The sequence below is a fragment of the Gallinula chloropus genome, assembly GCF_964237585.1.
Source record: "Gallinula chloropus genome assembly, chromosome: 2".
Taxonomy (NCBI): Eukaryota; Metazoa; Chordata; class Aves; order Gruiformes; family Rallidae; genus Gallinula; species Gallinula chloropus.
Genome location: NC_140086.1, coordinates 108,246,535 through 108,307,482, shown reverse-complemented (window position 1 = coordinate 108,307,482; position 60,948 = coordinate 108,246,535). Strand labels below are relative to the sequence as shown.

General features: G+C 42.0%; 1 protein-coding gene across 1 annotated transcript; it reads left to right on the top strand.

Moving 5' to 3' along the window:
- The first annotated feature begins 3,514 nt into the window (after positions 1–3,514).
- On the top strand, positions 3,515–45,654 carry CDK13 (cyclin dependent kinase 13). The gene is made up of 14 exons (XM_084260400.1): positions 3,515–5,099; positions 13,696–14,301; positions 17,435–17,602; positions 17,858–17,997; positions 19,591–19,761; positions 29,048–29,237; positions 31,664–31,720; positions 34,445–34,546; positions 34,669–34,746; positions 36,407–36,523; positions 37,549–37,680; positions 39,504–39,709; positions 42,591–43,154; positions 44,235–45,654. Exons 1-14 carry the CDS (start codon positions 3,892–3,894, stop codon positions 45,089–45,091), a joined length of 4,596 nt encoding a protein of 1,531 aa, XP_084116526.1. The 5' UTR covers positions 3,515–3,891; the 3' UTR covers positions 45,092–45,654.
- The last annotated feature ends 15,294 nt before the right edge of the window (positions 45,655–60,948 follow it).

Sequence of the window (60,948 nt, the reverse complement as noted above, 5' to 3'; positions counted from 1 at the left end):
TATCACTCTTTGATTGCATTACGCAATTTTTTTGTCCACTGAGTAGACAAAAGATTTTTGTAACCTTTAATTCAGGAGAGTTTTGCTCACTGAGTGGGCAAAACTCTCCTGAATTAAAGATTACAAAAATCTAGCATGCACTGGTGATTAAAGGATATGTAATAGGCCTGACTGAACCCATAATGCCTGGCACAGCCACTCTGCTCTCGTAGCAGTGGAAGGGGTTGAGAAGGGCAGAGTGCCCCAAGGCTGTGTGAGGCCACGGTACTGCTCTGCTTTACAGGGTTTAGAAAGAGGAAACAAAGTAAGATTCACATTAAGACTCTGCCATAGGATTTACCCTTAGGATTGAACTCTCCCAGTCTATGGGCTGTTTGGGGAAGGAATCGCTTTATTACTGTGGGGTGTCCTGAGTGTTTCAGCCGACACTGGATAGAGAAACCAATTTTATCGTGCGCCTGGTTCTGTTGTCAGACTGGAGAAGGGCACTGCTCACACAGATACCACCTTTCAGTTCAGTACTCACTTCTGAAAATAGCTTAAGTTATGCTCATTATATAGTCACTGGATTTAATTTCTTGATTGAAAACTAACAGTAGTTATTACTCTGGCTAAACCAGGAAGGGTGAAGGACATCACTTCCCTGGCAGTGACCGGGCCACTTCACACGAATACTGTAAATGAACAGGAGGTGTAACCAACTCCCCTGTTCTCACCAAAGCAAAACCCCCCAAGTTTATTGTACTAAGTGTAGGATGTTGTTTGGCTTTACCCATTTGCAGTTATGCAAATTCTTAACTTTGTGAAGAAATTACTGGTGCCGCTCTGTGGAGCAAAGCAGCACAGAGAGGAGACCTGGGCACATGTGATTCTCTGCATTTTATCACCTTTTGAAGTAAAACAAAGAATATAGAAATGGTAATCCTAAATCTGCCTTGTGCCCCTTGCTGTGAACAGCAACCAGACCAAGGGTGTACTCAGCCTGAACTGCTTTAGCAATACCACACACCAGCACTTAAAATTTGCTTACTTAGACTTGTGGCAGGGCTGCATAACAGTTTGAAGTTCTCCTCTTACTGCTGCTCTGAACTGAATCACAAAAACCCCACAATACTCCCAACACACGTTTTACTCTGTAATCCCTCTTTAGCAACTCTGCTGATCACAAACAACCCGAGCGGTTTGGTAGTAGGAAGGAAATCTTTCTTTGCAGTCTGTTTTCATCTTCTTGCATGCACCAATACACCTTCCATTTAAAGCACTGCCTCTTACCCAAGAGAAAAAAATACTTCAGGCTGGGTTGGTGGGGTTTTTGCACTTCCCATTCGGACCCCAAACATTTCAGAGAGGGGCCTGAAAATGAAAACGTGCAATTCTTACCTCACTTAACCGCGCTGTAAGTTCTGGCAAGTCGACAGCCTGTACATGAATTGGCTCAACCGAAAATGACAAATGTATTGTCTGAGTTGCCTTAATTTACTAGTATATTATAAATACTAAATTTATGGGCAATTTCACTTAAGGAGGAATTTATAAATGACATTTTAGTGGCCCCACTATGCTTACACAAACCAGGTGAATACTTCAGCTGTTTCTTTGGAATGGCTTCACCCATCACTTCTCAACCTGCAGATCTCATGATGGTTTGCAGTTCTGCTTGCAGCAGTTCTGTTCTGGACCTAGATTTAGTCTGAAACCTGAGGGATGTACCCTTCCTGTTATTAGTGTGCCATCATGTAAGGCGGGGCGGCACCGGTTGGATTTTTGCTCTGTTGCACTTGGCGTAAAGAGACTTGCTGCCACCTGGAATTAAAGCCTTTCCAAATTACAGCCTTCATGTGAAAACTACCAACTGGACATCAGTTCATGCTTTAGCTAGCTAGTGGACAATTTAGAGCTACTTCTTAGCAGGCGTGGTGGAAATAAATCTTTCTCTTCTAATACAACTCCCTTTGCAGGAAATCTCAATAGCTCTACCAAATGCGGTCTTCTCAGGTGACCAGTGTTACGTTTCAGTGTACAAATAGGGACAAAACCCTTAAACACCTTCTTTTCTAAAAATCTTTATACCCACGATTGTTTTCACTTATTTGTATAATTAACAACACCCCCCTCCCCCCCCGCAAACGTGATATGCTGTGTGCCAGAAATTCCAGTCATAGGTTTTCTAGAGAGAGCTGGTCCTTGGAACTTTATAGGCTTTCAGGCCATTAGGGCTGATTTCAATCATAGAAAGCTCTTAAGTCAGTAAAACCACAAAACCGGGAAAAAGGTGAAAAACTCGGGCTCGGGTGTTTTTCTGCCATTTTCTTTACAGTTTCTACAAGCAACTTGTATTCCACCGTGGCAGTTTTAATCGAAAGCCGCTAGTTAAACGTGAAAGCACTTTGTACGGAAGGCAGGGTGAAATTCCCGCTGCGCTGCTCACGCCCCTGAACGGGGCAGGCGTGCGGCGCCACAACGAAGCAACCTTTCCTTTGTTTCAGTTCTTATCTACAGACCCCAGGCATCCCGTAACGAGCAGGCAGAAAGCACACGCGACCCGAGCGCTGTAAGCTTTGAGCATGTGCGTTCTGCGGCACCCACCAGCGGCCGGGCTGCCGTGCCCGCACACCCTGCGCGCACGCCAGCCTGCGCTCCTCGCTGCGCAAGAGACAAGGACCTGCCGCGGCCTTCGGGCCGCTGCGTGCTGCGGGGAGGAGGGGCTGCTCAGCGGAGGAATACCGCTCGCTACCCGGGACGCCTCACCCACCATCCTTCACCGCTCCCCACCCAGCCCATCCGCCCGCGGCCTGACGCGGCTCCCTCCTGAGCGCCTCCACGGCTCCAGCTCTGGCCTCCGGAGAGCAGCAGCGCGGAGAGCGCCAGGAGGGAATGACCAGGCCGAGCACGTCCCACAACAACTCCTCTTCCCTCGGCACTGCCGGAAGCGACCTTTGACCCCCACGCCCGGAAGCCCCCGCTCCCTCCGCCTGCGGGCCAACCGCGGCGCGGTTACCGCGAGAGGCGTGACCTCGCGAGAGCCGCCGAGGAAGAGGGTGGGTGGGTGAGATCTCGCGAGAGCTGGACGGGTCTCCCGGCTCCGGGCATGCGAGTAAGGGAGACAGCTCCGCTCGCGATTGGCGTTGTGCGCACCCCCCCGTTCCGCCGCCGGTCTCGCGCATGCGCCGCGCGCCGCCGGGCCGTGTCCCCGGTGCGTGTGTATGCGTGTGTCACCCGCGCGCAGTGCGGAGGCCGCGCGAGGGCTCCCAGTCGCCGGCGATTCGGGACCGGGCACCTGGGAGCCGCCGGTTAGGGTAAGCGGGCTCGGGGCCAGCCCAGGGCTGCGCGCCGCCTCGGACACCCCGCCCGCAGGCGGCCCGGCACGGCCTGACCCCGCTGCCCAGCGGGGACCGGGCGAGGGAGGAGGCGGCGGCCTCGCGGTCCGTGCCCGGCTTTCGCACCCCCGCGCAGCTTGGCCCGGCGCCGGATGAGGCGGCCGCGGCCGGGGATGGAGTGAGGAGGCCGCCGCCAGGAGACACTTCCGCGTTGCGGGAGGCCGCGCCGGGCCCACGGGAAGCTTCCGCCGCGCCGGTCAGTGCTCGGCCCCCTTCTTCCTCCTCCTCCTCCCCCCACCCCGCCGGCGGTGCTGACCCCGGCCCGGACGCGGGCGGCGCGACCCTCTATGTGGCGGCGCGGCCCCATGTGAGGCGGCGCGGCCGGGCGGGCTGCCAGGCGGTCCGGGGCCCGGCGGCCGGCCGGGGAAAGAGGGAGCGAGCGAGGCCCCGGTGCCGGCCGGTGAGTGTCCCCGTGTGTCTGCGCGGCGCCGGGTCTCCATGGCGCCAGCAGCGCCCTGAGGGCGGCGGCGGCGCCGGATTCCCTAGGCCGCGTCCTCGTCCGTGAGTGAGCTCGATGCCGAGCACCTCGGACGCGGCGGCCGGCGGGAGCGGGGGAAGCCGGGGCTGGGGGAGCGGCGGCGGCAGCAGCTCGGCGGTGGAGGCGGCGGCCGACAAGAAGCGGCTGCATCACCGGAGACGGAAGCGTTTCGCGGCCCAGCCGCAGCCTCCCCCCCCGCCACCGGCCCCTCACCCGCTGCTCTTCCCGCTCCTGCAGCCGCCCCTCCTGCAGCCCCCGCTCCTGCAGCCGCCGTTGCCGCCGCAGTCCCTGCTCTTCCTGGCGGCCACCGGCGCCTCCTCCTGCTGCGGGGACGGGGGGGAGCGGAAGCGGCCGCGGGGCAAGCGGCGCTCGGGCTCCCGGCACAAGCGGCGGCGGGGCCGCGGAGGCGGCGGTGGCGGCGGGACCCAGGAGGCGGAGAAGCGGCGCGGTAGCGGGGGGCTGAGCACACTGGTGGAGGAGTACGACGACGTGAGCTCCCAGTCCGAAGGGCTGGTGGGCGGTGGCGCGGCCGGCGTTGGCGGTGCGGGCAGCGGCGGGGGGAGCCCGGCCTCCTCCTCGGGCGGTGGGACCCAACGCCAGAGAGGCGAGGCGGAGCGGAGCGGCCGGTCCCGACGGGAACACCGTGGCAGCAGCGGCCGCTCTAAGGAGCGGCACCGGGAGCACCGTCGGCGGGGGGAAGACAAGGCGCAGCAGGAGGGAGCGTCGGCGGGCCGCGGGGGAGCCGAGGCCTCCTCATCCTCCTCCAAGTCCCGCAGCCGCCAGAACCACACCGGCCAGGACCGGGAGGGACTCAAGAGCAGCAGCAGCGGCGGCAGCGACGGCCGCAGGAAGGGCTCCCTCGCCTCGCCCGGCAGCGGCAGGAAAGAGCGGGAGAGCAAAGCGCACCGGAGCCGGACTAAAGCGGCCAAGGAGCCGCCGTCGGCTTACAAAGACCCGCCGAAGGCCTACCGAGACGACAAGCCCGAGCCCAAGGCCTACCGGCGGCAGCGCTCGTCCCCCAGCCCCGGCCGGGATGACAGTCCCCCGCTGCACCGCTCCTCGCAGAGCCAGCGGAGCCGCAAGTCCCTCAGCCCGGTGGGCGGCCGCTCGCCACTCAGCCCCTACAGCCGCCGCCGCTCCCCCAGCTACAGCCGGCACAGTTCCTACGAGCGCGGCGGGGATGTGTCGCCCAGCCCCTACAGCAGTTGGCGCCGGTCGCGAAGTCCCTACAGCCCTGTTATCCGGTGAGTCCGGGCCCTGGGGGGTGGGGAAGAAGGGAGGGAAGGAGGAACAGGGTTCTACGTGTGGATGAACAGAGTCGCAGCTGAGGCTGGGCAGGAGGGCAGGCCGGAGAGGCTTGCATCTAGCAACAAAAGGCCTCCCTCTTGCTGCCAGAAAGCTGGGGTGGGGGGAAGGGGAGCACATACAAAGATCTTCCTGTCCTGTCTGGGGGAGAAAGGAAGACTGTGTGTGTCTGTAGCACTCCTGCAGTTAATTTCTCTCCGTGGGAGATTGCCTAGCTGGAAAAGGGCTTTTTAAATATTAAAGGACATGAGAACATTTTCAGATGAGAGTGATTGAATGAAGATGTTTCTCAGAGGACAGGTTTTCTGAAGGACCAGTTTTGATTTTTAAATCTTTGCTTACTAAGTACGGAGATTCTCAGCTACATTTTTCTGTGCCCTGTTCCCCTCTATAAAAGGATGCGTGCTAAATATATTTGTGTTCGGTTTAATTCTCACTAATCTAGAGAGCAAACAAGCTGACAGGTATTTTGTATTGCAAGTGTTTCATGTTCTTTGTAGAGGTCTACAGAAAGACTTAAGACTTTTTGTTTTGCTAGGAAAAGGAGCCAATGTCAAGTTTTGTTAAATTGGCTCTCATGCTTTATGCAACCTGTGAAAACGTGTGTAAGCTCTTTTCCAAATAAGCTTATATACGTCTGTATTTGTGTGTTTGCAAATCATGTTCTTACTGTTAGTGGGAACTCGGAATGTAAAGGTCAGCGTTGCTATGACTGCAGAGAGGAAATGTGGGCTTTATCTCTCTAATCGGACAAAAACAGTGTTGTTGAGTTAGAACTCTTCAAAATACTTAAACTTGCAGCAGAACTGTAGGGAATTTAAAGTGTTTGCTTAGTATGTATTTCATAGAACCATACGTATCTATAACGCAAGATTTTTGTTTCCTGTATTGTAATATTATCCTCTGCCTCATTGTTTATAGGCTTAGTTAAATTCATATCTGGGCTTCAGTTTTAAATGCATCAGGTGGTTTGCCATTCCACTGGCAAGAACTTTGTTTATGAGGCATTACCTGGTGGGTTGTCTGAGAACTGTTCCCTGGTGTTTCTAAGGAGCGCTTTGTGTCGATTGCAATTTGGGGTGTCCCACTGTGTGTCCAGTGGAGGATGCTGAAGCTATCGTGGCTGTGTTTCATGACAGTTGGTAGGGTCTTCTGTCCTGGGCTGTTCAAAAAGAGTGAAGTAGAAAACCTGCCCAATTTAATTCAGAGAGATTGGACAAAGATGCCTTTGAAAAAAATTAGTGATTATTTTAAGGTACAGTTGTTTTCTACTTGAAACGCCCAGTTGTTTACACAACAGGTGCTCTGAAAAAAACAGCACGTCCTGGTGGTTGCAAGTGGTTAAGGATAACTCCTTCAAGTTGATTTGAATAATAGTGGAAATACTATGTGCATTGTTTTACTTATATGCTCTAGGAATCAGATTATTTTCTCTAGATGCTTCTATCCTGGGCTAAGAAAAAAAATAAAGATGAGCTAAGCTATGTATGCTAGGTTTACACTCAGTAATAGTCGTATTAGATTGATGGTCCAGTTTGTTTAGGATCCTGTTTTATGCAGTGGCTGGTAGGGCTGTACTAGAAGGTACCAGCAGTTCTTGTGTTAGAGGACAGGTAGAGAAGCGTGGTTTTGTAGGTGCATTGTGTTTGTAGTTTTTTTCCCTGATGGTCATGAACGTGTGATTTGAAGCATGCGAGCTTAAATCTCCTGATTTTTTTTTTTTTTTAATATTGTTTCTGTGTGTGTAAATCTTCATTGAGCTGCATGCAGCTGACTTCAGGCCTTCCTCCATTTAAACTGTAATTTGCATCCTATCTTTAACAGCACATGGATAAATTACTTTGTTAACAATGCAGGTTGTCAGGTTTACTGGAGAGGGATTGGAATGGCTGAGTGAAAAGAAGGGGTTGCTGTATGTAGAAAGTGAGGCTGAACTGGCCTAATGTGGCATTCATTATAAAAAAATTGCATTTTCACAGAAAACAAAAAAAAAAAACCCAAAATGTGAAGACATAGTGTTTGCCTGACACGGAGAAATGCAAGCTGGTGTCTCCTTGCTTCCATGCAGCTATTACATTTATTGAGGTGACCTGTGTCATAATTGCTTTTTTTTTTTGCTTGACCCTGTGGTACTGCACCTAAAATGCTGAAACTTTTTTTGCTGTGTGTTTAGATGATGGTACAGTGGCCTTAGACTTGATAGCATATTAATTTCATGAAGGCAACAACATCTTGGAGCACCTGTCTTCTTCATCTGGATGATTTAAAGACTTAATTCTGGGCTTGTATCCAGCTATAATGGTGTCAAGACAGAAAGAACTTTGTATGTGACTAAGCATTCTAAGCTGTAAGGCTCTTTGCTATTTTCATTCTACATGTCATAGATGTGTCTTCTGTATTGTTACATAAGTTATCTGGTTATTTTGTTACGTAGAAAATGAGAATGAAGTGGTTCTGATGTGCTCAGGGAGCTTGTTTAGAGTGCTGATTTTTTCATCTAGGTGTCTGAGCTGCTTGAGGGAAACTTCTAGTAAACAGTTGAAGAGAAACAAGTGAGGTCAGCTTCACTCATTTGAACCCCTGGTTTTCCCAGGCTGCAGCAGCAGCAGCACGGTTGGTTGCTCTGAGCTAAGAGTATGAATTACAGTAGTGGCTCTTGCTCTGTGGTCTTTCAGTGAGGTTGCCTGGAGGTGGGTTCTGAAGAGAAGCAGAAGCTCTAGATGCAGTATTCAAATTCTCTTTGAATGGCAGTCTAATTGGTTTTTTATTATAATAGTAGTAAACACCTGCGTTTTGGGTAAACTGGTTGAGCTGTTTCCCCTTGTTGGATAAAACTTCTTGCTGTTGGTGGATTTGTATTATTGTATTTTCTTGTGAATAGTAGCACAGCTGTTCTAAACTAGCATGCACATTTTCAAAATGGAAATTCTTCTGTAATATTGAAACTATAAGGTATTTATTTCTCTGCTGGTAAGCTGACTGGATTTAAAACAGAAATCACTAGAAGAAAAGGAGGAGGGGAAGAAAACCCCATGGTTGACTAAAGAAGCAGTCTCTCTGTGGAAACTAGTTTAGGATGAAATTGTAGGAAGAGAATGCTATTTTCCATAATTTAAGTCGGGTCATATGCTACGTGTCACACATTTAATTTAGTTAGCTGTATAGATGAGTAATCACATTTTTCCAAATTTGAATATACCTACCCATCTGCTTAGATAAAAGTAAGTGGGTGGGGCACTACTAGCATAGTACTACTGCATGAGTGGATGTTGCTTATAGGAAAAATACAGGATTTCTTTTATTGTTGCTCTAAAGCCATCTCATTCTTCAGCTGTAGCTAGTCTGTAGTAGTGAGGCTCTGCAAAATATGGATCATATATGTGCAAAACTAAAGCGAACATAGAGAAAAGGGTAAAATATGTATTCAGCTAGTAAATGGCTACTTCATGGAGAAGACATGGTTTCATACAGTGATAGAAATAATTTTGAATCCAGTAATTCTGTTACATTTGGACTTAAAGGAGTAGGAGAAATATTCAGCCTTTTTTCTTCCTCGTTTGTTGAAAACACTTTTTTTTTTTTTTTTTTACATAAAGCTCCCTAATCTTGTTTAGTGAAAGTAGGTTTTCACTGTTTGGAATAGCTGTTTTTTTCCAGTGCTTATTGAGGCTCTTGCTCTTGTACTTACTCTGAATTTATTAAGATTTGTTTTGTTCATGGCAGAGGACTTTGCCTTTTGCCCAACTGCACTGATGTGCTTCTTGTTGCACTGCTGCTTTCCTTACTGTGGGAAGGGACTTAATTTGAAAAAATTAACCGTGTTTAGGGCGGAGCATTTGGATTGACTTGGCTTTTTGCTGGTTGATTATGTTGTGGTCAGAATTCTCATCTGAGAACATAGGGTTATAAAGCTGATTTAAGAAACAAATGAAATTAATATTCATAATTTTTCAGTTCTCCTACGCTGTATGTATTGGAGACCCTTTTAAAGATTTACGGTTTCAGTCAGCAAGGCGAGTTGTTTAGTCTTCATGCACAAAGCAGCTGAGTAGGTGGTCGGTTGCAGAGCTGCTTAGAATATAACCTTGAAGTAAGGGCAGGAGAAAATAAATAAAATTAATTAATAAGGTATGAAGTCAGAAAACACTACTATTGTTACGGCTTAAAAAAATGAATTATACATTTGCCTGCTAGAGTGGTGTGGAAAAGCTATACTGTGAGCTAGAACATTTTGTCAAGGTGGTTTATGTTACTGAGCAATATAAATGTCTTGGAAGATCTGCGATGAAGGCAATTGATTAAATTTAGGTCTCCCTTTTCAAATACAACATGACCTTACCATGCAGGGGAAGATGGTAGTGCTTAGTCAGGAGTGCAGCCTTCACTGGTAGCTAATGAAAGGAACCGGGTTACATGGGGTGTTTCTACCTCCTTAGGTCTGCTCCTTTTCTTGTTTTTCCACTCCTGTTCTTGTTAATCCCTTTGCGTTATGTCTTATCAGAAAGTTGCTGATGGAATCAGTTCCTTTGTTCAACTCTCTAGACCCTGATGTAGTCTGTGTGATATTATTTGCACTGAGTAGCCAGCTACACACATTACCTAGTGCGTTGGATTTAGCTTGTGCTTAAAGTGGTTAAGAAGAAAAGAGGTTTTCAAGTTTATAAACATGAGAAGATAACACGTGACACTGCTGACTTGTCAATGAAATGCAATGCTTTTTTTTTGATGTAAAATAAAGAGGGGGTTGGAATGAAAAAGGAAGAAGCACCCAGAAAAGTAGCATGGCAAAAAGTACAGCTGAGTGAGACCTGTTGCTTGGAAATGTGACATGTTTACCACTGTTATTTTTGTTTCCTTTGTGCTTTCAAATATCAACATAGTAAAATATAGCACTCCATTTTAAGTTAGTTTGGAGTTCTTTAGTTCTGTGCTTGAGAATGCAAGTGATAATAGTAAACTTGGGTTTTTTCCAATTCATTTATAAATGTACTGTTTGGTAGCTTGTAAGATAACAAGTGCAGTGCAATAGAGTGTTGCCTTTGGAGGAGGAATGTTGTAACAGTTTTAAAACTTGTAAATAATAACACTTTGATATCTTAAGTGGGTTTTAATACAGTGAATAAGTGCATGTATTAAGCAGAGAATGCTGGTTTGTTTTATGAAATCTAGACTGTTAGGCAAAAAAAAAAAAAAAACAAACCAAAACAAAAACCAACAGACTGTGATACCTAAACCAATTTTTTAATTATTTTTTCCCCCTAGGGGAAACATTCTTTTTGTTCTGAAAAATAGAGGAAAGCAATGCTGAGTTTTGGTTTCAGAGTGACTTCCTTATCTAGTGCTTTCTTCCTCTATTAGTGTCTTTAAATTTGCCTCTCCTCATATGTGTTTTGTAGATTATGTCTTGTATTTTTCTGGTTTTATTTTATAGCTACAGACAATGTTATGTAATTACTTCAATTTTCCTTTGCGGCTAATCTAGTTGTGCTCCTAGTCTCCTTTGTCGCTGTCTCTGGGGAAGGAAAAAAGCAGCTTTATGTAAAGAACTTAGTTCTAATGCAGGCTAGTCCTGCTGATACTTATGGGTTTTAGGCAAATCAGTTTTCTTTTTGTTCTTCTCCATTAGCAGTCATAGCTGACTGCTAATGGCGAAGTTTGGTAAAGGTAAATGAGGCAGAACTCCTGGGTGTGAACAAGAAGCATCAGAAGAAACTTAGATGAAATAGGGGGCTCTTGTGGTTTCTCCCTCTGTGAGTTACCAGCTGATGCTGGGGATTTGGATGTGGCCCTTAGGTTAGTACAATTCCAGTCTCTCCAGACATGGGGATAAGGATTGTTTTGTTGGGTGTGTTTGCCATTTGCAGTGCAGTTCTGTGTGGTGGTAGCCACTTTGCATTTGTTCCTCTGTACTATGCTAAAGCATGCTCCTAATTAAAAGTGAAATAGTTGGTGACAAATGTCAGATAAGGCAGTTTATACATGTGCACAGGCATGCACACATTTAATAGAAATCCGTTGGAAGACTTAGAGAGTACTGTGCACTTCACATGTCTCTCCTGGTGCTTTTTCAGGGTCTCAGTAAAAATGTTAGTGTCCTGTTAAATGGCAGACACTGCCTATTGTGTGAGCTGCTGTGACCTCATCTTTTATGTCAAATGAGCGTTGGCTCTGAACAGTGTGTGATGTATAAGGCAATATTCTACAAGCTTGTAAATGTCCATAGTTTTTGTCCTATTTTTAGAGGTGGAAGCTTGTATGTAAGTTTTGTCTAGCCTGGAAGATTCTCTTGGGACTTTTGAACTAACGCTGATGAAAGAAAGTGATATTTGAATATTTAAAAATATCATTAAGCCTGTGAAAACACTGGGTTTTTATCACTAACTCAGATAATTATCACTTTAACAAAGCTGTCTTTTACTTAAGATTCAAGGTTTGTCTCTTGAGTTAAAAGTTGCAGTTTTTGCTGTAACTGTTTGGCCTAGCTCAGTGGGTAAGGTACAGCAAGGGATTCTTGCAGAGGTCTTTGAGATGCTAAAGGAGGTTCTAGTTTATTATTAGCAGAGATGTGCTGTGTAATGCAACATTTTATTGTTTTACTGACATAAAATTAAATAATGAAAGACTTGGAAAAACTAAACTGGAGTAGGGATTATACTTGGTCAACATATTTCATAAATAAGGTACTATAATTTTAACCAGCTGTTAAAGACTCTAGATTTCCAACGTGATAAGTGTATTATTATTATTGTTGTTGTTTTTATTATTATTATTACCACCATCATCATCATCTGTCACTTACTATGCTGCTGTACCAGAAAATTCTGTAAAACCTGTTTACTGGTATAGAAATGAACTGTTATTTTGCAAGACTTGTCCTCATGTGGGGGTAGACTTTTTTGTTGTTTCTGCTTTCAAGGGCCTCTAGCCATTTAGATCTGTTTCAGTTTCACCTATCGAATTTTGAATTTCATGCTGCACTGTACAGTGTGCACACCTGCATGCTTTTTTGAATCTCTCCTACATAATTTTGACTTATCTCAATGAATTGTTATGTTGCTTTAGAAGTAAGACATTTTCTAATGCAGGAAAAGAGTGTAAATTTGGAAAGCAGTACATACACACACAAACTGTATTAAATACTCGATTAGTTGAAGTATTGTATGTGGTTTCTTGTGTTGATAACTAAATCTGAATTAAATTTAATTTTAGTAACAAATTAACATAGGTTTGGATAGTCCTGACCATAACTATTGTAGTTGGCCTTTTTTAAATCTTTAAAGATTTGGTAGCTTGCATGCCCTGGTGCTGTCTGAAGTTCTTCTATCTTAATTTGCTGTTGCTGAAATTTCTTTCTTTGTCCAGATGATGAATATTGTTTTATCCTGATTATTCTTTTTCTTCCCCTTCAAGTGATATACTTGAGAAATAGATTTCTATAAAACTTTAATCAAGAGAATACTTGTAAATCTGGTGAATACCGTTGCTGGTAGTGTGGTAAAATGGATTAAAGCCACCCCCCATTTCATTTATTTCATAACATTTCTGTGTGGTAGCAGTGGATTAGGCTACTTGTTCTTGTGCCCTTCACCTCAATTCTGTTTTTTTTTTCCTCTCTTCTTTGTTTTTTTTAATGAACTGAATCAATACTGCTGGGGAATTAATGATTGCTCTTTGAAAAGTTGAATGGGAAATGATTCACGTTAAATGGTATTTTTATAGAGTAAAAGTTTGTTTCTCTCCCTGTTAGGATTTCCCCCTGCCCGCATTCCTTCTCTGTTGTAGGTGGCTTAGATTTTTATTTAAGCTCCCCCACCACCCCCCTCCTTCTGTTGGTCTCTCTATTCTGATGCAGGCATAGCATAGGCCTGGTTGTGGATTATATTTGCTTATCAGTAGCTACAACAAGTATCAGGTACTTTTTGTTTGTTTGGGGAAAAGTATGCAATTAAATTTTTTGGAAAAACAAACGTTTTATTGCTGTCTTTCAGTTAGTTACTTTGTAGCTTTAGTATTCAGTATTTTTTTCAACAAAATGACAGTTGTGAAAGAGAAAATTTAGAGTTGCTAAAAATAGTTCTTCATTATTGTGTTTAGATTTTTCTTGTCCTGTTGTAACACTGATTTAATTTTTTTGAATTTGATTATGTAGCCAGCTGATTTTTTTCAAATATGCGTATGTTGAAGGTGTTTGCTCAAGATGCATAGGATCAGATTTTCTTTAAATGAGAAGAATAGCTGATAAGCAGTTAGGAAAAAGGAACACATCTGCCCTATAGGTATACTTATATTTTGCAGGTTTTTTTAGTGGGAGAAACTACTTACAAGAAAACTTTAAATTTTCTAGCATCCTATTGAGATCTAAAATCTCGATTTATTAACTGTTTAGGGTTTTTTTTAAGGTATGGTCTCCTATTTCATAGACTTTTGTTTATTCTTCAAGTATGGTGATGATGGTTGGTTTAAAACAAATAGTTTGTCAAAAAAGCAGCTAGACTAAGAAAGCAGCTAGACTAATTTTTAATCTCTTTGAAACAGGAGATCAGCGAAATCTCGAAGTAGAAGTCCATATTCATCAAGGCACTCGAGGTCTCGTAGCAGACACAGGTTGTCTCGATCCAGAAGTCGTCACTCAAGTATTTCTCCTAGTACATTGACTCTGAAGAGTAGCCTGGCTGCTGAGCTGAACAAAAACAAAAAAGCAAGGGCTGCCGAGGCAGCCAAAGCCAGTGCAAAGGCTTCCAATACTTCCACGCCTACTAAGGGAAACACTGACACTGCTGCAAGTGCACCTCAAGTGAACAATGTAAAGGACCTGAAGAAAATAAAAACTGAGCATACGCCTTCTCCTACGAGCAGTGTGAACTTGAAAAATGACAAGGCAAAGGCAAAAGTCTCACTTCCTGAAACAAAAGGGGAAAACAATTTAATTGCAGACAAAATTACTAAGCTGAAACCTGCAGCGGTTAAGGAGAATAAATTAACTGTTGTGAAACAGCCTCCAGTCACTGCAAAAGAGAAAAGCAAGCCGAGTACACCAAGTGTAGTAACCAAGGAGAAGGATCGAATTGTTGCACTACCAACCTCCACACTGCCACCCTTGCCTTTGCCTCCCACGCTGCCTGAAGATAAAGAAACTGATAGGTGAGTTCTGACATAGATTTGCTTTTTGGGGTTGTCTCGTTTTTTTCTTCTTTTATTTTTTTTGTTATTGTCTGAGTTCTTTATTTTTGCTGTCATTTCCTTTTGTAAACAAATACTGCTCAGGCTGATGCATTAGGTATTTTGTTCTCGTTCTTTGCTTAATGTGATGATTATTAATGAACTGAAGAAATTTGATTTAAAATAAAAATAAAGTGGTTCCCAGAGATGGATGCAGTCTAGGGGTTTTTTAATTAAAAGTACAGTAAAGAGACAATTTAAAGTTGCTGTTCCATAATAGTGATGGGATTAATGCAAAGATGCATTCAAGGATTCGGGATTTCAAGTTTGGTATGAACACATACATACTTGTGGGGAAAAGTTGAATTTAGCGAACATTTTTAAATGAGGGGTTTGAAGTGAAGATTCTAGTCTCTTTGGAAGGCAGTTGTATTTGTAGCTGTGTGTTATTTTGGTATAATTTATCTCAGAGCTCAGTATTATTTTGAGAATGTGTAACGAAAGTGAGGTTCATGTTTTGTCAGTTATGTTTAGAAGCATAAAAATCGGTCAATAGAGGAAAAAAAAGTCCATATTCTAATGTTTCTCTTGTGTTTGGTGGTAATTCAATGCTGTGTTAAACACTAGGATGCACAGAAGGCCTGGGCAAATAAATGCAACCTATTTGGTTTTTTTTTTTTTGATAGTAGTAGCAGGAGAAAAAAGCCTATCTCTTTTTCTTGCCCTTCAGTGCTCCAGCAAATGTCATTCCAGTTGTTCAGAATCACACCTCTGTATGTGGTGATTGTATGGTTGCATTTAAATTTGACAAAGCCACCCTCTCTATATAAATGGGTTTTTTGACATTTATTTGAGAGCAAGATTTATTGTTTTAACTAAAAGCTAGGCTAACTAGTTTAACTATATGACTGACTTGCAGTATTGTGATAGTGTGAAATGAGTTTTCATCTTGAAACTGTCTGATTGCTTCTCTTTATTAGTGGATTTTCAGTGCAATACCTGTTTTTAAGTATAACTAAACTGCACAGCGGAGTTAAACTCTGATTAAATGGTTCTGTCGGCACTTAGCTCATTCTCCTTTCCAGAAAAAGAAAGCCTAATGCTTGCAAACAGCTGCATTAAAATCGAAAAATAAATGACAAGTCTCTTACGCTTTGCTTAGTTTTGCCTGTGTGATGTTATAAACTTCATATCAGAATGGTTGTGATTACAAGTCATGATAAAGTTTAAGTCATCAACGGAAAGTGATAGATGTTTTAGAGGGAGGGAGTGCAAAGGTATTTACCTTGGGCTCAAAGTTAGGATGGGGAAATGGTGCCACCAAAGAAAGCTTGGTGCTAGGCTGAACTGGCTGATTCCTAATGTTGTGTCAGTTGTGTGTTTCAGTGAGAATCTGATAAACCCACAAATGAACTACCTAAAGGAACAAGCAGTGTTGCAAAACCACGGTATAGGCTAGCTGAAAAAGAAAACTGTTCTGTGGTCAATGACGTGTGATTTTTACATGCCTGGAAAAAGGTTGCTTTTGGTTGCCTCTGCTTTCATATAGCAATTTTAAAGTCTGTTTCAGAACCTCTCATATGTTGTACTTTTGCTAACACTGAAAGTTTGGGGGCAAACTTGTGAGAGAATATAAATAAATGAACTTCAAAGATAAGCGTTTTTCTTTATCATGGTAATTACATGTGCTGTCCAAAGGTGGTTTATTCTTTATAGCATGCTAACTATTATATTTGTGGTGAGGGCAGTATATGCTTCCTTGAGGTGCCTCTTTTAAATTCAGACGGTGGCCTCTTAAGAAGTGGTAGAAAACATTAAAGCATTCTGTTTTCATGGGGAAGCATGGGCATATACAAACCACTGGAGTGCTTTATTTAATTACATAAAGATTGCTAATTGCAATTAATATAAGAGAGAAAATATTCGGTCTCCGTGATGGGAGATGACAAGATCTTTCAATTTACAGAAGTTCTTGCTTTGTCTGTTAAATTAAATAGACTAGAAGCTGCAGAAAAAAAAACCCAGAAAAGGGTCCTAGAGACGAATGTTGACAATAGAATAATGTGCTCTGGCAAATACGACTATCTTGGAAAATGTCCCCTCAAAGCGTGACAGAAAGTTTTCTTGATGCAACGTGAAAATCTGAAATTTGGGGAGAGAAAACTGCGTGAGAGTCCCGTGGGGAAGAAACAGTTATTTATTTATGTAGAAATGGCTGTGGCTTTAAAACTGCTGGATATCCAGTAGCTGTACAAATCTAGCTAAACTGGAGGAAGTTCTGGTAAAATGGAACCATGTGTTTAAAAGAATAATCCTGCAGCAAGTATGGCTTCAGAATTTCCAAGTTGGAATGCAAAGAGCATCTCTGGAATTACTGTGTATAGGATTTGTTAAATTCACTGCTGTACATCTGTTTTGGGGATTTTTCTCAAGACAGAGATTGACTGTCAGTATCTATTACCTAATTATGGTTGATTATTAAAAACTGTCAGATATTGTTAACTCATGGTAGAAAAATATTTATTTTTTTTCACCTGATTTTTTTTTTCTCCTGACTTGATTTATATGTCATCACTAGAAATATGTTGAATCTGGAGTGTTTCAGCAAATACATGAGATTTGAATTTGTAAATGAGGTGGTGTGGACTGCCTTCTAATGCCCTGCAGTGGTACTGTGACCATGAAGTTCATTATCTCTTGAAAGCAAAATTACAGTGAACTGGATCAGGGTAATCTCTTTTATATGAGAAGTCAGAGTATCTATTTTGCTACTATGCCTCTGATGTCAGGAAGCACCTGAGCTATAAATATTCTTAGTAGTCTGAGCTTTAAGCTTAAGAGGCAGCTTGTATGGCAGAAGAAGTCTGGCTTGGTAGGGCTTGCTGTGTCACCTAACCTCAGCTTTCACCAGAAAGATCTGATTTCTGTAGAATTTTGATAGGTAGCTGTGCATCTTCCAGAGGGCTATTTGTGTTCCATTTGTAAAGCGTAAGTCAAAGTCCTGCAAATTCAAAGAGCAGAGATCTCAAGGTCTTGATCCCAGGAGGCTTTCCTTTATTTGTGTTAATATTCTACTGTGTTCAACTTACTAGCAAAATGGTTTCTTTTTTAATAGTTTGCGAGAAAATCTTTCTGTGAAGTCAGTTAAAGAAGCAGAGAAGAAACTTCGCCATCTGCTTGCAGACTTGCCACTTCCACCTGAGTTGCCAGGAGGAGCTGACTTATCCAAAAGTCCTGAAGAAAAGAAACCAACAGTTCAGTTACACAGCAAGAGAAGACCCAAGTATGTTCATTAGACATTTTTTTTTTTAAAGCCTGTGAAGCAAGTAGAAGTGATAATTGTTTCTTTAAAATATATTCTGCTTTTTAATGTGGGTTTTTTAACAATGATGCAGCTTGAATCAAACTGCACAGTTTACTGCCACTTGATGCTAAGGCAGTTATCTAATAATGTCTTATAAATATTCAGTGTTGAGGTTTTTTCAATGTTAAGACAAACCTTAGATTAGCTGTATTCTTAGAAATGTTTGTTTTCTAGAATATGTGGACCACGACATGGTGAAACTAAAGAAAAGGAAATAGATTGGGGAAAGCGCTGTGTGGATAAATTTGATATCATTGGTATTATTGGTGAAGGCACTTATGGGCAAGTTTACAAAGCCAGAGATAAAGACACAGGTAAGTTTGGGTTTGTTTGGGGTTTTTTTAAAGGTAAATGTGGTCTTACAATTCTAAAATAAACATGATATTTTGGTTTTGTTTTTATATTGAGTAAAATGTAGTATTCTGCCCTCTGCTGTCTCTAATAGTCACTAGCTGATAGTAGGAAGAGAATCTGCCTCTGGGCGGCACAGCCCTAAAGCATTGCATATTGGATATTTTTCTTGCAGTAAAACTAACTTTACAACAGTGAACATAATATTTAAACGTCATGTTAAACTATTGCACAAACGAACAAGCAGTCACCACTGTGATACTCCAGAATGTTGTCACTACTTCTAAATAGATTATGAGTTGAAATTGATTCTTTGTATGTGCTTTATGTTGCTTGATCATTTTGGTTTCAATTGGTGATTCTCTGTGTGAAGCTTGCCCTTCTGGCTTATTTGTGCATGCTTTGAATGCCAGGTAATTTTCTGCTTAAGCAGTAACTGAATCACATAGGGTCACATACCAGTCTCAGTTCCTTCTTTCTGATCTCCATATAATTATAATTCCTTCTTCATTCTTCACCTGTGTTTGTCCCAGTTTGTAAACTTTAGTCTTTAAGTTGAACTGTCATGGATGCTACTTTTTACCTCCTACCTTGGGAACCATTGCAAATCATTGTTAGGAGCTTCTTCCTGCTCTCCTGTGATTCAATTAATTGCACATTTAACTTAATTCTGTCATAACCATATTGCTTCTTTGGCAAGCTTCACTTTATTAATGTGTGGCAGCCATTCCTTAACCTCCAGTAGAAGTTGTTTGCATTGAATGGGTCCATGCAGTTACAGCAAACCTTTCGTTAGCTTTCTTCCATTAAAATCCTGTGTAAAGAGTGGAATTCTGGTGTAGGGTAAGATCTTTTTAGAGCTTAGAAAGATACCTCTGCTGTCAATACACTTTCCAGACATAGAGAAAAACTCTCAAGAACACAGTAGTTAAGCTGGCATACAGTCTTTAGATGTCTTCCACCATGCTTCAGCCACTTTGCAGAATTTAGCTTTGTCCAGCCCAGCCTGCAGTAAAATAATAAGGAAAATTGCTCCTCACTGTAAACATAGCGGTGACACTTCTGCATGTAGGAAGTATACTGCTGAATTTCAGAACTGTTTTGTTTTCTGCCTTGTGTCTTGAACTATGTCGTGTATCTGGCAAGATACATGCATCCCCACCTATGGCGATGTAGTACCTAAGAAATCCAGAGCAGACATAGGCCTCTGTCTCTAAAGCTGCTGTTAATAATCACTCTTATATGGCAATTTATTGATAGACCCAATATGAAATATCAGGACATGGGTGAATGAGGTATGTAGAAGGAAGAAGACAAGCCTTGCAGTGGGATAGTTGAAAATGCTCATTTACAGTTTTGCTTCTCCATGTGATTGTTTCCCAACAATGGTTGGTTTATTCTATTTCTGTTCAGTTTAGTGGTTGGTGCAAGTGAGGTTATTCCATTCAGAAATAGTAACAAATGGGAAGGACTTTAAGCACAAATGAACAAGCCCAATACGAAATCTCATAGCCTGGTTGCTAATCTTAATGTTTTTTATTGCAATTTTGTTTTAGGGGAAATGGTGGCACTAAAGAAAGTACGTCTGGACAATGAAAAGGAAGGGTTTCCAATTACAGCTATTCGAGAGATTAAGATTCTTCGACAGCTTAATCACCAAAGCATTATCAACATGAAGGAAATAGTGACAGATAAAGAAGATGCTTTGGACTTCAAGAAGGACAAAGGTATGTACTCTGACACGGATAGCTCTTTTTGGTCTTGTCTTAATACAGTATCCGTGCTGGATTTGAAGTTCAGTTTCATTTGAAAATGTTTGTAAATGGTGATGCTTGGCAAGGGAATTTAATTTTTATTTAATTACTAGTAGAAGTCATTTAAGTCAACTGTGCCTTTTTCTCATAAAAACATGCTTTGCAAAAAATTACTTGGTTCCAGTTTTGCAGGCGAGGAACAGATGTTTGACTCCTTGTCAGGCACGTTATCATGGAGGTCACCAACAATAGGAAGCTCTTAACTGTGAGCTTTTTTAGCCTTTTAATTTTCCTTGAAGTATTGTATCATTTAGACTGTTGTAGGCTCAATGCTAAAGAGTTGGTTTTCATTGTAGGCCTCCATTGTATTGGAATTGCGGTTCACTTTTTTCTTGGTTGGGTACGTGTGTCTTGAAGGCTAGAGGCAAGGTTTGCGTGGTGGTGGCTTTTTTTTTTCCCAAAGCACGCAGACTCTTACTTTTTAGGTTCCTTCAGTTGTAAGTCTGACTTGTTAGAGTTACTGCAACCTCCTTAGCTTAGAGAATCAAGCAGAGTGGAAATCATGCGGCATTGTTGCTTGGTACTTTGGATATTGGTGTGGTCATTTTGTCTTTGGATGCCATTTCCTTTTAGGTCCAAGCCTATCATTTTGAGGTATTTTAGTGCCCTGTGGGCAATATGATAAAGTGTTTTGGCTGAAGGGTGGTGTTTGGAACATGGTACCTGTGCTTCTTCCTTGCTTTCTTTCCCTCCCTGGATTTCTATACAGTATGCCCAGCACCAGTGTGGGTAGGAAGCACCGCATGTACTGCGTAGCCAGCAGAAGCACCAGGTGACATTGTGATGAGTCAGAAGATAGCTGTAAAAATTAAACAGGAATTTGTTTGGGCTATCTTTTCCCTAGCATCTTTAGAAAGTGTAATACCTTGAAGGGTATGCAGCACTGACAAGCTTTTTTGTTGTGTTTCAAAGTAGGAGGCACCTACCAAAAGAGTTCCTCTAGATACGTGCAGGTTCAGTGGTCTGCACCTACTCTGAACCCTGACAGTCTGCAACAGTCTGTTCAGGCTTTTCATGTGAATCCTGTGCTGAGTTTTAATTAGGTCTAACCTACTTGGCTAATGAGTCCACATTGAGCCTTGACTTAATTCTTAATGACTCATTAATTAATTTTCTCCCTTTCTGTTCAGTTCCATGTCTGGGATTGAATTGTAGAATTTTTTTTGTGCGCTTCAAACTGTGCCACATTAATTTCAAATGTTTTGGGTTTTTTTCGTCCAAGTCTCTATTTGTGCTTTTGATATTACTTTCAATTTATTTTCGCATTCTTAGTTAACAGTTTATTAAAACAATTACATTTTCAGAAAATTTGCAAGGGAAGGGGCTTCTCTGGAGATGCTAGAATAAAATTAGTTTGTGATAGTCTCTTGAAAGCATTAGCATGATAATGAGACTCTGCTATTATGATTTGTCTGTGAAAAGATGGAAGTTATTATTTTTTTCAGGCACTGCATTCTGTATTTCTCTAATGAGTAGTTCATTGTGAGATAGGGATTTATAGCTGAGATGTTGTGAACAAATTGTAGTCGACACAGGGAACAATTGCAAGTGGAAGGAAGTTTGGTCATTTTCACGGTAAACCATTACAAACACAAAAGTAGGTTGCTTGGCTTAAGAAGGGACCATTATAAAAGTGGTAGTGACGTCTTACTCTGGCAGATCTTACAGTAGGAGTGGTGTTTTGTTCTCTGAGCATACTTCTGCGTAAGGTATGTTATCTTATCATTGGAATTATAGCTCTTAACAAAAAAACCCAAAGAAACAAAAGACCACCCTGCTTGATAATCCCGTTTGTAAAAGTAGAGAAGGAGAACACTTCTGCCAACACGTTAGTATGAGTGAAGTTAATTTTGTGTCTAAGGAGGCCTATCATATCCTGATCTGTGGCTTGTCTGATGGCTCACTTAAGGGTGTTTTAGGTTGAATCTCAGTAGTTTAGAATGCAGCAAATGTTTTTTCTGATAGTTAGGTAAATATCAGGTACACTTCTACAGTACTTGTTTTAAGGATACTTTTTAAGGTAGTAACATTGGCCTGCAACCCAGCAACGGCAGGGCTTGTACTACTTTGTGCTGATACTTTGAGCTGTGGTACATACTCAGAAGTTCGTAAGGCATAGGATTATCTGATGTGTCTCTATTTTTGTGTGTTTTACTTTTAAAGAAAGTGGAATAAAGGTGTGTGTGCATTATCTTGGCCAGCTTAGATTCACAGAATGATAGGGGTTGGAAGGGGACCTCTGGAGATCTAGTCCAACATTCCCCTACTAAGGCAGGATCACCTATATCGCACAGGATTGTGTCTAGGTGGGTCTTGAGTATCTCCAGAGGAGACCACAGCCTCTCTGGGCAGCCTGTCTTAGGGCTCTGTCACCCTCAGACTTTTTTTTTCTTAACTTCAGATAGAACTTCCTGTGTTCCATTCTGTGAATGCTGCCCCTTGTCCTGTCAATAGGCACCATGGAGAAAAGTCTATCCCTTTCCTCTAGACAGCCACCCTTTAGATATTTATAAGCATTGATAAGATCACCTCTCAGTCTTCTCCAGGTTTCTGAGCCTGTCCTCATATGAGAGATGTTCCAGTCTCCAGTCATCTTTGTAGCCCTCTGCTGGGTACTTTCCAGTAGTTTTGTCTGTCTTGAACTGGGGAGCCCAAAACTGAATACAGTACTCCAGGAGGACAACCTCCCTTAACCTGCTGGCCATGCCCCTCTTAATGCACACTAGGATATCATTTGCCCCATTGGCCATGAGGGCACACTGTTGGCTCAGAGATCCACCAGGAATCCCAGGTCCTTCTCCATGGAGCTTCTTCCTAGCAGATCAGACTTAACTTGTACTGGTGCCCAGGTGGAGGACCCTACAGACCTATGCAGGGTATAAGTGTGATAAGAACAGCTTTAATAGGGAGCTCATTGAAGCAGTGTCATATGTACGTTGTTAAGGGTATTTCCATCTGGAAGCACAGCGCATCAGTTGGTTGTGTAGGCTGGGTACATATGAAGCCGAGTGGATGATCTGTGGATCTGCTGTATTGAAGATCTGAAGCTTTTACCTTTGCAGCTTTCATTATGTGTAAGACCTGCTTAATGGTAGAAGAGCATTCCTGATTAGTAATGGGGAATGTAACATCTTGATTCTGAGGCACAGTCCTGCCAGGTAAAATGTATGTTTGGTGTGGCAAGGACTATTAGTTTTGTATGTTTCTCATGTAGGCTTTCTTTCCTACCCATCATTCAGAGGGGGACAGGTGAGCACACAAGCTTAGGGATGGGAACACATGACTCAGTTTGTATTCTGTCTTGTGTGTATATTTGCGAAACAGCTGACTTACAATTTGAACCTACTGCCAAAACCTTCTGTGCTTCTCTCAGGACATAAAACCTCCTCTGACACTGATGAGTTGAAGTTTATGTTAATTTTTTTTTCCTCTGGTTATTATTGTTGAAAATGTTTTCTTATAGTGAACTAGTGCAGGAGCCATTGTGGGTGTCAGTCTTGGACAGTTTTAGAAGCAACCTGATGCTGTTGGTACTTAGGACCAGGTCTGCTGGCAACTAAACTTGCTTTTGCTTTTTATTTTTGTTTGTTTGGTAGTAATTTAATTTGAGTTCATATTCATGAACTTCAATTCGTGTCCTTCTGGAGCAGGAGAATTGTACTTCACAGAAGCTGTTCATCTTAGCTTTTTTTTAATGTATGTGGGGGAGAGAATTTGGTTTACGTTCCCTGTAGAACAGTAATTGAAGAAAACAAGATTTAAAACAGCAGCTGAAAACATAAGAGCTATTTCCTAGGTATATTCAAATCAATACACCTCATAAGCTACATTTGCTGAGCCTTTTCATTGGTTGTAAAATGAATAATTGGAAAAAAGGCCCTTCTCTAGTCTTTTTTTCAGCTCTGGTTTGTTTTCAGTGAGTCTGCAATACGTGTGCCTTAGATGTCTTTTCTTTTTTTATTTCCTCCTTTGGGCACCTGAGATGGCCCTTCAGTTCTCAGTTGCCTTTTAATCAGCAGGGAGCTGTTTGCCAGTGCTTGACAGTCAGGCTATGGGACCGCCATGATCAACACATGGAGCGTGCATGACTTCACTTTTGTTGCTGTGAATGTAAAACCAGTAGGTGTACTGACTGACATCTCCCCTTCCTTTTGTCTGGAATACTCATTCTCAGTTGCTAACCTGAAGGAGGATGTAAAACTTTGTGCAGAAGACTCTAATAAAAAAAAAAATCCGGTTAACATCACAGCTTTTTTTCTGCATGTGGATTATCTGTTTCAGTTGTGTGTGTGTGTTTCTGTAATTTTATGATCTAAATTTACTTTAGGTAGCATAATTATTAAATCAATTTGCACGACAACAAACATTTTTAGGCATGAAGTCTATTTGTCCTAGCATTACTGAAGTGCATGTATCAAAAAGACACTTTATCTCTGTGGGACATCATCATATGATAAACAGGTTACTTTCTCGCAGCCCTGGAGGATTACTTGATCTGTCTGAAAGCTTGTAGTTTGGAAGGAGTCTGTGACAGCGATCATACAGTCGTCAGGGTATTTCAGTTCTGGGGTCTTTCTCTACTTGTATCATATCTGGCTTTCTCTGAGTTTCCTGGGAAGCTAACTGATCTGAGTTTCAGAAATCTCTAATAATCTGAACCTTGCCTTGCTGCTCCCAAAATAACTGTGACAGAAGCTTCTTACCCAAATAGTTTTTGTGCTATAGCCAAGTTACCGGGAATAGTGTGAATGCTTGAGTGGCGGTTCCCTTTTGTGCTCTGTCTGGAATGAGTGCAGACCTAATTGCATGGCTTTTCAACTTGATCCTTGTTATGTCAAATTGAGAAAAATCCCTGATTCTTAATCAAAGATTTCCTATATGTTTGGCTTACTTTTCCTCAGCTTTTAAGCTTTTTGTTCAGTTTCATATTTCCATCTGGTATACAATGAAACATGGGCAGTATTTACTCTCGGGGCTGTAGTATGCCCTTGGCACGTACATCTGTTTCAGAACATGCTTCCATGTGCGTGCAGTTCAGGTGGCATTTGCATTCGAGAGGAGAATGCAACTGAACTTGCAGTGGGAGAATAACAATATCATAACTAAAACCTTAATATTTGGTGAAAATGTAAACAAAAGTTTATTAAAGTTTGTCTTAAGCAGAAAATTTTGCAATCTCTAAATGGAAAAATGAGTGTAGTAGTGATGCTTTCTTTAGTTTGAAAGTGATTAAGTCACTGGCTATGCCTTTTAAATTTGAGAAACTAATAAACAGGTTTGTAAAATGTGCGTAGAAAGAAAAGATTGATGTTTTAGGTGACTTCAAGGAATTCACATGTAAGGTACTTCAAGGAATTGCTGAGAGATTTCTTCCTTTTCAAGTTCTGTTTGATATTCTTTGTAAAACTGCTTTAGAATAGAATGTTTCATGAGTACTGATCCCCCCTGATTGGAGTTAATTAACGTATTGAATAGAAAAAGCTGAGGAGGCTTGTTAGCAAAATTAAAATCTGGTGGAGCCTCATTCTGAGCAGTGAGTGTACAACAAAATGTTGAAAACCTGTTCTACACCTCAGCATTGTGCATACCATGCACTGAGGCAGGGATCCTTTTGTAACTTCAAGCATTTTTGTATTTCAGGATAGGATTGTAATGCATATATACAGGGATTGAATTAAAATTTGTACCTAAGGCACCTCTGGTCTCCCAGTTCACCTGAAGTTATATTTGGGAAATACTTGCCTAAAATGTGTCATCTGTGTAGGCTTTTGGATCACTTTCCCCTGCTTCTCCCTTTCCCATGCCATCCAGCCCAGCATTTGTTATCTTAATTTGGGAACAAATCTGTAACTTGATGTCCTGCTTTGGATTTGTGTTGTTAGATGATAGTTTTAAAAAAATCCAGAACCTGCCTGTGTGACCAAAATACAAAGTATTTTTTGTGTAGGGTTTTGGCCCTTCAGAAAAACCTTTGTATGTTACAGATCAATGCCATGTCTTGTTGACTTCCCATTTTGTATCAATAGCTTTAAACCATTATATCCCTGCTCATTTTGTGTTTTGATTCAGACAACTGCTACTGTTAGAGCTCTGTGGATGAAATACATGAACCAGGAGGAGAAGTATCACAGAATAACAGAATGGTTCGGGTTGGAAGGGACCTTAAAGAACATCTAGTCCAACCCCTCTGCTGCTGGCAAGGACACCTACCACTAGATCAGGCTGCCCCAAAGTAGGCAACGTTACCACTGTTGAGTTGTTCCAGCGGCTGCTGCATCCACGTGCAGTGAAGTTAAGGTTTCATACTATCTCGGTAGATGAAAGAATGGAGATGAGCTACATGGTGATAGCAAAGGAGATGGGTCACCCAAGGCACTAAACCACTTAGTGCTTTGTTGCAGCATGTGGAAACAGACTGTTGGCTTCCTCTCATCCCAAGGGTACTTACTTACTGGGGAGTATAGGTCTTTAACATAAAAGTGGTTGAGTAACTTTCAAGTCAAACAAGTAGTTTTGTGTTCATTTGAATTGCATTCACTTTACTGTAACAGAACTATAGGTGTTAACGCTGCTTTCAGAAACATGAAATTTGAGCAAAGCTAGCATGAAACAAAGGGTCATTTTAAAAATGTAACCTCCAAGTTAATAGTCTTGGCCTCATAACAGACAAAATAATTTATTTCCTTTGCTTTCTCTTCTGAGAAATGGGTATTTGTGTTGCATTAGCTCTGATTAAACTAAAGGATGCTGTAAATTTGAACTCAGACTGTGTCATAATAAGCAGACTTCTGCCTGTGCGCAGTTTGCTTGTGAAGTCTTCTATGACTGTTTCCTCCTTCCTGACTATCTACAGCTTCTTTCCCTGTTAGGAAGGATCAGATCCCCCAGTCTGATGAAAACCAATGGAGATTTGAAAGCATCAAGTGCAACAATGTAACTCTTCTTGACTGTAACTGATTTCTATCAAAAAAGGAAATTGTGTTTGCCTAGAAATAAACTAACTGAAGTTTCACTTCAGTTTGTAGTACTTTTTCATCTACAATCACTTCCAAATAGTTTCAGTAATAGTTTCTCATAACCAACAAAGAAGATTCAGCTTTTTAAAACAAATGCTGACATTGTGTGTTGGTAGTAATGCATAAGCATAATGAATCTGTGCATTTGCTCTTGCTCTAATATGGAAGGAATATTTAGCATTTATATTGTTCTAGTATGTGCTTCTTAATGAGAGTTGCAGAGAATAATTGGATGCTATATCCCAGGAACTACTGTTTTATTTATGAATTGTCTCTACTGTTGTCAGCTTTCGTTCTTGCATGAGGGTAATCACAGTTGTGATTCCTGGTTATAAATAATGGTGAAAAATCCCACGACCTAGTAGGCAGAGCAGGAAATTGCTCAGGGCGTGGAGTCTACTTTGCATACAAACAAGAAGACCTGGGTTCAGCTGTTCTCACTAAACAGCTCTGCAATCCCACTGACTCATCCCAGTCTTCCTCCTTGATGTGTACACACAGTGTAGCCTGCTGCCATGACAGAGTTAACGTTCCTTTGTATTCCAGAGCAAGAAGATACTAAGATCGTTGGTATTCAGTTTTGTTCAGCTGATGCCCTCTGAAGGGCATATCTAGATCATTCTGGCATTGCAGCATTAATATCAGGTGTTTTGTTTCAAGGCATCCTAAAATATGTCATGGTTCATACTTCAGCAGCTGTCAGTGAAGTAGACCTAACACCAGATTGGCAGCTAAAAGACTAAGATTAGGAGCCTCTCTGCTGAACTGGTCAACTGCAGTTTAGTTACGCAAGAAGAGAAAGAACTTTTGGTTCTTTCTGGCTCTTAATACTTCCTTTCTTTTTGAAGTGTTTGGTTTGGGTTGTACCTGTTTGACCTACCTCCTTTTCCACTTCCTCTGTGCACCACAACAGGGGTACTTTACAGTCAGTATTTTGCTTCCTCCATATAATATACAGCAGGACAAAAGGACCTAAATTAAAAATTATGAACCTGGAGTGCCTTATGCAATGGCCCATGGTTTAGCTGCTTTACACTGATCTTTTTTTACAAGTTTAATACTCTCTGTGAGTAATCTTTTCTGGTTTTTAAATAGCAGATGGACTTAGCACTCTTTCTTCCCTTTTCAGCTACTATGCAAGAAGACAAGTCACTAGAACTTGGCTCTGTGTGTGCGTGTGTGTACTTTTTGGCTAGCTGACTTCTCATCGTTGCTCCAGCACTTTCACTAGCATCTGAAATGAACTTCTTGTTTAGGAACTAGAGCCTGCAGTGGGGTTTTTTATTGGGCAGAAGCTGTCTGCACTTTAGGTGGTTTTGAAATCTCTTTGGGGAAGGCTTCTGAAAATGGAAGGTAGATGGACCCACTTGAATGTGCTTTTTCTGCATTGCTATCTGTATGTACTCTGCAGGGACTGAGCCGTATCTCTGCCCCAAGAGTTGAGAAGGAGGAGAAAAATTACATACTAAGAAGTAGATTGTTCTGCCTGGAGATTGGTTATTGCTGCTTCTGCAACACTCAGCAATTTTACTCTTTAAGAATTCTTACGTATATCAAAGAGCCTTGGTTTTAATAGCCTTGTCTGTGGAATTGCACAGGCTAATGTGAGATTAGACCTGATTCTACTATGCTTAATATATGTGTGTGGCAACTTAGAATATGAGCTCATCTTTGTAGAGCTGCTGTTGCTAGTAGGTTAGTTCTGCTTTCATATTTTGCCCTTTGAAAAGGGCGGGCTTGTTTCTGACACAATTTCACCCTGAAAGCTTAAAATCAGTAACCAAATCATGCCAGATGAACTAATGCCCTACATATTTTGGTTCTCGATTTCCCCACAAACTTTACACAGGGAATTTTAACCCAGTTAATTTTTCTTTAAATAACATAGAGAGTATACATATGTACCTAGATTAAAGTGCCGTGTGCTGGGTTGGTATTTATTTTCACAAATATTTGATTAGAATAATTATTTACATGAAAAAACCCATTGTCATAACATTTTACAGCACTGTCCTTCATTTTTGTTATTACACATTAGGTACAGCTATAAATAATGAAGGAAATGTAAACAGTTGTGTGAAAAATATTTCCAACTTTCAAAAGTAGGAAGCAGCAATACATTGGACTACTGTTAAATCCATTTATCTCTACGTTTCTCCTCCCCTTTCCCTTTTATTTCCTAGGTGCATTTTACCTGGTATTTGAATATATGGACCATGACTTGATGGGACTGCTGGAATCTGGTTTGGTTCATTTTAATGAAAACCATATTAAATCATTTATGAGACAGCTGATGGAGGGCTTGGCCTATTGCCATAAGAAGAACTTTTTGCACAGGGATATCAAATGTTCAAATATTCTACTAAATAATAGGTATGGATATTACTTGAAGTATATAAAAATTGTATGTTAACAGCATCTCTAAATCTCTCTTCTAATCTTTGCATTTCACCTGCTTAAATCATTAGCAAACCTTTTTTACATTGCCTGGTTTCTTTAAAATCAATTGCTAAGTACTAATCTGGTCATGTTACTGTTCAACAATGGCTCCTGCAATTATTTGTTAAACCTCCCTGTGTTCAAAGAGCAGGATTAAAACTTGAATCTTTTAGGTCAGAGCATGGGGGGGAAATTAGCTGAGTTCAAATACATTAAAGCAGAATTTTAGGAAATAAATGTTTGATGTGTATTCTTTTTTCTAAGGTGAAGTGTGGTGAGCCTGGTTCTTTGTGACATAATTCTGAAGTTCTTGTCTTCATCTGTCAGGATAATGCTTGAAAAGAATATTCAACCAGGCATGTGTAAACATGCTTTGGCTAGCAGTTAGAGGCATAATGAAATGGGAAGAGGAGTGTTTCTTACTCTTGGACATACAAAAAAAAATAGTAAGCAGGCTTTTGTTCAGTGTGCAACAGCAGCAAATAAAGAACCTGTGCAAAGATAATGGATAACATCAGTACAGAACTGTTCATCAACTCCATCAGAACTAGAGGTGGCAAGCAACCACAAGAGTGAGGTTTCTTACGGGGGGGGGGGGAAAGCAAAAAGTATCTTTTCAGAGCAAGTATTCAGCTTCTGGGATTTACTGTCACAGGAGGTTTTCAGGGTAGTGACAGGAGACTCAAAGGATAAGACATGTTCATGGGCAGAATCATTAACACCTGCTAAAGGGAGCAGACAGGAATCCTGTTTTAGCATCCTTAACACAGTGATTGTGAGGGGTGGTGAAGTACAATGAAGTTGAGCCCCAAAGTGAGCAGGTTCACATGTTCTCCCTAGAAATCTACGAGATACTGGGAAAAACGGAGCAAAGGTAAGGTCTCTTTTGGTAGGGCCCTAGTTTTGTCCCAGCTTTCTCAAATTAAATTTTTCCATTGGTTCCCCCCCCCCCCTTTCCTTACAACGAGCTAGCATTAGATTATTTGCACTTGATCCCACCAGAGTCTTGCCAGGTTCTGACACGGATGCACATTGCTCATTGTGCCCATTTGCCTGCTGATCTTCAGCAGTGGTGCTGTCTCTGTGCACCTTTGGAAGCTCAGTGGAGAAGAATGTATTATGGTAGAGGTGGATGTTTCTGTTGTGCTATGCTCTCTCTGCAGCAAAACAGAGGGGTTTTTTTCCCCTAGGATATTTTCTGAGCACCCTTAAACGATGAACTTTTTCGTCTTCCGGTAGAAATGTCTATGTGAATAATTTTAAACCAGTGTTTCTAAAATACCATTACCAGTAAGAGCCTGAAGCCAAACACGTGGATTAGAGATCTTTCAGATATGCAACTTCAGTTGAGTAAAGACATTTACCTTTTACAAAGAAACTCTCTGAAGAATAAGCATATACATTTGAGAGGAAAATTTCTTTGTTTATGTGAGTTCTCCAGGTGTTACAGCAGTTCCAAGCATACATTTCAGGGGAAGAACAGAAAATATAATCTGTATATTTTATTATCACAGAATGGTCATTCTTACATCAGCAGCAAGTCTTGCCGTTATATGATAAAATTTAAAAGTGCCACTTTGCATGTATTTGAAAGTGATGGGAGTTTTAATCCCTTGCAAGCACAGAAAAACAAAGTCCTGTGTAATGTTCCAACCTTCATTTTATGTATTAGAGAAGCTTGCAGATAGCTGTCTAAGTCTTCCAGATTTTACACAGCATGAGGGCTTCTGGGCACAGAGCAGTGACTTTCAGCTGTGGAAACTGCCAGCAAGAGCTCTGAATCTTCTGTTCATCCCTTCATATGTGGGAAAACTCATGAAGGGGTTAGGGGTTGTGTCATTCAGCAAGTTGGCTGCTGACAAAAATAGAAGCCCTTATCTGGTTTGTTGCCCTGATTTAAATGCTGCATTTGAACTCTACAAGAGCAGAACTGGGCTTTGGTGGCTTTTTAGAAGGAAGTGTGACAGCTGATTGTTTGTTGTACAAATGCTTATGCTAGCAGTAAGGCATGAGAAAATAACAGTTTCCTCCCTCAGTTTTTTCCTGCAGAGTTACTGCTTTGAATGCTTTATAGTATACACCTGAATGTTGACTCACATACAGTGATGTAAATGTTTTTTGATGAGCACACCTAATTTTTGCTTGTTTGTCTTTGATGTTGAGTAGGTTAGTGCATTTGTTTACAGAAGAGATGCATAGGTTGTAAGGCATTGCATCCGTGTAATGTGGTTTGGTGGAGGATGCAATGTGGTTTGGTGAAGATCAGCTGCAGCTGTCTCAGTCTCAAACTTCACCTGATTGTTGGGGAGGAAATATTTAACAGCATTACCCACTAAATAATTCTTTGCTTTTTCCACCAGAGGGCAGATAAAGCTTGCAGATTTTGGGCTTGCGAGGCTGTACAACTCAGAAGAAAGGTAAGATACAATTATACTGTGAAAAATGCATTCCAAAGTTTAATCTTTTTGTGTAACTCTTAAGTATTATGAGGGCCAAGAAGACTGTTTTGTTCAGAGCAGATGTTACTGTACTGTAATACAAGTGCTTAGGAAATGGAAAGAAGTGCATGTTGGTTTACACTGCATAAACTCACAAAACTCTCTTTGTGAAAGTGTCTTGCTTTTCCAAGTGTTCTGGATAAATAACTGTAGTGAGCGGCCATATATTGATTGGAAATGAAAAGTTGCAATCCTAAGTAGGTTGCATCAATATGTAGGGTTTTTTTAACTATTTCTGGACCTGTACATCTAAAATACGTTCTTCCTGTTGGTATAACTAGGAAAAGTTTATTTAGGGAAAGTGGATTTTTTTTCTGATACAAATTACTATAAGTTTTCTTTTTAAAAGGCCTTTTGTGTAAGATTTAACCTTACATTTGAAGAGGTTCATTGTATTCTTCAGGCAGTCAGTGCTGTTGAATCTGCTGGAAACAGATATGAGTTTAAATAAAAGCTGTTCTGAAACTTCTTGTGACTTGTGCTTCTGTTGGTCTTGGCTTCATTATGCTTGTACTCCAGGAAACAGGTGCACAGTTTTTATGACTAAGAACTTCAGTATTCATACTGTAATGTCATGTGTTTGTCACGTGGAACTGGATTTTTAAAGTTCAGGCTGAATTTTCATTACGCTCGTATGTGCAGTGGGTGGTTGGATGCAAAGAATATCAGCTACCTGAGCTTACTTTTGTTTCTGAACGCCTGACTTGGGAAATAATGTCCATAATATTAGCTTTATGAGGGTCTTTTTTTCTTGTGGAGCTCTGAGCTTGTTGTTGAACTCAGTAGCATTAGTTTTACTGTCTTCTGAGCTGTTATTTCAGGAACATATGCTTAAGTACAGTTATGAAAACTGTTGAATATAGTAGGAGGGTAGACTACTCTTAAGCCGCTGCTGGGTAATTAATTTTTGGTTTGTGTGTACTTACAATAAAGGGGATTGATGCCATCCTACCTTCTTATTTTAACATCCACCAAACTGACCTCCCTTCTCTTTTTTCTGATATACCCTGGCTTGGCTTTTTTAATGTCTGTTTTAAAATTAACTTAAATTTTGCTTGTAAAACTACCTGTTCATTAGGAATTGAATGATTGAAAGTTCAGTGTCTTTACAGTGCAAATAACAGATTTTACTATATATCAGACAGCGATGTTGTTATGCCAGTATACATAAATGGAACCAAGATAAAATGCAGTTCTGCTAGCTAACAGAATTGCCAGTTGAACTAGAATCTTACCAGATTTTTGACACTTTTGTCATTAATTTTCTTTCTTACTAGCTTCCAACCTGCAGTAACAGATGTAAATAATATATACCAACAGGTGTATAATAGCTGCTGCATTAAATTAATGTATTGTATGTTTGTTTTACTGTTTTTCAGAATTACATACTTTTCAAAGGGTACAGTATATAATAGGAACATAATGGGGAAGAAATTAAAATTTAAGTAATTCCCATTGCTTGTTGTAGTTGTGTTCCTTTAAATGTTAATTCTGGTGGATTTAATATGTTTGGGGTAGGAGATATGACAGATTGTGTAAGAAAACATCTGTTCAAATAAAAAGCACTGTATACTAATACATTCGAGTGGCGTATCTGTAGAGAAAGTCCATACCATGTAAACATTTCATAGAGGAATGCTTGGTTCAGATATAAATACACTAAATGATGGGATTGTTTCCAAAAACATAGTACATTTTAAAAATGGAGTACCTCCTTAACCATAAAAACCCAAGATTTGGATGATTCTGCAGAAATGATACCTGTACCGCTGAATGTAAGAGCCTGTATGTAAAAGCCTGTTAGACTTTATGCTATGGCTGTTCAACCTCTACACTTAATGTTACTCCACTTTGTATTTAGAGTTACCCAGTGTTGGTGAATTATTACAACTGAAAGAATTTTGGAATCACTTTTAAGACACCCTGGTTGAAACAAACCCAAAACCTAACATCTGTTTTCTGCCTTCCATTCTGAACTGTTGATGCTGTATCTCGGCCTGTCCACAAAAAAATATGCATTTAAGATAGTGGAAATCCCTGCCTTACAGTGAGGATGGAAAGGATTATTCCCAGTGACCACAACCTCTGGTTAGAGCTGTAGAGAATTAAAGATGTTGTGAAATATAGGAAGATATTGGAAGTGTTCCAAGTTTTGGATTCAAAATTGTTGAAGGATCTAGTTAAGAAAGAGGCTTTGTCTCTTTTGTTCCTACTTAACAGAGGGGAAAGTAACTTTTTTTCTTCTTTTCAAAATGCTTGCAGAGGTCCTATACATGTAGCTTCCCAGAAATGACTAGTTTTATTCACACAGGTCCTACTCCTGAAATGACTAGCAAAGTAATGAAGTTTTAGTAATATAGTATTTCTGTCTGAATAATAATTGAGATACAGGATTCACTTAGCATTGAGATGGCTGTGTGATTATTATTAACATCTTCAATCTGTCCATTGGTAGCCTTGGTCAGATGGTTGCGTTTCCTTCTGTGCAGTGCACCTTTGCAGGACTAAAATTAGGAAAAGGGCGTGGAGAGTTGTACACTGTTCTTAAACAGCACCACAGAAGTAACGTCCTCAAAGTATCACTTTTTCAGAAATGAGATCATAGTAAAATGATAGTCCTCTCTCTTTCCTCCCCCCCAACAGCCGACCATATACCAACAAAGTTATTACATTATGGTATCGGCCTCCTGAACTTCTGCTTGGAGAAGAAAGATACACGCCAGCTATCGATGTCTGGAGCTGTGGGTAAGAGTTCAGTGCAAAAGTGTAGCAAGCATTAAAAAAATAGCCAAAAATAAATCCTGAAGTGTTTTTATCAATCTGTGCTGAAACTCATAATGATGGCATTGTGCAAAACTCTTTTACAGTTGCATCCTGGGTGAGCTTTTCACAAAAAAGCCAATATTTCAAGCAAATCAAGAACTTGCTCAGCTGGAGCTTATAAGGTAACTTGCAAGTGCTGCCATGTAGTAGGTACCTCGTAAACTGTCAGGCCTCTTTTGATAAAATTGGAGATAATGTATTGCAAATGTTTACAAGTACTTGGTTACTGCCCTGAGTGAGAATTTAGTGGTTTTGAGGGTTATGTAAAGCAAGTGATTTTTGCTTGCACATGGAGAAGAGTATTTTGTGAGTATTCAGTGATAAGTTGAATAGTAAGAGGGGGTTTTTGTAGAGCATCTGGAGTTATCTGTTACTGAAGTTGTAAAGAGAGTGTCAAAATTCCTGTTATTTTTTAAGACATTACAACTTCCTTGGAGCAAATCAGAAAACAAGAACATGGATGGTTACAAGGACAAGTGAGATTTGGGAGGAGTAGGTACTTGGCATGCAACTGGCTTTGAGTTCATGTTTCAAGTCTTCCATATAAACACCTGTGGTTTGTTATTTTTGTGGGGATATTTCGATTCCCTTACAAATTGCCAAGACCCTTCATGGAGATAAAAAAATCTATTTCCTTCCTTATCTCCTAAATCATAGAATTATATGTATGTAATGCAGTGGAAACAGCATCTTCTCCCCCACCTTTATTCAGCAAGCAAAAAATGCTCCTGATTCTGGTAAGTGGGGAGATGTCCTCTTCCTAGAAACAAGTTAAAAGAGGATGAGTCCTAAAGAACTTTTAGAACCTGAACAATAAACAATCAAAAGAATTAAAAAAAATAATATTATGAAGTCAGTTTTTTTCAAAACAGATTAAATAGCAGTATGTTTCTGTGTAATGTATTATTAGCAGACCTAGAGAAAAATTAAGTTACAAGGGGCAAACGTATCAGTAGTCATTCTCACTGAGAACTGAACACCCAAGTTGGGAAATTGGTGCTTTTGAGCACTAGATGGCATTAAAGCATGTCACAGTGCCGTCAAGTGATGCCTTTTCTTTTTGCATTGTACCTCTGGTATGGGAAATTACCTCTTTAGTTCTGTTCAGAAGTGAGGTGTTGGTCAACCTGTGCTTAGCCATTTGCAGTGAACAAATTATGTGGGGATGGAGGGAGGAGAATAATGCCATGGGTAACTCCATTTGTGGAGGTAAAGGAGGCTTGAGACAAAACTCATAACTGAAGTGAAATACACACAGGTTTTTCTAGTGATTAAGACTTGCTTCTGCCCTCAGGCATTACTAAGGATATCCGGCCCCATTATGTCTTCAATGTCAACTAAATCCTCTTTAAATGTGTTGGTGAAAAGTGCTTTTTCAGCCAGTTGGTGTATCTTTCTTCAGTGGCACTGGGAGTTAAGTGCACAAAGGAACATTTTGAACCTGGGGTATCTAGTTCTTCAAGTCAAAAACCTGGAGTACTGTCCAGACATCGCTGGTTAAGTTCTGCAAAACATTTGTGTGGAGGAGGATTCCTGGGTTGGGGTGAGGCAGAAACAGTGGACTTCTTCAAGTACAATTAATCTATGCAGGGTGATTACCTTTTGTAGACAATTCACCATTATTTGATAGTGTTGGGCACGGGATGATAGAGAAATTTTAGCTAAAAGACCGTGAACATTAAAAATTACTTACCTACTCACTGTACCTGCAGGAATAAAATTACAGGTATGCTTGCTTAAGGTTTTGGATCTCATAACCTTTTTTTTTCCTTCTTGGTACAGCCGAATTTGTGGGAGTCCTTGTCCAGCAGTGTGGCCTGATGTTATAAAATTAGCTTATTTCAACACTATGAAACCAAAGAAGCAGTATCGTCGAAAACTGAGAGAAGAATTTGCTTTGTAAGGATGAAGAAATTACAGTTGGCTAAACTAATAGATTTAAGTTTTCCTGGAGACTGTGAATTTCACTATTTTTTGGGGAAGGAACGTAGACCAAGTATAAATAAAAATGGCTTTAGGTTCTTATCTTTCCCATGGTACTCACAGAGCTTGTAATAACCCTTATTTAATAGGAGATTTGAGGAGAGGAAAGAAGGCCCTAAAAATTCAGCCACCTGTCAGCTTTCACCTAAGGAAACATTTGTTTTCGCTGACTGGTACACCTGATTATTTTCCCTGTCCAAAAAACAGCTCAGAGTACTTAATTGTGTTTTATTAGGACAACTGGCTACAACTAAACATTTAGTCTGGTTAACATTGCAGTCTTTTGGGTCATAAATAACTCCTCTGTGTTGAATGTATCTGAACAGTTCTAAAGTAATGCCAATGGACTGTTACTGTGCAAATATCACATGTGAAAGTTATGGAAAACATCTGTAAGCTTATTTTCAAGGGTTTGTTCCCCTCCTTCACTTACTGTGGATTTCAGGGGGAATGCTGTTTGTACCGATGAGACTTCTATTTTTCAAGCAATAGAATTATTTTCCTTGGACCAATCAAAACTGCAACTCCCTAGGTGCTGAATTCTGAAGTGTGAAGTAACAGTACAGTCTTTGTTTTAAAAGATGGGTTTTGCTTACAATGTGGGTTTGGTGTTTTGGTTTTTTGTTTTGGTTTTGTGAGGTTTTGGGGTTTGGTTGTTTGGTTTTAGGGTTTGGGTTGGGTTTTGTTGGGTTTTTTTGCAAGGATGATGTTTTTAGCAATTAATCCACACAAAGAGAAGAAATCTTGAGTTACATGCTTGCATGGGTAATATGTATGAGAAGTTTATCTCTGCCTCTTACTACTAGGTGGCTTCTGTTAGGATGTCAGAAGTTATCTGAGGGGTCGATATTTTGGAAGGGATGTGTTCGTTAAAAGTTTGCATAGAAGGATGTGATTTGAAATAAAAATGTGATGCTTTTCTCCGTTTTGCCCTTTTGCAGCATCCCACCCGCTGCGTTAGATCTATTCGATTATATGCTCGCTCTGGATCCCAGCAAGCGCTGCACAGCCGAACAAGCTCTTCAGTGCGAGTTCCTGCGAGATGTGGAACCATCGAAAATGCCTCCTCCAGAGTAAGTCATGTCTTTCAGTCAGGGTCCTTACCTCTGTGAAATGGGAGCATGCGCTGATTTTGTCAGGCTTAATGTCTTGCAGTTGAAGGAGCTTCTGGCAGAACAAAAATGTTGATAGGAGCAGTTACTTAATGGTGATTCTGCATTAAAATGGTTTGCAGCTTGAGTGGCTCTTAAGCCATGATAGCAGTGGTTGTGGGCATCTGAGAGCTGTTTAGTTTGTTGCTCCTAGAATTAGTGACTTAGTGCCTTTTATGTCTCTGATGTTGAAAAACCACCTGCTCCCTTCTGACTCTGTTTATCAGTGTCTACTTTTTCCAAGGGTTTTTGGGTCCCCCCCTAAATCTGAATTGCCTTCTTGATGATAGAATGACACTGGGTATAGAATTCTGCAAAGGTGCCTGAGTGTTAAACATGAAATACCATATCTCAGAAACATTTGTGTAGCACATTGCTTATATGCATTTTAAAAGTAAGTGAATGGGAAGAAATTTGAGATTTTTTCCTTGGGGCTTGGTAGTGCACCTGTTCTAGAAGCTGATGAATGGAAATCAAACAAATTAGTTGCTGGTGTCCTTTAAAAAGTTAAGAGGATTCACATTCATTTCTGACTGAGTGCTTAGGAAACTGTTGACTGTTCTCTTGAAAGAATAAAGTTCCTCTTTGGGAAGAAGCAGCTGTTCATTCAAAGAAAGCAACAGTGCTGATTGCAAGGACTGTAGGATACTTCCCACAGTGAGTTAGTTCTTACTTGCTTCCAGTTGGTTTTGCCTAAATACCTGGTGAGTCTTTGACCTGGTATGCAGATGGAAAAAATAAACAAAGCAGTAGTTGTAATTGCCTTTCCATTGTCTCTCATCATGTGTCACCTTATTTTTCCATGTTCCTGGGTGAAGGATCTGCTCAGACAGTTATTAATATGTAATAGGAAAACAGAAGGTACTATTTTCATTGCCTATCTCGCTGTTTCTGCTATCTGTAGTATGAGTCTGTTCCTCAGGAAATCAGAATTGGGATGCCTGCAGGCAACAGTAATAGCAGGACAGAACTGGTGGCAGATGACTTCCTTAGGAGGCTTTTGCCTCTGCTTTTGTCTGTCTTGTAGGACTGAGATACCTCTTCTTCTTCTTCTTAGCATCCTGACTTGGCTACTGTCAAGTGCTGTTTATTCCTGCAACTTGGCGGGGTTTTTTTCCTACTTTCCTGGTTGTCTGTGCTGTATAACTAGAAGTACTAGAGAGCTGTGCCTGATACTTTGGACAAATATTTTGAACTCATGAGGCAGTATTACTTTTTCCAAGCAGGCAAAAATAGGATTTGGTCATCTGGACTCTGGAAGAAAAAACACTTTCATATTACTCTTATCTGTTACTCTGCAAATTATTATTCTTTTTTTTTTCATAGCAAGTGTGCAGGGTTAATTTTGAAGACTTGAATTATGCAAATAATTAAGCTTTTCTTAAGTACGAATGCAAGAAAGTAATACGGACTCTTACTTAAGATACATACTCCCCTTTTCTGCCACAGGGACATGTGCTTCTAAAATAGAATGATAAAGGTCTTTTCCAACCAAAACAATTCTAAGATCACCAAGGCCAACCATGAAAACATTATTCAATAGGCAATCATTAAAGAAATATCAGCCAGAAAAAAGCAAATCAGAGATTTTGCTGGCTTTTGAGTGTTTTCTGATGCATTTCTTCAGTTTCAGTGGGTTCATCTTTGAAAAGTTGCATTGTTGTTTGATCATTTATTTTTCCAACGTGACTTAAAAATGAAAACATTCTGGGATAAAACTGATTATCTCTAATCATTCTTTGCAGCCTTCCTTTCTGGCAGGATTGCCATGAGTTGTGGAGTAAGAAACGTAGAAGACAGAAGCAGATGGGCATGACGGATGACTCAACAGCAGCTAAAGTCCCTAGGAAGGATCTGTCTCTAGGCATGGATGAGAGCAGAACCAACACCCCACAAGGCATGCAAACTTCTTCCCAACTCAAAACTCAGGGCAACTCTAGTGTAGCACTTGGTCAGTAATATTTTCGGTTCTTATAATTACCTTCTACTTGGATTGCACCTCTAGAAATTTTAGATGTTATTTTCAGAGTACTGACGTCTTCTGGATTCTTGAGGGAGGAACAGTATTGTAAGTTAAATCTTTATTACAAAAGATTTACCTTTGCTTTTGGAAACTAAGTGTTCCTTTTAAATTTTACTTAGTTTTTCAGTTTGGTCAGAGTAACTACCTTGCTCTGTATTTTGTGGGAATTTTCTCTGTAATTCTTCTGAAATTCCCCAAGTCAACTGCTGCTCTAAATTCCTCACAATCTCCATCGGTTGGAGGAGCTTTATTGGTTTTGAAAACCTAATCAGAAGGCAGAGTTTGCAACAATCATAATTTCAAATGAAGCAGATTCCCTTTTTTTGTTATGGTAGTCTTCAGTTTTCCAAGGTACTAGGGCTGAATGAAGTTGTAAAAAAGTAAAAGAAAAATAACCCAAACCCTACAAAACCCAGTATAACAAGAAATAGCTACCTCTAGATTGCACAGCCATTGCTTCTGAAACTTAATGAAGCATCTTCCTTGGAGACCAATTTTATGAATATAATATCAAAAGTAATGTTTTCCTATGTGGACACCACTTGAGGTGCTCAGCAGTTTGGTGACAGTTACCTCATAATTTGTAGAAATATGCAGAGTAACAATACCAAATACATATCTGGGATAGTTTAGACAATTTTTGAGTGTGCAAAGTGACTCTAAATCCTGTGGCACCAATACAGGAGTTCAGCTGAAGAAAAACAGTAAATGCATTCACAGGGTCTGTGAATTCCTTTAAAATTGACCATCTTGAATCGACTCCTTCCTTTAACAGTAGAGTGGAGCTCCAAGTAGTCTGTGCAAAGATAGATAGAAAATTGCAATTTATTGCCTCTTGCTCCTGTTCATCCTTTTTCTCACTGTAAACCAGCTGTGAGCTTCTGCCACTCTGAATGTTTAGGCTAAAGTTTTGGCAGCATTTTCCAGCATGGCTTTCTGTAGCCCTTAATTTTTTTCCCCTGCAAATGAGAACTGTGTAGAAGTTTGAAGAGTCCTAAGGGCAGTAGCAACTTTCTTTATGCTTTATTAACTGTTTCCCTGGTGAGAGATGTTAGTCATTAATATTAACCATGCAAAATAAACTAACCGGGGAAGGAATCGTTCAGACCTATATTGCTGTTTGCCCATATGTGCACAGAAAAACATACCTAAGTAGAAGGCAGTTTAATTTTCAGTTGTTTTCAGTTGTGGTTAGGCCACTCAGCATAGGTGTGTTTTCTGTATTAAGCAAAACACTTCTGGGAGCCATAGCGCACCTTAGATAATGCCATCCGTAAGGCACACTAAAGAACTCCCACGTACAAATCGGCGCTTTAAACCAAACTTCCATTTGTCTTTGAGCACCCCAAAAGAAGATGTTAAAGCCACCTTGGATCATTTGCTGACGTTCTGATTAGTGAATGGGACCCCTGGTTCTTGCATCTTGTAATTGACCAGGAGATGTGTAGAGCTCAGTAATTCTGTTCTGGTAGAGAATGCCACTTTTCCCACAATACAGTTTTCTCTTGGAGTGGACTTGAAGCTAACCAAAGAGTATGGAATGGGTAGATTAGTTTCCCTGCTTGGCATTTTTCTGCTAAATTTTCAGAGAGTCTGAGAGAAGTTTGAGCGTGGAGCATACCATTCTTGGATGTTACAAAACCATCATCTGAGTGAGAGGCAGCAGTAGAAGGCATTAGAAATTGTTTTTTTCTGTATTGCCAAATAAAAGGTGGTTTTGTTTTTATATTCTTGTAAATCTATAAAACTATTGATGTCTTTGGATTCTGAGTAGGTTCCAAGCGCTCCTATCCTGGTGCATACCCACAAGTAGGGTTGTGAGTTCTGCAGCACTTTCCAGCTGTGCTGCTCTTAGTCTTGCAAGGAAAATAACTTCATGTATGTTTGTCTGTGACCATTTTTTCAGGCATGGCTTTGAATCTGCTATGAATTAATATATTGCTGAATTAGCAGAATGGCAGGGGTATGAGAGGACAGAATGTGTTCGTGTTGATACAGGTTAAAAAAATTAAGGGCTCTGCCAGTAAAGTTGCACGTGCTCATTCTTTTTATTTCTTAAGTACTTTCTTCTCTGAGTCATCCACTCATAGGTCATGTTGAAATCCATGCTTCTCCTTTCAAAATAAACTACTACAATGGTTGTTTGAAACTGAGAAACTACTTTGATATTCTGGCTTCCTTATTCATATTCCCCTGCATCATCATAATCTCCTCTTATTTGTGGCGAGTAAACTCCATTTCATTGAAGAAATTGTGTATCATATCAAACCTGCATTTTACTGCTCTTTAGTGATTGACTTACCCTTCAAACTCAGCACTTGCTTTTGCACTTAACTGCTACCTTCTGGGTCACCTACAGCCTGGTCAATCGAGCAGGTGTTAGAATCCAGATGTTGAATTAGAACGGGCCAGAATATGGCTGGAAATGCATTTTGCAGAGGGATGTGATTGTCAAAGGTAGGAAATTTTGTGGGGATTGGAAATCTTGCAGCTGCGTAAAACAGGTGGCCTTAAGCCCCAGCTTAGTTGCATTGTGGAAAAGCGAGCCCCAGCTTGATGTTTCTCATCTGTCCAAGTGCGTGTGTGTTTGCACTCCTTGGAAGTCACTTTCTTTATATTAGACCTTACCGTTCCATTTCCTATAGATACTCCCCCAAAGGCAGTGAATGTGTAAAAGCATTCCATTGCTGTGTTGCCCAAACCCATGCTTTGCCAGTTGTGTCAGCCGTGCTAGATTAGTCTTATTTTTGAGTTGCTGAAATATGGCAGTTCTAAATAATACTTAAAAACCCACCTTTTTTGTCTTTAGCAAAAACAAGCACTGGACAGCAGTTAAACCAGAATGAAGTGGCAATCCTGCTAAACCTGCTACAGTCTAAAACAAGTGTTAGTTTGGCACAGTTTGCCCAAGTGTTGAATATTAAGGTAAACCCAGAGACTCAGCAGCAACTAAATAAAATAAATCTTCCTGCTGGAATTTTGTCAGCAGGTGAAAAACAGTCAGAACAGCAGCAGCAGCAGCCGCCGCCGCCTCCACCACCACCGACGGAACAGGAGCCTGTAAAACAGCCGCCCGTCACGCAGCCTCCTGTACCACCTGCTCAGCTGAATCAGCCTAAAGTCGAGACTGACGCAGCCCAGGCAGCTGTACAGAGTGCATTTGCTGTTCTGTTGTCTCAGTTAATAAAGGCTCAGCAAACAAAACAAAAAGATTTTGCGTTGGAGGAGAAGGAAAATGGATCAGGAAATGAAATGTCATTACAACTCAGGCAGCCTCCAGAGCCCACCACCCCTGCGTCCGTCAGTCGGGAGGACGTGGAGTCTCCAGCACCCGGCTACCCGCATCTGATCAAGTCGTTATACACACCTGCAGGTACTGAAGGTCTTTATTGCTAATGGGCAGATGCGTACAGCAGTAGAGATGTAGCAGTTTGGGGATAAAGAGTTAACACGCTAACCCTATGAGTCTCTGTGAGTATAGGAGAAGAGATTACGTTATTTTTTTGTCACGTTTTATGTCAGGATCATTGAACTTCTGTCATGCTGTAACTGGTGCCATGCAGACAGAGCAAAAGATGATCCCCAGTCTGAGGTAAACAAGTGCTGGTAGCATTTCTGGTGGAATGGTGATATGGGTCATAATTGTGGGGCTTTGGCACTTCCTTAGTGGTGTTTGTGATTGAGAAGGCAGTCTCCTCTAGCAATTTCTTATGTGGAATTTGCCAATTTTGGCCATTTATTTAGGTAAAGCCTATTTTAGGGAGAGGGTATTGCATTTTTGTTTTCAATGCTGGCTTGAGCAATTTCTTAGTGTCAGATTCTCTTAAGTGGTTACCCATAATTGTCCCTAGCACATATGGTTGAAGGTTTCCATTGAGATGTAATAGTGGTTTCAGTAGTCTTCTCAAATTTTAGAGCTCTGTTGTTGATCATTTTGGATGGCTATTTCAGGTTTTTTACATGGTGGTTTACATACTGCTCTGAGTGAAAGAAAGATTATGAAGTGGTTTGGGGGTGGTTTTCCTGTGTGGTGGGTGGTTTTGGTTTTTTTTAACCTTAAGTTTTGCTGTTCCTCAGGAGGGTGGTCTTTTGTGCTTCAAGACTTCCATCCCTATTTGCAAATCTTGTTCTGATCCTTCATTGAATTCTCTAGTGTTGATGTGTCGCCTGAGGTTTGCTTGGCTTGGGTGGTTTTTTTTAAGGAACCGGTGTCACTTTATTTTAACATTTGCCTGGTTATATTACCTTGAGGAGAAACCTGCCATTACCCTCCTGAGGCAAATGAGCTGTTGCCTCCTCCAAACTAATCTGTCCAACTACCAGTAAATTTAACTAACAAGTTAATGAAAGGTGAAGTAATAAACCTCTGTATTGTTCCAGTAGAGAGTCCTCTCCTATCTGGTGGTGGTACTGTATGTTTTTGTTCCAAAGCTTTTCTTTTTCATCTGTTTAGGTCAAGAGGATTTGGTTAGGCAATCTGAGATGAGACTTCTAAACCGAACACCTGAACAAGAACGCCCTCGGATCTTGCCTCCAGACCAGCGTCCCCCAGAGCCACCGGAGCCTCCACCTCTCACTGATGAAGACCTTGATTATCGGACAGAGAACCAGCATTTGCCTATAACTAACTCTTCAGGAACGGATCCTCACGCAGGAGTGAAAGCAGCTCTTCTGCAGCTGCTTGCTCAGCATCAAGCTCAGGCGACAACGGAGGAGCCAGTACAAACAAGTGTGGATTACCAGGCCAGAGACTCCTACGTAGCAGGCCCAGACTACAAGGATAACTTTGGATCATCTTCCTTCTCATCCACCCATTATGGCGGTAGCGATGGAATAGGGAGCGGATCATCAGGAGCATTAGAAAGGCGGAGTTTCCTTGGAAACTCGGATATTCAGTCTTTGGATAACTACAGTACTGCTTCATCTCACTCTGGTGGTGGCCCTCCTCCGGCGGCTTTTTCTGAATCGTTCCCCAGCTCAGTAACTGGTTATGGAGACATTTACCTCAACACTGGCCCCATGCTCTTTAGTGGAGATAAAGACCATAGGTTTGAATACAGCCACGGCCCCATCCCGGTTCTGGGGAGCAGCAGTGATGCTCCTGCGGGGCCAGAGAGTACGCACTCTTTGCCCTCAAAGATGCACAACTACAGCTACGGGAGTAACTTACAGGAAAACCCCAGTGGCATCAGCCACATGCATGGACAGACTTGGACTTCTCCTGCCCAAGGACCCGGCTATTCCCAAGGATACAGGGGACACATTAGCACATCTGCAGTGAGAGGGCGAGGCAGAGGATTACCATATTGAGTATCTGTTTCTCCTCAGGCACATCATTTTTATCTGGAAAAACTTTTGGTTTGGTTTTTTTTTTTTTTTTCCCTAGCTGCAGTTTAAAGCAGCAGTTCAACAGACTTGAATAATGTTAATTCAACAGCTTTATTTTTATGTGGAAAAGGGTCTTGCATACAGTAGGAGAAATTAAAAAGGCTTAAAACTCATGCTGTCGGAAAACTAGATAAATTGATTGTACATGTTCATAAACTCTAGTTATGAATTTTATTTTGTATTTTGGCAGTTTTAAGTGGATGCTAAATTTAGGGACATCAGCTTTTTATGGCACTCTTTCAGATCTCTGAACTATGCACATTTGTGCTTTTTTTGTAAGTTTGGACCAACTTTTATGTAAAAAAAAAATGATTTTACAACAATCAAAGCAGGGCACTGATTTATTTGGTATTTTTCTTTTTACAGAACTACCTTTAGTCAAAGGTCACTGTCAGTCTTTGCACTGCTTTCAGTGTTATTGTGGAAGGTGTACTTTGTGCTCATTTCAGATAATAAAACACAACCTTTCTCTTGATGCAAAATTTTATAAATATTTGGTCAATGTTATTTTTTTTTTCTTCCAAGAAAAAAAAAAGAATGGATGTTCTGGTAAAATGTTCTCTCCATCTCCCAGGCTTGTTTATATAGAAACTGTTTTACTTGAATGGTAAGTGCCTTAACATGTAAGCTTAAGGTCTGCAAAAATTTTGGAAGTACTTTACAGATCGGTATGAAAACAATACCGAAACCCTAGGTAGTTAACATGAAATGTCAAACAACAATAGGCAACTCAAATAGGTCATAACCTTGTGTTGTTTACTTCATGTGGGCCAGTTATTTATAGACCTAATCTTGATGAAATGGTAATTTCCAAATTCAACTTCATGAGAAACCCTGAAAGTGAGAAGAATGAAGAGTGTAGGTTTTTCTCCTCAGCTTCCTCTCGGAGTTGTAGTAGGTGTTTTAGTTCCTCTGCCAAATAAACTATGTGTCCTTACCAAGTGATGAAATAGTTTTTCCTCTTAAACGTCAAGAGCAGTAATTATATTGTGTGAAAAGCTGACACTGTCGCCTTTTTACTACAAATACTGCGTTATAGGTAACCAAAGGAAAAATGACCAGTGTTTAAAGCAATTGCAAAACATTTGACACTAGTTCTAATTCACTGTAAACTTCTGATAGTGCCAATTAATCGATTTTTGTATCTGCTGTTCCACAGAACATTTTAACATTGGAATCAGATCTCTCTGAAAACTGGTGAAATGACTGTAGTTAAAACTCTTTTACCTAAAGCCACTCCTCATATTAATTTCAACTTCCAGCATGTTTTGGGATTTTTTTGGGTTTGTTTTTTTTTTTGCTTTGACAACAATTGGTCTCTCTCCTGCAGAGAGGAGGTATGGTTATATTTTGCATGTACGTAAAAGAATGTTTAAAGCCCATATTGGAAACAATTTTCCAACTGATTATCCAGTTGACAAATCGGTACCTTATGTAACTGAGTGTTTAATTATTACTTTTTAAAAAGTAAAATTTCTACTTACACTATTACAAATGTAGTCTTGTCAGTGACTTTTTGGATTTTCAGAATAGAAGCCAAAGTTGTTGGTGTTTTGTTTTTGTTTTAGTTGAAAATCCTGGTTCATATATGGCTAAACTACCACATTGTAGAGCATGGAGAAAACTCACTTCGCTAACTTCCTAGTGCTTAAGGATCTGGCAAATGAGAAATGGAGAGAGTCGTGCTTCTCACGATGTCCCCTGTAAGTCTGGCAGTTGCCTTCCCTAGACACAGTAGAAAATGCGGCCATCTGAAAATAAAAGCATGGCCTTTGTTTAAAAACAAAGTGTTTAAAAACAAAGGCTTATGACCTGAACAGCCTGCGCTTATGAAAAACAAAAGCTTCCTGCGAGAATGACAGTGCATGGGATAGTTTTCCCTGAGTAAGGACACCCAGTAGCATTTTTCTGCTAGTAACCTTTTAAAGGCAAAACTTCTGAGTGTCATTCAGATGTGGACAGTGTCGCTAAGGCTTTTTGTTTACCAGTCCTAAAAACCTAATCACACAGTGATACACACAGATCAAGCAAAAGAATTTCCAAGCTCTTAGGTGGTTGCTTTCCCTAAAAATGTGCAGACTGGCGTTACTTTCCAGCACTTCAAATGTAACTGTAGGTGATAGTTGGCTGAAAAAGCAGGTAAGTCGGAATGGAAGGTAGCTCTCAGAAGCCTAAATAATTTGCCTTCCGATACAAAATGCGAGGAAGACACTGTGTCTCCCGCTGCTTCCCTTTTGGAGGTAAATTTAATGCAGGGACCTCAGTAGTTCCCTCTGCGTGTGTAAACGACAGTGCAGTTTCCTTACGGGCTGGCAGCAATCTGATGTTACATCATCAGATTCATCAGCCATGAAACAAAACCCCTCGAAACCCCAGCACAAGTAATCCTGACTGTCAGGAGAGAGAAGGAGGTGCAACAGGCAGTTGACTTACAGATGAATGGGGAAGAAAGCTCTCAGGCTATGGCAGGTGCATACTGAACAATGAGTTTCCCAAATTCAATGTAAGGATTATTAGCCTGTGGCTTTGAACATTTCACTGTATTGGGGTAATTTGGAGGAACAGTGAATGTATTTCCATGTATGGTAACTCAGAAAAGATTTCCTTCTCTGCAACCCAGAGTATCTTCTTGTCTGTTCTGCAGCCAGCCTTTCCTCCTGGCCAGGCAGAGGCTGCGTGTGGGTAAGGAGCTCTACCCTCCCCTGGGGCTGGCAGGAGGATTTCTTCCCCATGCCGTGCTCCCTTGGCCCTGGCGTTGTGTCTGGGCAGGTTGGCAGGCAGGGAACAGGCTGTAGGTGCGTTTGTATCGGTCCTGCGTATCCTCTATTAAACTAAATCATGTGGCGAGGTGCTTATGTCAGTTCAGAATTCTGCCCTTGGGAACTAACTTCACTTGGGGGTGTGAGGGTTTTACATTGTGTCACGCATTTTTTGGATGCAGTAGTAGACGTTCTGAAAACCGCGTTGTTTTTCTGTGGAGCCGTGGCTTTTGTTACTTCCCCCCCTCCCCCATTCCTTTGGGTTTACATTTTCTGTGCTGCAATTCCAAAGTGTGCTGCAGAGACCTGGACACTACATCAAAAAGTAAGTGTTGTGTGTTTGTATTTCTAAATAAACATAGCAAAATACTGTAATTACGGACTATCAAGTAGCAAGTACTGCATTATTTATACTAACTGGTCTTCAGCCATACCAAGAGGAAGAAAAGCTCGCACGACTGGACTGCTGTGACAGTGACTTTAAACATTTAGACTATTCTGATACTTAAAATCAGCCAAAGGAAAAAGGAAACAGCTTTTATCTTGGATCACTAGTTGTCGTTACCTTGAACAGAAAGAGCAGTATTAGGGAAGAAGTATAAAAAAATACATGTATCCTTAAATGTTAATATAATTTCTTGGAAAAATAATTTTTAAATGGCAAACCTATATTTTCTTATGTTTCCATAGAACATGGTATGTGTTAACCTTTCTCCATGCCACAGTAGTGTAAGGTGCTTTCTAGAAGGAGAGGCCATAGGTGCTGTGAATGTGTACGTTCTTACGGTTTTCAGTGCTCTGGCAGGAGCCAGTTTCCATTTTGGTGAAGTTTACAGTTGGATGAGTTGAATAGGTAGTTGTGTGGTAAAAAACGAAGTAACATAGGATACCTCTTGTCTGCGGGCAAATTAGATCTCAGACCATGAATTCTCTTTCCAGAAGAGGAAGATCTTGGGTGTGTTTCTTGTGTTCCTCTTTTTGTTGTTAAAAACACTCAAGTGTTTTACATACAACATTTCTCGGGTCTATTCTGTTATGCTGTTACTTAATGTGGGGAAATTTTTACCCTTTCTCCATAGTTTTGGGATGTTCTGGATGATGCAGAAATGTGTCATGAAATTAGGGAATCGCCAGTAAACTGATTTGAATTGTGTATTTAAAACTGAAATGGCCTTGGGTTGACTAAAAACCGAACTAACTTTTGCTTATCAGGGTGAAGAATACTTTATTGCAGGAGTTATTTCAAGACAACCTAATTTAAAAATAATCAAACTGTTATGCTTCAGCTTGCTTACTCTTTGTTATTTTAAGCCATTTGTATATAAAATGTATTATGCGGCCTGTAAATAAAATACATGAAAACTTGAAGTTTTCCATTGTTTTCCCTCTCTGGTTATCCAATGGCATTTCAAAAGAACCTTGGGTGGAACTGATTAAGCTGGCTTACTGGTTAAACCATGTCCCCAGCCCCTGTTGCCTGAGCTTTTCGGGACGGCAGGCAACGCGTACATAGCGTGACAGTGTTTCTGAGCGCTGCCCGAGCAGAGGAGTAGTTAATACTCCCCACCACAGTCTCTTGTGAAGAGGACTGTGTGTGCGTTAGGAGCGATGAGAAACCAAGCCTAAGAGCCAGGTATTTTTGGTGTCTGGCTGTGTGTGGTGCTGGGAAAGCCGCATGGATCGAGTGTGGCTTTGGGAGCCGCGTTTTGAATGCCTGAAGCTGCTCTCTGCTCTTCTACCCTATCTGCTAAGCTTAACAAAAACATGTGCTGCTTGCAATGACTGCTGTGCTTCTGCCCACAAGCCACTTGACGTATCATCAGTACCTTTAAACTGTAGGTCTGGCAAACTGCTGCTATCCCCTTCAGTAACGTGTCATAAAGTCAGAAGAGGGGCAGTCAAGGGGCAATAGAAGGTGCATGGGCCAGCAGCTGTTCCATTGGTGTTCTTTGATGTTGGGCTGGCACGGGGGTTGCTGTAGCCCAAAGCATCTTCTCACTTGGGAGGTGATGCTTGTGCAGTAGTTAGAATGAAAGCCTGGGTTTTTCTTCTGGTGCCCAGTTCGGGCTGTATTGTGTTAGGTGCTGATTTGCACCTTACACAGGTCAGAGACGTGCCCAAAACATTTTCTTGCTGCTGTGTTTTTCTCATGTGAGCTGCTGTTGTGGTTAGTTGGGGTCTGAACCAGCAAAGGCTTGAGAACGGTGCTGCATCCCGTGCACCCAGCTGCCAGTGCCACAAGGCCAACAAGCTGTGCAAAAGGGGCAGCGGTAATGAATCCATTGGGATCTGCATGTGAGTCAGCATCCTCTGCTGCAAAGCAAATAGCATTGGGTGAAAGAGGAGAGATGGAAGTAACTGCAGAACAATGGCCTGGATCAATACAGAGTGAGGCCTGCATCTGTGAAATGGGTGGCAAGAGAGGAAGCAAACCATTCCCTGTCACAGCCATGAATTATTGCCTGTTAGCATGGAAAGAACCATGCAATTTTGCAGGAACTTCTGCTAAATTAGCTGAACTGGCATCAGGTTGCTTCTATTTTTAAGGAGCTCTGACAGGCCATCCGGATGAAGGGGATTACAGCCACCAAACTCCCTCATCACATGGAAGAAAACGCAAGTCAGAGCTCTTGGCAGCGACAACAAACAAGGGGAGGGAGACCTTCATTTGACAAATGAGGGGAACTGTTTCTTTTCCCAGTCAACTGCATTTGCTTCCGTGGAGCTTGAGGGATTTTGCTTTTAAAGCCGCTTGCTCGTTATGGCTGCTCATTTTGGGCTCCTTTTATTGCCTACGGAGAGAAAAATCTCAGTCAGTGTGATTTAACTCAAGAGAAACTTTGAATCTGAGCCTATGGTAATGATTTTGTTTTCTTCAGGTGTAGCAGCCCCATTAATAAGCAATACAGGGATTGCTTTTCACAGCATGGCTTTAATTCCTCCTCAGATGTCCCTCTGGGGAGATGGATGTACTGTCGACACAGCAGGTTCTCACAGTGCCTTTAGCAGGACTTGTTGCTAAGAAGCTTTGTTGAAGATAATTGGGGGTTTCTTTTTGGTATTAGAAAAATGGAGTGTAGAGGAGACATAACTGGGTAGAAAAAGGAATACATGAATGTAAGAGAGAAACCAGCCTTGGAGCTTCTGGTACTTGCAGGCAGCTCTGACAGCTCTGTGCTGCCCTTGACGTAACTCAGGGGGATTAGTTGGTGTCTGTAGTTAGTGTTTTTTTACTTGTGCAGACGTGTGTCTCTGCCACACCCCCTCCTCTGTGCTCGGGGTACTAGTTGTGAGAGGATGTAGTTGGAAGTGTGTTCAATGTGCAGGTCTAGAACAGTGTTGTAGTTTTGTGTGGCTGGGTTCTGGTGGAGAAGTGGGGGCTGCAGGGGCAGCTTCTGCAAGAAGCAGCCAGAAGCTCGCTACAGGCCCGACTGAGCAAACACCAGCTGGCTCGAGGCTGGAAGAGTTGTTGACCAAGGAAGGCCAAGACTATCTGCAATGGTCACAGTGCCTCTGAGAATCACATTTAGGAAGCTTTTTGACATCAGAGAAGGGGGTGAGAAGATGTAAGAAGCTCTGCAGACACCAAGGCCAGTGAAGAAGGGGGCGGGAGATGCCCCAGGCGCTGGTGAGAAAGATTTCCCCATGGAGAAACCCATGGTGGAGCGGGTGTCCCCCTGCAGCACATGGAAAAGGCCAAAAACCCCACCTGCTGCCTGTGGACAGACCTCACGCTGGAATAGGTGGAGATACGCAGGAGATGCTCTGACCCATGTTGGAGCAAGCCCCTGCCAGCACTTGCAGCCCGTGAGGAGAGACAGACACACAGAGATGGGAGAGAATCGTGCTGGAGCAGGTTAGCTGGGAGGGGAAGGCTTGTTCCTGTGGGGGACCAGACTGGAGCAGTCTGGGCCTGAGAGACTGAGAGAAGTTTTATGATTTATGACTGCACCCCACAGACATGACCTACACTGAGGCAGCTGGTGAAGAGCTGAAATCCCATGGGTAAGGACTCCTGTTGGAGACATTCATAAAGGACTTTCTTCTGTGTGTGGGACCCCACGACGCAGCAGGGGAAGTGTGAAGAATGCTTCATCCAAGAAGGAAACCAACTTGTGAGGAACTGACCGAAACCCCCATTTTCCCCAGTCCCCGCCTTTCCTCATGCCACAATGTGTGTGTGTGGAGGGGGGGGGGGAGGCAGGAAGAAGGGAGCAAAATCATGACTAAAGTGAAGTCTGCTAAGAAGGGAGAGGTGGGGGGAGGTGCTTTAAGATCTGGTCGCACTTCTCATTACCAGACTATGGTGTCACTGGGTGTCCAGTGCAGTGTCATAAATTAGAGTTTTCTTTCCTTTACTCTGTGTTGAGTCTGTTTTGCCCATGACACTGATTGCGGAATGATCTCTCCCTGTCCTTATCTCGACTCCTAAGCCTCTCAATATATATTTTCCCTCCTGTCCAGCTGAAAAGGGGAGTGATAGAGTGACTTTGGTGGGTGTCTGGCCTCTAGCCAGGGTCAAACCACTACATTAGTCTTTGTCTACCTTCATCCCAGAAGATGGGAATCTGCCTTTATTGAACCCAAGGAATGCCAGGTGGCCACAGCAGTACAGGGGACTGCTCACCAGGGCTTTGCACGCTGCTTGTCTTCCTGCCTGACACCCACTCGTTCTCCTCCATCCTCACCAATTGCCAAAAGGATCTATGCGAGTGTTTTCAAAGCAGAACCTGGTTTTGTCTGGGGCTTTGTGTTGGTTTTCCTTACCAGTATCATCTCTCAGGCAGCTTTTGGATATTTGAAACCAGCTTGAGACTTCTTCCCTATGTCTGCTGAACTACTGAGTGTTGCTCCCCCTGGAGCACACCCGGCCTGCTTTCTTCACTGCCTATCTCTTGTGGACAACTTTCAGGGGCATGGGCAGGATGTTTCCTTCATCTCTTCTCTCAGAGCTGAACTTCAGTGGCTTGTGTTAAACTTCCAACCTCTTAAGACCAGTGGCAGGAAAATGCCTTTACTAAAGGTCTTGTGTTTTTTGTTTAATTGAGGAGACAAACCTTAACACGCTGCAGACTTCACCAGCACAGCTGTCTCCTGGGCTGCTTCTCTAGATGAAGCAGCATAATGCCTCGAGCCCCTACCCCCCCCCCAAAAAAGGCCATCCGTTTCAATAAATGTCCAGATTTTGAATGACTGGAACGGCCCAGCCCTGGGGTAAGGCCTCCTGCTGCACTACAGCTGCTCGTGGGAGCCTGATTCCCTTCTGTTCCACTGAGGTATGTGAGTAGCTGTGGTTATACTCTAGAAATACTCTGGGCTTTTTTTGACCCCACTATCACTTCAAATTCTTTGATGTACCAGGTATGGGACAGAAAGTGTATACAACAGGCTGCAGAGCCGTATGCAAGCATTCTCCTGTGATCCGTTCCCTGATGAAATTCTCATGGAGCGAGAATGGGAGAAGGAAACAACCTTGCCTGTCCGGGTGAACTCTGCTTTGATGGGCATCGTGCTCCACTTTTATTTCTAGCTGGGGAAGCTCCAAGTGTCTTTCTGGTAAAATGCGAGGGAAGCACCTTCCTCCTGCACTTATGAAGCCAAATATTCCCTATGCTTTTACCTGAAGAAGGCCAGGAGCACTTACCAGCATCTTTTCTACCTGTTTTTCACTGTGACCCACTTCAGTCTCTACACAGACAAAGCACCATGCCTGGGACTTCATACAATGACAGCCTCTCTTTTCCCCTCTTCTCCCCCACCCTCACCAGCTTTTCTTGCAAAACTGAGTCCCTGCTTTAAAAACCATTCCTTGTAGGGCGAATAAATCTTGCATTTCAGTGTGGGAAAATCAGCAGACTTTGAAACAGACTGGAAATGGGGGTTTTCTGGGCTGCAAAACATTGTCTTCACATTTCTTTCGGTGGTGCTGCTAGTACCTTCTACAGGAAAGGCAAGCTGAGTGTACAGACACTCTCCATGCTCGATCTCTCTAGGCAGTGCCTCCTGTGAGCTGTGACCTAGCAGTGCGTGTTCTGGATCACCTAAAATGCTGTTAAGTCTCTTGAGCGGGTTGCCCCCCAAAAGGGGATGGACACCCAACCATATGATGAGAAAACCCAACCTGAGCACAGTGGTTTTGTTCACCTCCCTCAGTTTTCTCCCAAGGCTGTACATAGCAGACCTGCTGTCAGCAGAGTGATGCTGTGGGGCTGCTGCCTTCTCTGTGCCCATCTGGCTTATGGGAGGCTTGTGCGGGGCCGATGCTGTTTGCACTCTTGAGGAGGAAGAGGTTGGAGGGGCCAGGTATGGCGAGGAGGGAAGCGGCCTTCTGCTGGGGCAGGGGCCTGGAAGCCCTCCGAGATGTGGTGGCACTGCAGCATCCTCCTGCCTTGCAAAGAGGTTGGTTTTCACCTGAGTTCCCTTCATAGATGCATAGCATCTGGAGTGTTTGGATCCAAGATGCAGGCATGCATTTGTCCATTCCCAGTCGGAAGCATTGTTTGCCTCCTGGAATAGTTAAAGTAGTGCTACTGGTTCAGTGAAATCTTTTCCAGCCACTTGCTGGTCATCCAGTGTGAGTAAACATGCAGCATCGGCTGGAGTGTAGTGCTCTTCCCCCCACTCCATAAGAAGGGAATACCTGCCTCTCATCAGCACAACTGGGAGACACACCATGACCCTTCTTCTCACGTGGCACTGGAGAGGAGAGTGGTTTAGAAAAATGCTGTTATTTTTCACAGATTCCCGGAGAAAGGACTTGTCTGACATCACACAGGATGTCTACATGAAGTAAGGAGACAAATATGGGTGTCTTGTACTTGTTTCACCTGGATTACGGCAGCGAGTGCAGAGATGATCCAGGTTTTGTAAGGCCATGCTAGTACTTATCTCCAAATTGTAAGCTCCAAGACGAGGTAAACTGGAGGTCCTCTGCTCTGAAAAATCAGAAGCAGCTCCAAAATGCTGTTCTTCCAGTTGTGTTTCTATACTCATGGAATGATGTTTATATTATCACGTTAAAAAAAACCCCAAACCAACCAATATTGCTGTGTAGTGTCTTTAAAGCCAGCATTGCTGATGCCACCTGCATTTGGCATTCCTTGGTTCACCAAGCAAACGGATGTTGGTTATTTCCAAAACACAAGACAGATAAAGCACCAAGGCTTAGGTTAGATGAGGTTGTTTCTTGTTACGTCCTGGACAGCCTCTTTGTGCCTTGTTGCTGGTCCATAAAGTACAAATAAATAGTTGTACCTTGTCCCTCAGGACCAACACCAGAACAAAAACATTGCCTGAGTTTCTCAAAAGTGCTTGTAAGCACTGAAGACTGGGAAAATGCCAGACTTCTTCCATCACATGACAGCTTTCTGACCTACGTCCCTGAATGCAATACACGACTGAGAGATCTGGACTTCTGCTTTGCAGCTGACCCAATGGCAAGGAATTGGCTGGAGATGTGGGAGAAGAACAGAGCGTCCCCTGGGAAAGAAGGGATGCTGTGGCAGCGTGCAGAACCGGCAGGCAGTTCCCTGTGTGCGATCCTGTAACCTTCCCTGCAAATGCTCTTGCAAACTGGTGTCACCTCCAGACTGGAGTTCTCGCCCTGAAGACAAGGCAGCGGGTTATCAGACTGTGTAGGCACCTTCCTGCTTTCTACCCTGCTACTTGAGAACAGAGGTTAATGGTGACTATTTAATTCCTTCTTTTTTTTTGTGAAAATTGTTCATTGGGGGGAGGGGGGAGGGAATAGAGTAGGAACTATAGAAGACATGCGAAACGCACCGAAAGCTATTAATGATGTATACGAGAAGAGGGATAGTAAATAATAATTAAAACCTTATCTGCAGATGGTCTGGCCATTCCACATCAGGAAAGTATTACTGCAAACCTGGCAGACTTTATTAGAAGCTGTGTGCATTCTTCTCCCCAGATTGCTCCTTGTTATGGATTGCAGATCCTGCTCTGAGACTTCCAAGCAAGCACATACAATTACGCGAGACAGTGAAAGAAGACATGCAGGTAGTAGCAATAATTTTTATTTGCAAACTGTACTTGCAATTACAGTCTTGCCTTTTGGGAACAATGACAGAAAAACCCTGGAACAAATCCCACAGAATCTTGCAGACCTGCTCTATTGCAAATTCAACTCGGTTCCTGCTTCTAGCATCAGATAAAAAAACCTGGAGCTGGCCCTCTCTTTCAACCGGCCTCCTGGGAGGCTCCAGTTTGGTTTTGGGGGGTAGTTTGTTTGTGGTGTTGTGGGGTTTTGTGGTTGTTGTTCTTTTTTTTTTTTTTTCTGGTTGTTTCTATTTTCCCTTTAAGCACGTTTAAGTCTGAGCTATAAGAATGCAAATTCTTTACTGACATCGAGGACACGTTCCTCACGGTTTTACTGAAGCGCTTTTTGCCACCAGAGGGAGAAGAGGTCAGAAGCTGCGCAGGCACCAAGGCCAGGGAAGAAAGAGGGAGTGGGGATGAGGAGCTTCAGGTGCAGGTGAGAAAAACTCCCCTGCAGCCCATGGAGAAGACCATGGTGAAGCAGGCTGTCCCCCTGCAGCCCATGGATGATGATGGGGAGCAGAGGTCCCATCTACAACCCATGGAGCACCCCACACCAGAAACCTGCAGCCTGTGGAGAGACCGACCCACACTGGAGCAGGTTTGCTGGGAGTAATTGTGACTCTGAGGGACCAGGCTGGAGTAGTCTGGACCTGAAAGTCAGCACCCCATGGGAGGGAGCTGCACTGAGGCAATTGGTGAGGAGCTGAAGCTCCATGGGAACGAACTCATGGAGAAGTTTGTGGAGTACTGTCTCCCATAGGTGGGACCCCATGGTGCAGCACGGGAAGGGTGTGTGGAATGAATGCCCCGCCATGGCCAAGAAGGAAACTAAGGTGTGAGGAACTGACTGAAACCCCCATTTCCCCAGTCCCTGCACCTCCCTGTGCCACAATGGGGGGAAGAAGGGAGCCAAATCATGACTAAAGTGAAGTCTGCTAAGAAGGGAGGGGTGTGGGGAGGTGCTTTAAGATCTGGTCGCACTTCTCATTACCTGACTCTGGTGTCACTGGGTGTTGAGTGGAGTGTCATAAATTAGAGTTTTCTTCCCTTTATTCCATGCGGAGTCTGTTTTGCCCGTGATGCTACTTGCTGAATGATCTCTCCCTGTCCTTATCTTGACTCCTAAGCCTCTCTCCCCTGTCCAGCTGCAAAGGGGAGTGATAGAGCAGCTTTGGTGGGTGTCTGGCCTTCTGACAGGGTCAAACCACCACAAGCACCTACAGCCTCTTGACTCTTCTTTTACATTTCACAACTCCTGCATTAAGGTTTTAGTGTTAGAGAGCTTTCATGTTTTAAAAACCATTTATGTTACAGCCTTCACTGTGGGAAGCAGTAAATCAAAGCATTGCACTGCATCTGAAATCCTGTGCTTTTCTCAGTTTATTTAAAATGTGGATCTGTGACTTGATGTGGTGTGCTGAAAATAAGGCGCTCTTGACTTTGCAGAAAGGATACGAAATGCAGAAAGTATATGCTAACATGAAGTCTGTGTCAGGAAATGAATGTTAACTATATCTCTTACTATGTTAGTATGCTCAGAGTGCGAGCACGTAGGCATGCAATTTATAGGAAATCACAATTTCATGCAATTCATTTAAACATGGATTCCTGTGCATGACGTTTATATGTAAAAATAAGACAGTAACCACCCCTTGTCACACTATGTAGTTCGTAGGCTGGTAAGTAAATAAATTATTCTTTTCAATCGTTTTTTGAAGCAAAATTTGTTTAAAAGCATCTCTGAAGTGATGAATGAAAAAAATGGTTGAGAAAATGTCTGCATCATTTTCACAGAAGCCTTTTTGGTGCAACTGGCACGACTACCTGAATGGTCTTTTCTTCTTGAATGTGTACTTTCACTGAGTTCCAAAACATATCTGATTACTTGAGCTACTGTCCCAACGTGAGGCGTCCTCCTGTCTCGTTTAAAGCATGTTTTTGTCAAAACATTTCATCTGTATGACATGCTTGGGGTGGCAAGAGCAGAAGGGGAGTACCCGGACTCCAGCAGAATTAAATAGAGGCACTGCAGTCCGTAACAAAGTAAAGAAGCTGGCAGCTTAAATATCACCACTTGTCTCTATGGAGCTGGGAAGAAAAATGCAATGGGAAGGACAGGGATCAGTTATACGGACTAATTAAATACAGAAATTCCTAAAGCTTTCTCCTGGCAACAGAAGAGGCTGCAGATAGTGGGCAAAGGTTGGGATTTCACACGCAGAACAGGAAGACCGCCGGATGCAGACGCTTCACTGGCACTCCCTTTGATGGAATCTGCTTGTAGCTGTGCTGTGAGTGAGGTCGATCCTCAAACCAGCTCCTGCTGCTTGCAGGGGGGGTAACTGACCAACTCCCCACGCAGTGCAGGAGTGACGGTTTGGCGAGACAACACCCACAATGAACAACACACGAGCACGCGCTTCGCTGCACGGAGACCGTTTAACAGAACACCAACTCGGCCTCGTCCATTGGAGAAACTGCTTGGCTGCACGGCGCTTTGACCAGTTGTTAACTCCCTTGGAGGAGTTCACAGGGTGGGAGAGAGAACACATCAACAGCAGCATCATTAAAGTCATAAGGACATAAACAGACCCAACAAATTGGATTAGATTTCCTAAAGCTGGGCCTCCGAAGTGCATTGGGGAAGCTGGTGGCTCCTGTTATTCAGGGCAGCTCTAAAACTGTTTGTAAGTGGGAGTGGAAAAGCTGCTTGTCAAAGTCAAACACTCCACAGTCAGAAAAAAGTGGGAAATCAGTTTTCTAACACTTGCATTTCACAGCTGGTGTTTTGCAGAACATCACCTTCAACGTGCAAACCGTGGGGTACTGTTGGGAGTATTAAATTCAACACTTCTGCAGCTTTGATCACCAGTAAACAATGTATTAACGTTTTTAGGCTCCACCTTCTGTAGCTTTTAAAAGATCAGATCCATTAAATGACTTGTAATTATTATGGTGACAGATTTGTGCTCCAGAAAGGGATTATATGCCGCTTAGAGCTCCTATCAAAAAAAAAAAAATCCCCAACCAAAAAGCCTTGAAGACACAAAACCTCAACTCTGGGAGTGGAGGAAGAGATTGCTTTTCTGTTCTGAAGCACGGAAAGTTTATTCCTGTACACTTTGTGTATTGCTTTCTGATTCATTAACCTGAAAAGCTGAACCATGTTTGTCTCCAGAAGACAAGTGAACAGGTGCTTTGCCAGATGAAGCATCTACCGGTTATGAAGATGCTGGTCATTTAAAAAAAAAAAAAAGGAAAAAGAAAGGCCTCATTAAATTAACAGCTAGGAGAGGTAAAGATTGGTTTACTCTGTGATAGCTTCCACTGGAAGGGGCTACGCTTTTGATTACAGCATAAATCATTCCCATACATAGTGAAATTCAATAGTACAAGTACCCCTCTCTATTCCTTAGGAGACTGTGACCTCCGTTGCTGTAGTGTTGCCATTGAAAATTTAACAGTGTTATCTTAGTTTGCTGTCATTGCAGATTTTAGGTCACACAAAGGATGAAATCCAAACCCTTTTAACTTCAGCAGGGATTTCAAGTATTCAATGACAGAATTTCCCTTTAGAATAGAATTTTGTGGGGTTTTTTGTTTTGGTTTGGTTTTTTTCCTGGATAAAACTACCTTACATTAAAAAGAGAAAAAAATGTGTAATTTGGCATGGTTATTCTGGCCCCAGATGGCTGGAACTGCAGCTCTCCTTGGGAGCTGTGAGCCACGCTGATGTGTGCTGAGTGAAGTCATGGAGATGCTCAGTTGTTCCAAGTCCTTGCACACTAACGACGCAAGAAGTAGATTTCTTTTGTTAAGAGCAATCTGAGTCTATCTGTATTCTTTAAGTCTGAATGGTGCTGAGGAAAAATTAAAGTGGTTCTGCAGGCTTGTATCAGAATCCAGAACTTTTAATGAATGGCTGCAGCTCAGGGACGTGCTCACAGAACGGGACTGCTACCATTTATTATTAGCGTGTGCTGGAAACCTTTCTGCTGGTATCCCCCCTCCCAGGAAGGTGATGTTATGTGACATTTGCTCTGAAAATGTAACTGATTAATCAGCTTTAGGGAATGGAATGGGGGAGACAGAAAGTGCTGGGCTCTTGTCCCTCCTTTAACCTTGCTGATGCTTAACCAGGATGCCATCTCTTGTTCTTCTTTAATTCTCCCGTTTGTAAAATGATGGCACAGCAGTGTCACCTTCTCTAGAGTTTGTTGTGATGGTTAATTGAATGTAATTCTTGTGTTGGTTTAGCTGTACATCATAAGGTGAATTTCTGTTTAGAGGAATACAGGAATTAAAGCTGTTTTCACCTATTATTTGCTCTGATCTTCCACACTAGCCAGTTGGGAGCAACAGGGAGGCAACAATAATTAGAGGTGAGCCCCTATTTCTAAAGCTGATAAAAAGGGGTTGTTTGTGCAGGAGGTGGGAGAGTTGTAGACTTCACCTGAAGTGCCACCTTTGTCTTGAAATCAGTGTGCTTCACACACGGAGCTGATTTAGGTATAGGCAATTTTTTGGTACGAGAAGTGAGTTGGGTTTGGTGTGGTATTCCAGAAGCATGGGCTGTATCATTCGCTTCAAAGAAGGATTAAACAAATGCAAATGCCGCCTGGCAGTAGAGAGACAGTAGCTGGCACTGCAGATGTGACAGCTTAATGATTAAAATTTAAGAGGGGTTTGTATGTGGAACGCTGTGATGTTTGGGTTTGGGGTATTCAAGGATCTATTTTTTATTATTATTATTTTAGGTGCTATTCTAACCATCGCACTAAGGTGCAGGAACAGAGAGGAAGATGGAGCATGGACCTTAGTATTTTAAGGCAGTGAAATGTAAGATCACACATGAAAGATTCATAAAGTTGGGCGTGTTTATAAGACACAAAAAGCTGCGATGAGATGACAGTGAAAAGCACTGCTGCCTTCCAGTATGATGCAGGACACGAGGGTTAA

What these genes read in the sequence shown, in the direction of transcription:
- CDK13 (XM_084260400.1), top strand. Translation starts at nt 3,892, where the DNA reads ATGCCGAGCACCTCGGACGCGGCGGCCGGCGGGAGCGGGGGAAGCCGG. An exon ending in CTGAGAGAAGAATTTGCTTT is followed by an intron (nt 36,524 to 37,548) that starts GTAAGGATGAAG and finishes GCCCTTTTGCAG; the next exon opens with CATCCCACCCGCTGCGTTAG. An exon ending in TCGAAAATGCCTCCTCCAGA is followed by an intron (nt 37,681 to 39,503) that starts GTAAGTCATGTC and finishes CATTCTTTGCAG; the next exon opens with CCTTCCTTTCTGGCAGGATT.